The sequence below is a fragment of the Cynocephalus volans genome, chromosome 1 (assembly GCF_027409185.1).
Source record: "Cynocephalus volans isolate mCynVol1 chromosome 1, mCynVol1.pri, whole genome shotgun sequence".
Lineage (NCBI taxonomy): Eukaryota > Metazoa > Chordata > Mammalia > Dermoptera > Cynocephalidae > Cynocephalus > Cynocephalus volans.
The window spans coordinates 246,990,210-247,062,298 of record NC_084460.1 but is presented as its reverse complement, the minus strand read 5'-3'; the positions used below and the strand labels follow the sequence as shown (position 1 = coordinate 247,062,298).

The window sequence follows — 72,089 nt, the reverse complement described above, 5'->3', positions numbered from 1 at the left end:
GTTTTCACAATAACAATCTAAGTAAGCCTATTATTCCTGCTTTTTAGATAGGAAAACTGAGGTACATAGATGCTGGGTAACTTGATCAATATCAAAAAAATCGTAAGCAGCAGAGCTGAGCTACAAATTCTGATGACTTTGCCTTGGGGCCAGTAATCTTGACCACTATAATAGCCTGTCTCTCAGGACAGGTTTGTGGAACAAGCACATATTCTATTGTGGATTTTCAGAAATCAGAAGGGAAACTTGATAAAAGACACTGTGTCCCTCACATCACAAAAGCTCTCAACTAGATAAAAAATTTGAAAGGAGAGACCAATTTTCTAAAATTTCATATTCCTCATTGTGCCTCTTACTGTGACCTGTACTCAGTAATAATTTCTATTTATGAATCAAAAACATAAATATGAGAAATGTACTTTATTCTTTTTTATCCTATAGTTTCCCTCTATACTGAACACTTTTTAGGTCAGCATTTTTCCTAGTGCAGCTTTGGTTGTCTGACAGAAAATTTATAGTATTCTAATCATAGTATTAACTAATTTGCTGACTACAGATATATGATCTTAAAAATGTCACCAAGTGTTATTAAATTCTAACTCAATTTAAACCTAAAGCAGGCTATAAAATCCCCATTATTGCTTTTTCAGGGCACTTTCATTCTGATTTAATCCAAGGATTACAGAACACATGCTGCAGGATTGAGTGAGATTGCAGAGACCTTCCCTCTTTGTGATATAGTCTGGTCATTTTCCTGCCCTAGATTTCTTACTCAGATGTCCATAATTTTCATCAAAATCCTTACTCAAAAGAAATCAAAAACAAAGACCTTTTTAATATGTTATACATAAGGAGGAGAAAGTTCAGCATTCACCTGACTCTTCTCTCCTGGGACCTGTACTTTCCCTACTGTTTTCCCCATATATTTGGTCTAAACTTTTTGTTTCCATAAGAATCTGGGCTTTCGGAAAACAAACCAGAAAGACAAGACCCCAGGCCTTCAGCTTCTCATTCTGTCATATTTCCTGAGGAATGAGCAAAGGAAACCAATTACTTGCATGGGGGGAAGGAAAAGGATTTCCCTAGAAGGAAAATATGCTAAATATTTCAAAAATATTCTGTGTAAGGCACCATGGTCATCATTTTACATACATTATCTTAATTCATCCTAAACAACTCTAACATTGTTAATGCATCGTTTAATGTTGTAAATGCTGTGATTTAGCCTCATCTTGGCCTTCAGGAAGCTGAGGCTTGGTAGGCTGTGTTGCCTAGCTGTTGTGGTAGAGTGGCCTCTGAGAGGACCTCCTGGTATTCACACCCTTGAATCATGCCCTCCCCTGAGCATGGAATGGCCCTAGTGACTTGCTTCTAACAAATGGAATATGGCAAAAATGATGGATGTCCCTTTCGAGATTAGGCTGTGACCTCTCTCCTTTCTCACTTATTTACTCTGATGGAAGCCACCTGCTATGCTGTGAGCCGTCCTAGGGAGAGGTTTACATCAACGGCAAAAAGATGTTGACTCTGGGCAAAACCCAGTGAGGACCTGATGACCACGTGAGTGAGCTTGGAAGCTGTTTTAGTCTGTTTGGGCTGCTAAAACAAAATTTCTATAAACTGGGTGGCTTATAAACAACACATTGATTTCTTACAATTTTGGAGGCTGGGAAGTCCAAGATCAAGGGGCTGGAAGATTTGGTGTCTGGAGAGGGTCTTTTCCCCATAGACAGCACCTTCCTGCTGTGTCCTCACGTGGTGGAAGGGGCAAACAAGCTGCCTTGGGCCTCTTTTAAAAAGACACTGATCCCATTCTTGAGGGCTCTACTCTCATGACCTAATCACCTCCCAAAAGGCCCCACTTCTGATCCCATCCCCTTGAGGGATAGGATTTCAACCTATGAATTTTGGGGAAACACAAATATTCAGATCATAGCTAAAGCAATCCTCTCCCAGTCGAGCCTTGAGGTGATGGCAGTCCTGGCCGACACCTTGTGGCCTTGTGAGAGACCAGGGACCAGAGAGCCCAGCTAAGCTGTAGCTGGATTCCTGGCCTGTAAGAGAATACACATTATTCAAATGTGTAATGGTGCAATAAATAACTAATACAGCTGGTAAATTTAAACTCAGATAATCTGGCTCTGAACATCATAGTTTAACCACCATGCTCTACTGCCCCGTAGGAGTTGGGATTGGTTCTCTCAGCTTCCCTCACGGAGGCCTGCTATGGCCCTCCAGCTTCCCAATAGCCCAGGTGGAGTTTCCAGCACCCGGCAGACACCACAGCCAACTCTTTCTCATGTCCTACATGTTTCTCTCTTGTTCTACAAGGTCATTATTGATAATTCCTGCTGGATAATGACTCAGAAACATCAATTCTTGTTACCAGTTTATAAATTTCCATTTCTATACTTTCTCTTTTTTCACTGCCTTTATGCTCCTTTTGCTCTTCTTTACTCTTAGACCCCATTTTTCTCTTCATTTCCTCTTTCTCTCTTCTGCTTCTGCTTTCACTCACAGAAGAAGGCATTATTTACTTTCCGGAAATATTAACATTTGTCTAAAAAGAACAGCTTTTTGGAAACTGCATCAGAAGGGAAAACATGGCTGGGGGTGGGTTGAAGGAGTGGCGCAAGAGAGCCCTCTTTTGTGGGTTCTGTGTTTTTGTTCCCACCCACCTCCCCATATCAAACGTCCCCTGTGGCAGTTAAAGCTGTTGGCTACCCCAATTAAAGAGTTTTTGTAAAAACTGTCAGAGATAATTCCAAGGGCACTTTTAAGTTATTATATGTGGGTTAATAAGCACTGGAGACTTGTTAAAATGTTCAACATATGATATGAATTGAGGCACAGGACAGTGAGCCAAAGCTTTAGCTTTCCAGTGTGACTAATATGGTCATCCGAGATTTAGGCACCCTGCAAAAAATACATATCTTAAAAGAAATCAGTTAAAGAATATGTTTTGTTCATTCCTGGAATCTATACTCCTACCATGTAAAAATATGGCTCTAATTATCTTGAATTCGGATTAACTTTGCTTTTAAGTTTGGCTGTAACAGGACCAATCACATTACAAATTGGGTATGGAAAGCAAAGGTATGGTAATTCTTTATATAATTTAAACTAATTTGTATTCCTCAAGAGCTTCACCCACTGGGGTGGGTGGAGGGGAAAAATACTGTTAAGCCATTCGTCTAAACCCAAATGAATAGCACTGTTTAAATAACACCTTTCATATTTCTCATGAAAACGTAAGGAACATGCTGAGTGGGACGCTTCTTCCCAGAACTCTGCAGACATTAGGCTCCTCCTGCTTCCTCCCTGTCCCTATTTCCTCCTTCCTCTACAAGATGCCAAGAGCCTCCCCTCCCGACCTCCCAACAAAGCCTAAGCAACGCTCAGGTATTTAGGTAAACCTTCCAGCATGTCTGATCCATCCTTCCCCCACTTCCTCTCCAAGTGGCATCTGGGTTTCATAGGAAAAGGGATTTGTGAGAATCCTTAGATCAGTGCAGTGATCCTGGGCTCTCTGTCTCCAAGGCAATGGCCTTCATAATTAATGTCAACATCTAGTGTCATTCATGAGATTGTCTCCACATACAAAGTCAACTCTTGTCAATACATGCTTGATAGAGTTTGGATGTGTTGTCCCCCAAAAGGCATGAGGAAATCTGATCCCCAATGTGACAGTGTTGGAAGCTGTTTGAGTCATGGGGGCAGATCCCTCATGAGTGGATTAATGCTCTCTCTTGGGGAGGAGGGGTAGTGAGTGAGTTCTCGCTCTATTAGTTCCCATGAGAGTTGGTTTTTAAAAGACCCTGGCACCTCCTCTCTCTCTCTCTCTCTCTCTCTCTCTCTCTCTCTCTCTCTCTCTCTCTCTCTCTCTCTCTCACTCTCTCTCTCGCTTCTTCTTGCTGTATGATCTGCTTGTCCCCACAGCTGCCTACCGCTATCTGCCATGAGTAGAAGCAGCCTGAGGCTCATGTCAGATGCAGCTGTCCCAGAATCATAAGCCAAATAAACCTCTGTTCTTTTTTTTTTTTTTTTTTTGTCTTTTTCGTGACCAGCACTCAGCCAGTGAGTGCACCGGCCATTCCTACATAGGATCCAAACCCGCCGCGGGAGCGTCGCTGCGCTCCCAGCGCCACACTCTCCCGAGTGCGCCACGGGCTTGGCCCTAAACCTCTGTTCTTTATAAATTACCTAGTCTTAGGAATTTCTGTTATAGCAACACAAACAGACGAATACAATGCTTAAATGAGAATTATTCTCAAATGTTATGATATGATCATAACACATAACTTCAGATATGATCTTATCACACAGTTGATTTACCCAATTATATCTTGGTAGAAAGGAGGAAATATTCTTATTGGTCCTAAGCAAAAAAATTATACTGCTATGAAAGTAAAGAGACTTTGTTAAAAAAAAAAAAAAGTTGTTTCTCAATTATTAAGTGTCAGTGAGAATCAGATCCCAAAGGCAGAGCCTACTAAATTGAGGATTTGAAATAGCTTCAGAAGAAAAAGAAAGGGATTGCTCAGGTATCTACAAAAAATAGAACATTTAAAATAAACACCAAAAATATTCTAAAAAAATAATCACATTAAGATTTCCCTAATTAGTTTTATAAGCCCACTGTAATTAGTTCTTGTTCCACTGGACCTTGGACAAAGCCATTGGATTTGATGAAGTTATGTCTGCTTCTGATCAGAAAAGAGTCCTGGAAATCCTGACTTGCTCCATTGGTGCAGTCCAAAAACTTTCTAAGTAATCTTGTCTTGGAAGATTGTACCCAAGAGTCTATTCTTAGCTCAGGGTACCTAGTATCATCTTTTCCATGGGGCTCTAAACTGTCTTTTTTTGGAGACGCAAAGACTATCCTGTTGCCTAAACTAAGAGTTTTCAGGCAAACTTCAGAGGGAAGCAGAAACCTGTTTGATAAATTGGGTGAACAGCTGTAGTCAATTTATTAGAGTACCAATATCAGAATGAAGGAGTAAAATTTTCTATTAGTTATTTCATAGGGCGTTAATCAATGCTTCCCATGAAGTAAGAACTTATTATGGACAGTGAGGGCTGTGACAAATCTCCAGAGCCTTCCCTTAAAATATTCAACCTTTGACATTTTTATATTAACTTAACCTAGTGAAGGCTCATGTCCTCTGATGTGAGAATTCTTCCCATGCAACTTGCACAGCAGTGTTGAGCTAATTGAGAAAAATGGAGTATACCAAACACACCTAATTATTTCCATCATTTCTCTAATGCTAGTACCTATTGTGGCACATGTAGAAATGTACCCTTCAGATGTTCAGACTTGCAGCCTCCAGCTGTTTACTCCTTCAGGTCTACATCAGATCTCAGTTCCCAGCAAATGACCAAGCAAGACTGGTACAGGGGCTTAAACTTCCACCCAGTACAACAGTCCTTGCTCTGGGCTTCTCTGTTGGGTTTTCAGAGATTTTGTCAGATTTGCATCATGATCTGTTGACTTTTCCTAGTCAATCCTGCTTCCTACCTTTTCCTTTCACAGGAGGTACTCCCTAATAAACCTTTTATACATCTGACTGTATCTCAGTATTTACTTCTCAGAGCACCCAACTGGCACAGTGGTACTAGGAGTGATCCCCCAAAGCAAGTGGTAAGTTGGGATTTTGAGACTGGATCCCTCATTGCCTCTGTGGCAAAGAAAAGTCCATCTCAAGTGGTACTTGGGGCACAATTAATCTCTGTCTCAATATAGTAGCCCAGTTGGTGAAACTTTTCAGTGGTAGAGAGTACTAGAACATAATCCTAGATAAAGGAGAGATTATTGACTTTAGAGAATTCTTTTGTGATATAGGATTAAACTTCCTGGAAAGGATCCAAAGGGGTGAAGCAAATTTGCTGCCAGGGTCACTCTAGACACAGGAGAAAGTAATGATCCATGGTGAAGAAAATTTAAATGCCTGAATTGCCATAGCTGACCATGAAGGAAGGAAGAAAAAAGCCCAGGAAAGTGGACATATTGGAGTGGAAGGCCAGAAATCTTACCAGAAAATTATTTTCCACAGCAGTGCCCAGAGTAGAACTCATTCCCAAGACCATCAGGAATGTGCTGGTAAGCAGGGCACCAGCATCACCCAAGCATCCAATGTTGGCTGTCCTCCACAGGTCAAGTGGACTGTAGGCTGACATAGAACTTGGCTCCTTAATAATAATGAAGATAATGGGGCCCTGAAGCAAAACAGGCTGAGATAACACAACCCCCGAAGTTAGGGGGACATAATTATCATAGTGACTGGCGATGCTGGAGCAGCAGCCAAGACAGAGTTTTGAAGACGGTTAATAGAACATGGTGAGACTAGGAGCAAACTGTACAGCATCTGATTCAGGTAATGCATAATGTACATAAGCAAAAGACAGAATGGACGAGTAGGAGGCTGAGGGTGGTCCTCCCAATAAAAAGTCACAACCTCTTGCCCAGTTCCTGGACCTGTACCAGTTTTCAAGCCATCAGTTGAGACCTGGCTAGGTTTCAGGAAGAAACACCCAGCACCACCATGTCAAGTATGTACTGTAATGATTTCCTTAGTCCTTCCGCAAAAATATCCACTTCCACCCACTTGAATGACTATACAGTAGGGGAAAGGGAGTACCCACACTCTGGGCAGTTTCGGATACAATGTCAGAGTTGACATTGCTACTTGAAGATCTGATGCTACATAATGGCTCTCCTGTTAGAACAGAGACATGTGAAGGCCATAGAGTTATGGCCAGAGTCTGACTTACAGTGGGTTCGCAGACCAACTCAGTGGTCACTTAACCGGTCCTTGAGTGTATAATTGGAATTGTGATATACTTCACAGTTGGAGCACCTTCTATGTATTGCCATTGGCCTGTGGAGGAAGAGATATCACGGTGGGAATTGCTAAGAAGAAATCTTTGAAACTGCCTCTGTTGGCCAAGAGAGTAAATCTAAAAAAATACCACATGCCAAGAGGATAGTGGAAATTAATGATACTCACAAGCATGTAAAGGATGCAGAGGTGATTGCCCCATCACATTTCCATTTAATTTGACAGTCTGAACCCTGAAAAAACCAGATGAATTAGGATAATGATTGTAGACAACCCCAAGTTCAACCAAGAAGCAGCCTCAATTGCAGTTGCCATGCCAAGTATAGTATTATTGCTAAAGCAGGATAATATGACCCCATGTACATAGTGTGCAGAATAATTTGAAGAATACATTCTTTTCTATTGTAATCAAGATAGACAATTAAAAATAGTGCACGTTCACATGAAATAAACAGACATCAATATACATTGAAACTTTTGCCCTAGGGCTATATTAACTCTCCTACTCTCATAACATAGTCCAAAGAGATCTGGATCATCTGGAAATCCTCTAGAATATCATACTGACCCCTTATATCAACAACATCATACTGATAAAACAGGCTGAGCAAGAGGTGGCTAGCATGCTGGAGGTTTGTGATCCAGAGGGTGAGAAACGAACCCTGTAAAGAATCAGAGACCTGTCTCATCATTAATCTCCAACTGTTCAGAGGAGATCAGAACATCCCCTTCAAAGTAAAACATAAATTGCTGCATCTCACATCCCGTATAAGACAGGAGAAAGCACAGTTTCTACCTAATAGGATGCTTTGGGTTCTGTAAGCAACATACTCCACACCTAGGAATATTTCTCTGGCTCATATAGCAGGTGACATAAAAAGCTGTAAGCTTTGCAACCTAGCACGGGGAAAGAGCCCTGCAGCAGGTCTGAGCTGTGGTGTAAGCAACCTTGACATTTGGGCTATATGATCTGGAAGATCCTGTGGTATCAGAGGTGTCAGCGGAAGAAAAAGATGCTATATGGAGTTTATAAAAATCTCAGAGGAAGAATCACAGTACTGGTGCCTGGCGTTCTGGATCAAGGTTGCAGGTCTCTTGTCATGCTACTTATAAAGAGGGAATGCCTGACCATGGGACACTAAGTGACACAAAATGAAATGGGCATTGTTGGACCCACCATGTCATAAATTCTGGGAGGCTCAGCTATAGTTCATCATAAGATGAAAGTGTTACATTTGGGATGAGGCACAAAGAAGACCACAATCAATCTATATAAGCAGATAGCATGGACTGTGACATCACTCACCACAATTGCATTGCTACACCTCCCTAAGCTCACACTAATGACCATATGGGATAGAGGGTATGGTCTTGAACAACAAGGTGAAGAAAGAAAAAAATGGCTGAGCTTAGTTTATGTATGCATTAGCTAAGTATATGGTTGAAAGCTGAAACTGGACAGCAGCTACATTACAGCCTCACTAAAGAATAGCCTTGAAGACAGTAGAGAGGAACAATCTTTCTCATGGGCGGAGCTTTGGGTGATGCACCTGGTCATCCACTTTGTGTACAATGAGAAGTGACCTGAGGTTAGAATATAAATGTACTTACAGGCAATGGCAAACAGCCTGGCTGCCTTGTCAGAGGACTGAATAGAAAAATATTAGAAGACTGCAGAGAAGGAGGTCTGAGAGGGTTAAAGTACATGGATAAACCTATTGATGTGGGCAGAAACTATGAAGATCTTTTTATCACAAGTCAATAACCACAAGAAGGTATATAATATGGAAGAGGCACTACAAAAACAAGTGGAAGAAGTTACTCAGTCAGTTGATGTTGGCCTGTCTTTGTTAATGGCCAGCCCAGTGCTGGCACAATGGACACATGAACAAAATGGCTTGGGTGGCAGAAATGGAGCCCATGCATGGGTCGATCAGCACAAAACCCACCTACCACAGCTGATCTAAATACTCACTGCCTCATCTGAAAGTTAAACCTGCCATGCTGAGCCCCTGATAGGACACAATTCCTTCTGGAGATCAAGTAGCCACATGGTGGTGAGTAGACTACATTAGGACCTTTCCATCCTAGAAAGGGCAGCATTTCAATCTCATGGGAATAGAATAATTATTTGGGGGTATGTATTTACATTTTATATCCACCAAGCTTCATCCAGCATCAGCATCTGGGATCTTACACAATGTGGGACCCACAGGCATGGAATACAATACAACGTAGCATCCAATCAAGACCCACTTCGTAGCAAAGATGGTGCAGGAGGGTGCCTATGACCATGGGTTCCACTGGTTGTATCACCTGCTGCATGCCCCAGAAGCTGGCAGTCTAATACAGCACTGTAACTGTTGCAGGTACAGTTTAAGTACCAGCTGGGAGACAACATTCTGCAAGGGTGAGGAACTGTTCCCAAGGATGCAGTAGATTTTGACACGTTGCAGGCTTCCCAATAGAAACAATACATAGGTCAAGCAAACAAGGGATGAAAACAGGAATAGCTTCACTTACAATCTTTCCCAATCACCCACTGGGGTGATGTAGTGTTTCCCATTCTTGCAACTCTGAGCTCTGTGGAGTTGGTGGTCCTAGTCCACAAAGGTTCTATATTCTTGTTAGGGGACACAGCAAGTGTCCCACTAAAACTGAGCTTCAGCTGATACCTGAGAACTTTGGACTTCTTGAGTTCAGGGGCCAGGAGGCAAGAGGCAGGTAACTCTGATCAGCAGGAGGAAATAGGCTTGGTGTTACACAAAGGGGATTAGTAAGAATACATATGGTACTCAGGCGATTCACTTAGGCACCTCTTGGGAATCCCTTAACTAATTGTGACTATAGATGGACAAATGCAGCACCACCTGCCTGAGAATGAGACCATTATCAGGTGCTCAGACTTTCCAGACATTAGGATTTTCACACCACCAGTTTAACCACTGAGACCACCAGAGGTGGTAGCTGACAGCTAGGAGAATTTAGAATGAATAAGGGAAGAGAGAGGCAATGAGTCCAGTTGTGACCTCAAGACTAACTGCAAAGGTCTGTTGTTTGTTCCATTCACTTCATTTTCTAAGTTTCTCTTCAGGGGGAGGGGAAGGAGGAATTAGCGAGAGATTGGTAAAGGGTCACAAAAAATGATTATGTTGTGTAATGTTGAATATACTAATTATTCTGATTTAAGCATCACATATTGCATACAGGTATTGATGTTCAATGCTGTACCTCACAGCTATATACAATCAATTATGTTTCAATGAAAATAAACAAACTTCTCTTCAGGAAGAGAGGCCCACTGTAACCCTGGAGAAGCTGTCCCCTGACTGTGTGTGGAGAGTGGATGATGGAGTTTGGATGTGTTGTCCCCTCCAAAACTCATGTGGAAATTTGATCTCCAATGTGGCAGTGTTGGAAACTCATAGAGTCATGGGGGCAGATCCCTCATGAATGGATTAATGCTCTCCCTGGGGGAGGGGGGATTAATGAGTGAATTCTCACTCTTAGTTCCTGCGAGAGCTCATTGCTTAAAAAGACTCTGGCAGCTTCTCTCTCTCTCTCTTGCTTCCTCTCTCTTGCTTCCTCTTGCCATGTGATCTGCTTGTACCCACTGGCTGCCTGCCACTTTCCGCCATGAGTAGAAGCAGCCTGAGGCCCATGCCAGATGCAGCTATCTCAGAATCATAAGCCAAATAAACCTCTCTTCTTTATAAATTACCCAGTTTCAGGTTGTTCTGTTATAGCAACACAAAACGGACTAAAACAGAAAATTGGTACTGAGGAGTGGGGTGTTGCTAAACGAAAATGTGGATGCAGCTTTGGAACTGGGTAATGGGCAAAGGTTGGAGGAGTTTGGAGGACTTAGAAGAAGAGAAAAAGATGAGGGAAAGTTTGGAATGTCTTAGAGACTTATGTGGTGGCGAGCAGAATGCTGATAAAAATGTGGACAGTAAAGGCCATGCAGATGATGAGGTCTCAGGTAGAAATGAGGGACTTATTGGGAATTGGACAAAAGATAACCCTTGCTACACCATAGCAAGGAACCTGGCTGCATTGTGTCCATGCCCTTGGACTTTGTGGAAGTTGGGACTTAAGAATTGTGAACCAGAACATTTGGCCAAAGAAATTTCTAAGCAGCAAAGCATTATGGACGCTGCATGGCTACTTCTAACGGCCTACTCTGAGTTATGGCAGCAAAGGCATAACGTAAAGCCAGAACTTAAAAGGGAAGCAGAGCATAAAGTTTTGGAAAATTTGCAGCCTGGCCATGTGGTAGAGAAGTAGAGAGCAGGAGAAAAATGCAAGGGTGAAACTGATAAACTGTTTGCTAAAGACATTACCTTGGCAGCGAGGCAGCCAGATGCTAAGAACCAGGACAATGGAAAAAATGCCCTAAAGGCATTTGAGAAGTCTGGAAGGGTGCCCCACTCATCACAGACCCTGAGGCCTAGAAGGACTAAATTATTCTGGAGGACAGACCTGGGGCACAGCTGCCCTCAGGATCCTGCTCCCTGCATCCCAGCTGCTCCAGCTGGAGCAGCCCCAAGTGTGGTTCGTGCAGCAGACCTGGAGAGTAGAGGCCCGAAACCTTGGTGGTGTCCACATTGTGTTAAGGCTGCAGGCTGGCAGGATGTGAGAGCAGTGGAGGCGTGGCAGCCTCCACCCAGATTACAGAGGATGATGGAAAAGCCTGGGAGCCCAGGCAGAGACCTGCCGCAAGGGTGGAGCCACTACAGAGGACATCTACTAGACCAATTCCAAGCAGGAAAGTGGGGTCAGAGCCCCCACAGAAAGCTCCCTCCAGGGAAATGTCTAGTAGAGCCAATGCAGCAGGGCTGCTGCCAGGACCCCAGAACTTTGGGACCACTGGTAACATGCAACACAGGCCTGGAAAAGCCACAGGCACCAGCGTGGCCCACTGGGCTATGGCTGGCAGAGCTGTGGGAATGAGGCTGCCTGAGGCTTTGGGAGCCCAGATGCCCAATTGTGCCCAGGATGCAGGACTTGGAGTCAAAGAACTTTATTTTGGAGCTTTAAGACATGGTATCTGCCCTGCTGGGTTTCGGACTTGTTTGGGGCCTGTTTTTCCTTTCTTTCGGCCTATTCCTCCCTTTTGGAATGGGAATGTATACCCAATGCCTGTTCCACCATTGTATCTTGGCAGTAGATAAATTTGGTTTTGTTTTTCAGATTCACAGCTGAAAGGACTTTTGCTTTTGGTCTCAGATAAGACTTTTGACTTTTAAGTTGGTGCTGGAGCAAGCTAAGACTTTTGGGATTGTTGTGATAGAATGATTGTATTTTGTATGTGAGAGTTACATGAGTTTTAGGGGGCCAGGGGTGGAATGTTGGAGTTTGGATGTGTTGTTCCCTCCAAAACTCATGTGGAAATTTGATCTCCAATGTGGCAGTGTTGGAAACTCATAGAGTCATGGGGGCAGATCCCTCATGAATGGATTAATGCTCTCCCTAGGGGAGGGGCGATTAATGAGTGAGTTCTCCCTCTTAGTTCCCGCAAGAGCTCGTTGCTTAAAAAGACCTTGGCATCTTCTCTCTCTCTCTCTCTCTTGCTTCCTCTCTCTCACTTCCTCTCACCATGTGATCTGCTTGTACCTGCCGGCTGCCTGCCACTTTCCACCATGAGTAGAAGCAGCCTGAGGCCCATGACAGATGCAACTATCCCAGAATTGTAAGCCAAATAAACCTCTCTTCTTAATAATTACCCAGTTTCAGGTTGTTCTGTTATAGCAACACAAAACGGACTAAAATAGTGGATCTACGTGGTGCAAGGGGTGGACTGTGACAGGCACAGTCATCTGCTGCTCAGATATCTCTTCAAGAAAGAACTTGTGCTTAGCTGCAAGAAGTGTGGTTAGGTGACAGCCTTCAACAGTTAACATCTTCAAGTCTGAGTTTTGAGCTGAAGCCACATTTTTCTTGGCATGGCTTCAGCCAGTGACTGAGCAAAACTGTGGAAGAAGGGCCTAGCCATTTTATCCCAATGTAGATCTCCTCATCTTTGCTCTGGAGCCCTGACCAATCCTGTTTCCTCCCTTTTCCTTTCACCTTTTACATTCCTAACTCTATTTCATGTCTGCTTCCTGGAGGACCCAAATGACAAACCTACTCTTTTCTAGCTCCATCCAGCTATCCTAGGCCCCAACTTCCCTATTTCTGTTAATAATTTTAGAAGTGATATTGTGATTTATTTTCAGATATGCATACAAATGTTTGCCAGATTCATCTCCTGTGCATTGTATTAGTACAAATGAAATCTATTTACTTAAATATTTAAAACACCAAAATGTACCTGTAACAATAACCAAATATCTTAAATATGAAAAATAATTGGTAACACTATTATATATTAGCAATCATCTTAAATGCATCATGTGTATCAATTAACTCAATTCTTACAACTACTGGATGGGGTGGGTACTATTATTATTTATATTTAACAGATTAGGAAATGTGCACAGAAAGTGAAATAACATGCCCTTAGGGTCAATAATTCATGAATCAAAGTACTCATGATTCAAACATTAAGTACAGTTATGTATCACTTAATGATGGGGATACATTCTGAGAAATGTATTGTTAGGCGATTTCCTCATTGTGCAAACATCATAGATTGTACTTACAAAAACCTAGATGGTATATATAGCTTTCTACACACCAAGGCTATAAGGTATAGCCACTATAATCTTATGGGATCACCATCTTATACGTGGTCTGTGATTACCCAAAACATCGTTATGTAGTGCATCACCGTAGTTCGTCCATCTCTAGTGCTTTTATTCTTAATCATTATACTCTGCCTCTAGGAAAGGATCGGAAGTACAAGCACTCCAAAGCTGTAATAGAGAAGTGTGCGGAGAAACCAGGTCTGGTTTATGAAGGATTGGGGAACATAAAGATACCATTTTTTTAGGAAGACAATGCCTCAAACAGTAAATAGTAGTTGAACTTTTAGGTTTTGTTACTATTGAAAAGTGAAGCTTAAGCAAACAGTTTGATTGATGCCGTACCTCTGAACTCTGTACAGAGTGCTATCTCAAACTCTGCCTTATCCTCACAATGTCTTGCCATCTGGTACCTTAACCTAAAATAGAGGCATCACAGACTCTACAGAATTAGCTTCTCCTCATTATTTCATTTATTTATGGTTTAATATTTTCTCATACACTTGGCTTTGAAACTTAATAGGGACATGTAGGTATGTAGGCTATTTAGGCTATGCAGGCTATGCAGGCTATGCAGGCTATGCATGTATGTATGCATGTATGCATTCATTCATTCATTCATTCATTTATTTTGACTGTACCTGTAGAGTACAAAGTTGTATATCAATACCTATGTAGGCACTTAATACTTGGTAACATTTTTAATAGGCCGTTGGTCAAATTATTATACAAAGTCCGAAAAAGGTCTCTGCTCTTAATATTTTCATGGAAAAGTGACTACTAAGGACTACTTTTTTTTTTTTTTTTTTTTTTTGCCTACTGCAGAGAAATAGTTTGGATTAAAATAAATTCTGCTAAACCCTATCACTACCAGGTTTCCGGCGAGCAGCCTGGATGTGCTTACTCTCTGACGCTTATCTGTGAAAACTATAATTCCCATTGTACACTGCGGCCTTCTCACGCTAAAACTACATTAGCTTTCGTCATTTCCGTCCGCACTGGCGGTGGATACTGGACTTTGTAGTTCGTGTCAATTTCTCTTTTTGTTGCTATCTAGGTAAAGAGAGAGTGAGGCCTGATTGCCTGCTTCGAATCTGGTATTACGATTTAGTATTTAAAACAAATTAATAGGGTAACGTATCAAAGCCAATTTAGCGTATTTCAGGTTTCTATGTGCTTCACGTCCCGCATTTCTCCTACTGCCGGTTCCCGGGAAAAGGAAGTGACGTATATCCGGTGTAATGGTGGCGCGGTGGAGCACTAGGTAATTATCGGAGTTTACGTAACCTCGCTGCGGGGCTGAGAACCGAAGTGGCGGTGGCGCTTTGCCGGAGTGGGTGTGAAGTGGAAGGGGCTTGGGAGTGGGTGCGGGCTTGTTGGTGGGGCTGTGGGCGGCGCTGGGGTGCTCGTGGCTCTCTTTCCGCCTAGCGCGGGCCCGCGAGTTTGGAGTGTGAGAGCCGGTCCGGCCGAGGGGTCCGAGCGGGTGGGGAGTGGGCGGCCGTGAGCTCTCTCTCCGCCAGCACGGACGGACCCAGCTTCCTAGTGAGGCTTCTGGGGCTGTCTCCTTGCAATGTCGTTGTTGCTGAAATCCAGCACTAGCGCTGGTTCTCTCCTTTCGGGGACTGTGTATTTCGGGCGGGGATCACTTAACAGCCTCTCGAGTCAGTAGGGCTTGTCTCAAGGCCTCTTTCTGAATGCCCGGGTCCCTGGGCCATGGGGCTGGGATTAATGAACTAGTTGATTAAAAGATAGCGGAAGTACAACTCTCATGTCTCTTTGCCGCGTAATATCTCTGTGACTCCTTTACAATTTCATTAGTAGTTTCTTTTTCATTTATTTGTCCGGTAAATACTGATACTTCCTAGGGTTCGGTCCTGGGGCGCTTCGTTTCTCATTATGTGTTCTTCATATGTCATCCTTTTTCTTTATATAACTTGAACTACTTCCAGTAAGTTGACAACTCGCAAATTTGGGTCTCCAGCTCCACTTCTCTACCGAGCTCCGGGTCCTACAATACACTTTTACATAAGGGTAATATAATAGTTAATATCATTGAGTGTAACTGCAGAAGCCACTTTACCTATTTTCATTTAATCCTCACAATTCTTTGAGGTAAGCGGAGAAGGGAGGATTTGGGGAAAGGCTATTCTAGACGGAAAAATTCGGTGATTTAAAGTGCGGTAGGAGTTTCCTTTGCATTTTTAGGTATCCACAGACTAGGAATAGCGGATAAGCAAGCTTGGTCTTCAGATCAGTTAACTTTCCTTTTCCTTATCTATATTTAGACTTGTGTTTTAGGATTGCTTGTGAACGCATGAGTTAACATCAGTTATCCTACTATGGAAAAGTAGATTTAGTATTGGCATTAAAAATGTAGTTTTAGGGCCGGCCCCGTGGGCTCACTCGGGAGAGTGCGGCGCTGGTAGCGCTGAGGCCGCGGATTCGGATCCTGTATAGGGATGGCCAGTGCGCTCACTGGCTGAGCGTGGTGCAGATAACACCGTGCGGAGGGTTGCAATCCCCTTACCGGTCCAAAAAAAAAAAAAAAAAATGTAGCTTTAACCAAGAGAAGCGTTGCTACAAGCAGTGTCTATAGGAGGAGGAAACCCACGTGTGTTGGTGCTGGGTAGTGGACTAGTAAGCCAAAGATTTCAGTGTTGGTTCAGCACTTATTAGGTCTGTCACTTGGGGTAAGTTACCTAACATCTGTAGTCTCAGCTTCCTTATCAGAAAAATGTAGATAATAATAATACCTAACTCAGTAAGTTGTTTAGAGTATGAAGAAAAATAATGCATGTAAGGCACTCTTCGGTATCTGTTATACAGTGTTAGCTATTGTAATATTGTTGTTACTACTGTGATACACTTGATGAGTTTTCTCTGTACCTCAATTCTTGTTCTTTGGCTCTGAATTGCTTTTCCATTTTTAAGTTCCTCATTCCACTTCTCTGGTGTGTTTCCCCACTCATTAGACTGAGGCTCTGAGACTCTGTATTGCTCGTACTTTAGAGGCCATGAACCTTGATCTAATGTCCTGTCCTAATTGTTCCAAAAATGTCTCGTGAATCAGCAGCATCAGTATCTCCTTGGAACTTGTTAGTAAGGTAAATTATTTGGCTTCACCCCAGTCCTGTTGAATAAGAAACTGGGGAGTGGGACCCATCGAGTTTTTTTTTTTTTACCAAATATTCCAAGTAACTCTCATGCCAGTTAGTTTGAGAACCACCATTCTAACCCATTTCGTAGGTATATGCTATGTATGATTCCTCTTTCTCTCATCCTCAGAATCAGGTTTGCTGCCCTCCTTCCTCCAAAAGTATGTGACCCATGGCCAGCCAATATTTCCCTATTATTATGCCACCACTTCCTTTCCTGCTTTAGATAGTTTAGCTCCAATCACTTTTTGAGTTCTGACACTTCCTAGGCTACTTAACTGTCTTTCCTAAACCCACTTTCTTAGTTCTGTCAGTTTTCACAGCTGCTGAATTGTTTGAGGTTAACTCTCCTGCCTGATGATTGTGATGAGTGACCTAACAGTGGCTTGTACCTGTGACCGCCTGAAAGAGGACACAGTAGCACATTATGTATTTGTAATGTCCATACCTTCACTTGAACAATATTTTCTGTTTATTGCCCACTTGTATTTAGATTGAATTTGGTAGTACCTGGAATAACCCTAACTTGGTCATGGCATGTTCATGGCTGGCCTAGGGCTACTCTAAAAAAGAAGTGGTTATTGGTAATACAGCTGATCGTACTGATGACTTTGAGGGCTTCCTTGTTGAATTTCCCTACCTTTCTCTTTAAGTCTGACAATCCTAGCATCGAAGGATGATGGAACAATAAGGCCTCTGGCGTATTAATTTCAGCAAACTCCCAGACTTATTATACTTTTTCTGTATGTATATTTCCCAAGTGGATGCTGGAAGAGACACTTCAATGCCTACAACAGAGTGCAAACTTTCAAAGCATTTTCTTCAAAAATGAACATCAGGAGAAGAAGCAATGGATTAAAACAAGCCTTTGCTATTTGTAGCCACTAATAAGTCTTTCCCAGTGAACAGGTACCATAAAGGCAATGTCGGGTACTTTGGCCTGGGGACATAGTAAGTGCTCTTGTGATCAAAGAGTGGGTTAGCTAATGGGAGGAAGAGACCCAGCGTCAACTCATGTTTAACCTACCTTTAAGCCTAACTCATAAATGTGTCAAGCTACACAGAGTTCAGCAGTTCCACCTGAAAAGTTACCCTCCAAGTCCTTCCCTGAATTAGTTTATCAGTACAATTTTATTCTAAACCTGGTGACAGGAGCCTTTGTAGTGGAATGTCATGCTATGTATTTAGGAGTGCTTCGTAAATTTCTCTGTGGAGCTCAGCACTTCCAACTTTTCTTTAAACCAGAATTTGGTTCGCTAAATGGCTGTCTAGGTAAATACGGAAAGCCCTCTTGCAAATCTGGTTTGTGAGAGTTGGCAGAATGTATTCGGCCCATATACTTAATTAGGCAAGTTGAGGAATAGATTTGGGGGCAGGAGGGTCAAGGTGGTATGAATGTATGATGAATGCATATGACATACTCAGTAATTAGGCTTGTTTTTGTGAATTGAAAGAACTGTACCTTAGGGTCGGATTTCTTCTTGCCATGCTTGCAGAGGAACTGGGATTTTTTGTTTGTTTTGTTTTTTTATTTCATCTCACTCAGTAAAGAAGTTTATTTAAGCTGCTCTCCAGATTAATGTGGAATGAAAACAAATAGGGGATTGCACCTGATAGAGCTGCCTTAATGCCGTTGAAGACAACTTGGTGATTCTAAGTAGGCGTTAGTCGGTGGGACAAAGCTGTAATATTCTTTAATAAGGAAGTTGTCAGAGTAGCATTATATGGAATTCTGTGTAGGAAAAAATAGGAATAATCATCAGAAGTCCACACTCCCTCTTTTTAATTTAATTTTAGAGTTGGAACCTAAGTGGAAGGCACTGTACTAGGTTCTGGATATACTATAGCAGTGACCAAGAACTTCAAGGATCCAGTGTACTCATACAAGGCCTTTCATACTTTAGCTTCATGAGTCACATGTTCCATCTCATTTATGTACAGTTTTCCATATGCACCCTGTATTCTACTCAAATAACTTGGGATCCCCAAAATTCTCTTATGTCTTAGTCTTTACACATGCTGATATTATTTACTGACTGATCTTTTTTTCTTTTTCATATGGATAATTCCTATTTGTACTTCAAGACTCAGCTTCAAGATCCGCTTCTTTCTGTGTGCCCCAGACGCACTTACTTGCACTTCCTCTTTTCCAGTAGAACTGTGTTTATATACTATATATCTTAGACTTTTTCTTTTCATTACATTTTTGTCATTGCATTTTCTTCTTATTACATTTTTCTCATTACAGTTTTTCTGAGTACATTTTTCTTTTCGTTACTATAGCTCTTAGACTTTTTTCTTCTCTACCTGAGGATAGGAACTTTCACCTCTCAGTCCTAGATGCCGTGTGTACTGTTTAACAAACGAAGGTCTTCAAAAATTTCATGGAAAGATTCTTATGTTTTAAACCCATTTTTCTATGAACTCTTTGAAGTACCTGTGAATATATCACCTCACTGTACTCTTATAGTATACAGGGAATGCTTTTACTAAAAACAACATGACCATACTTTTCTTTCTTATAGCTTCATACTTCCTTATTTTCTCTGTAAGTACTTTTCTGAGCCACTTCTTTGTATAAATACCAATTATGGCTCCAGCCTCCTCATTTCTTTGGTTCTGTTTTCCTGTGCAAAATTTTTCAATTGTAACCTCACAAAGAGGGACTCTTCTGCATAAATACAAACTTACACAAATACAAACTTACACAAATGAAGAGGAAGCATTCAGTGGATGATTAGAAGCACTAGACCTATCTCTGTACCACAAGGCATGTGTTAAATACAGTGGTGAGAGTTATGGTATAGGTTTAAAATTGAAGATTTTCTTTCATCTTTGTTATCATAAAAGTGCTTATAAATTTAGTTTAATCATGAGACCAAGAAAAACCATAATGATACTATTTGTTCAATGAACAAGATGCTGAGGTTACGGAGGAAAGTTAAATCCTGTTGCCAGGCAGCTGAGTCATGATCCAAAGGATGTATGGGGAATCTAAGGCAAGAAGAGGTGGGCTTAGGAGGATGTAAGTACAAGTGATTGAGGGTATAGTACCGGGAAGGATATCCCTTAGGATTTGTTTTATTCAGTAGCGGAAGGACTGCTACTGAGAAACTCTTTTCCATTAAAGAATAATATAAAGAGACACATTATTGAGACAGTAGGTGTAGAGACAAAATTTCTATTTTAAAAACCTTACAAAAGGACATTTGGAAAATATGGATTAGTAATGAATATATAGTAATGGAATGTGCTTTTGATTTGAAAGCCTGGTTTTCCCTGTGGGCAGCTTTGCAGATATTTAAAGGATCATTTTGCTTTGCATGGATAGAATACCAGTTAGTAGTATATATTTGGAATTTATATTTTTAGAGGCAAGTTAGAAAACTTCTTATAGCCTAGGAAGAGGACCTTGTTAGAAATCTTGTTAGAGAGGTCAAAAACAATTTGCCTGCTTCTAAAATGAAACTAAGATTGCCTCATTATGGGATCTTCCCTAAAGGGAGCCTTCCCCCAACCTCCTATATATAGAGGCAGAGAGAATGGGAGGAAAACAAGGGCAGATTTGTTTCTCCTATTAGCTGAGGAGGTGAAATCAGATTTGATGACTGGGAGTGAGGAAAAGGAAATTGCCGCTTGGAAAGCTTTAAAGAAATGGCTGGTTTGAGATGGGGAGAAGGAAATGATGAGTTCCAATTTGGATTGACTTAGTTCAGAGGGCCTTTGGACATCCAGATAGAGGTTTCCTATAGCCAATTGGACATAATGATTTGGAATTCTGTAGATTGAACTGGAGTAAAAAGTTGTTCTCACATGTTAGTTTAAGCTGTGGGGTGGAGATGGTTTTCCAAAGAGAATATGGAGAAAGAAAAGATAAGAACTGTTCATTCGTTCATTTTACAAATATGTACTGAGAGTCTCTCGTCTTGGCAGTGAACAAAACAGACAAAAATCCACAAGCAGATATTAAACTCTAAGGGATAGTAAATATTAAAGGGGTAGACAGAGGAAGAATTGAGGAAAACCAGGTGGTAGTGGTGACCCTGTAAGTTGAGAAGTGAGAACTTAAAGAAGAAGAAAGGCATTAGCAATACCAAATGCTAGAGCAGTGCCTGATAAAAGAAGGAAGTTGCCCCTGTATTTAGCAACAAGAAGGTCATTGTGTAACTTTGATAAGTGCTGTGGAGTAGTGGGAATGGAAAGCCAAATTATAGTGAGTAAGAGGGTTTAGTGTTAGTGTGAAGTTAAATATCAGAGACATCAAGTGTAGACTTATCAAAAACATCTCAGCTGTGTAGGGAAGGAGAAAGAGATGGTGGAACTAGAGAGATGACAGGATAAAGGGAATTTGCCCATAAATGTCACTTATTTTTAAATGAATTAGTAAAGAAGTTCAACATGTAGAGTTTTTCTTTAAAACCAACTCAAGTGGAAATCAATACTGTAAATCAAGAGATAGCTGATTGAAATTTTGAAGTAAACAAAAATTCGTGCTTTCATAGATCCTACACTCTGGTGAAAAGGAGCACATTGAGTGATCTTTCTATATGCCAACAGAATAATTTTTTAAAAATTTAATAGTATATCAAAATGATTGTATTATATCACTTTAATTTATTTGGTTACTTAAATACAGACTAATATGGACTAGCTTCATGGTACAGGGGATGAATGGGAAATAATACGTCCTCCCAATTTATATTTTTCAGTATAAATATTAGTAACATTAGGTTGATTAAAATGTCTCTCTCTTTTTTTTTAAACTCATCTGAGTTTCATTTTCTTAAGGTGTCTCAAAAATGGGGCTCTCTCTACTGCACAGAGACCAGTCAAATGCTTTTATATTATATTTATCTTGTACAAAAATCAGACAGTATCCAGAGCTGTCTGCATAGCTTCCAGCTCTGCACTTGAACGTGGGAATCTTCAGTTATTCAAGTGGGTCTGAGTCAAGAACAAGCCTGGTGTATGCAAACAACTAGTAAGCAAACAACTGGGAATACAGGCTGCAACTCTTCGTAAGTAATTCTTGGACCCAGCACTGTTTTGACATTCAGAATTTTTGAGATTTTAGAAAAGAAATACAGTGCATATTCTGTTTATTAAGTAGTCCCCCTTTGACGGCTCAGGGCAACATCCTTTAATCAAACATAGTATATCTGCATTGTGTGAAGAGTCACATTGTCTCAAGTCGGTGCATGTCAGGTTTTGCTGCTAAATTAGTTGTCACAAGCTTAAGAAAAATCTTCGTATTTTCAGAGCTTTTCAGATTTCAAAATTACATGTAAAGGATTGGCAACCTGTACCTGATTACTTTTCCAGAAAGTAGACAGTAGTGTTTTGACCCTTTTTTCTTGAATTGGGAATCTATGCTGAAATCAAATTACAAATCATTTTTTTTGAATTGGGAATCTGTGCTGAAATCAAATTACAAATCATTTTTTTTGAATTGGGAATCTATGCTGAAATCAAATTACAAATCATTTTTTTCTTATGTGGCATATCGTGGGGCAGATTTTTTACTAATAAGTACACAGTAAAAAAAATAAATAAATAAATGGGCTAGCTGGTTAGTTCAGTTGGTTATAGTGCAGTTTTAGAACACCAAGTTCAAAGGCTTAGATCCCCTTACCAGCCAACCACCAAAAAACCAATTTCCTCTTATGTAAAAAAAAAAAAAAGGCAAGAAAATGGTTTCCTTAAAGGGATTTTTCCTTCAGTCATCTCTCCCCCCATTACATTTTGGCATTTAGAACACATTTAAGACTTTTTATTTTAAGTATTGTTTAATATTACCATTTTTCATACTGAGCAACTAAAGGTTTTTTTTAAAACTCTGTTATAATAATTGAAATTCACCAAGCCTGCTGTTACTCTGAAGAATGCAGAGAAGAAAATTAAAGGGAATTCACTTGGTTGATTCCCCTTTTCTTCAGCAGTTTTATGATAGTAGATGAGAGCACTTAAGTGACAGTGACACAAGTCTTCTACTGAAACAATCTAGAAAGCAGTGCATTTCAGCCATTAGTTGAATATTTTCTCATTTTCTAAATTTCTGAGATAATTGCATAATTTATAATTTCGTAGCTTCTAGTTAGTAGTCTGAAGTACTTCTTAGAAATGTAATTGAATATTGTGCTTTCTGACGCTTTCTGAAACTGAGAAAAAAATCATTTTTAAGCTAGTGCTCCCATGAATGCTACATCTCCTATTGTAAAATAGCCTCCTTGCTCAAGTGAGCAAGTGCGGTTTTGCTGAGTTGCTTACTTGTGACAAGGGGAGAGAAATTTAATAACTCATTATGAATTCCACCACATAGTGATGTTAAGAAGAGCAGGGAGAGCTATAAACTCGAGATAAATTGCTCTCATTGCAGGAATTTCCAATTAGTGCCAGTGTTAAGTGTGTACGTTGAACTCTCAGAATTTCCCTACAGGCACACTCTGTATAATCTGGACAATGATAGTACTTGATGAATTTTTTTGTTAGAACTATAGTAGCAGACTACTTTACAGTACTGTCAATTTCACACTTACATTTTGAGACATGGAGAAGTAGCAAACTGTACTTGATTCCCAGGAATTGTTTGCAGATGAAAGTGGTAGAAAGGAGAAAGATGATACCAAACAGAAAGAAAACTCATTAAATTTAAATAAGTTAAGGTAATTTGAAATAAAATATATAGAAAATTGCTTTTTTAAAAAAAATGTAGGTTGATTAGGAAGAGAAACTGGGTTTAAGACCCCAAAGGAATAGCTGAGGAAAATGCTAAATCTTGTACAATAGAGTCGAGTGGTTTTGGCATCAGATAAACCTGGCTTTGAATTTTAGCTCTTCCATTTTATAGCTGTAATTTACTTTCTTGAAATATTTTTTCTGTCCCATTCTTTCTCTCTTTTCCTTCCTGGGCTTTAATTACATATCTATTGATCTTTCTGATATTGTCCCATATGTCCCTGACACTTCATTAAAATGTTTTGTCTCTTTGTTCTTTAGATGGAATAATTTCTATTGATTTGTCTTCTAGTCCACTGACTTTTTCCTTTGTCTTCATTCTGCTGTTAAGCATATACAGTGCATTTTTCATCTCATAAATTTTTCCATTTTAGAATTTTTGTTTGATTCTATTTTATTGTTTCCCTTTGCTGAATTTCCCAGGCATATTTTTCTTTGGATCTTTCCTTATCCTTTAAAGGTCATGCCTTAAAAACTTTATATGCTAATTCCAATAGCTGGGTTATCTCAGTATTAGTTTCCTTTTCTCTTAAGGTTGGGTGACATTTTTTGGAGGGGGGTGTGTTTTTTTGATAAGTTGAGTTATTTTTTATTATATCCTGGATATTACTTTTGCGTTATAAAGACTTTGATTCTGATACATTCCTCTAAGGATTGGTGACTTTTTAGGCAATTAACTTGGTTGGACTTAAATTTCAACTCTAGGCTCTTGAACAGCAATTCAAATCTTAGTTCAGTTCTTTTATCCTTAGCAGAAATCTATCTTGTACACTTACTGGTTCAGAAGTAGTCAGAGATTTAGGGCAATGCACGGTACAGACTGCAGCTTGCCTTCAGGCAAAAGCCATTATAAAGGGGATAATTCACTCCTAGTGTTTCTTTCTCCCAGGCATCTACTCCCCTCTAGAAATTAGCCTGTTTGTGTTCATGCTCCTTCCTTCAGGTTGTTGTTGTTTTGTATTTTGTAAAGGGTTTATACTTGTTATCTGTGGAAGGGTTGGATGGAGGAGGAACATTTTAGCCATTTCAAGAGTGGAAGTCCAGATTCCCTTTTAAAAGATTTGCACAAAGGTGCCACATAAGCCACCCAGTGACCTTGGGAGTCAAAACAACTTTATTACTTAAATTCTTATAGGAAAATAAGATAATTATTGTATATCTGAAACTTTTTAGTCTCTAACCTTCTCTTTCCCCATTGAAACATGTGTTTTTATAATTTGACTTTTGCTAACAGGTTTATTAAGGTTGTAACTCTTGCATTATATCAGAATAGACTGTTTAAGATAGGGGGGCATGCCTCTTCTCTCCCTGCTACAGCCACAGAATCTAACATTATGAAGTGTTTTATGTTAACCTATTCTTAAATTTTCTCAATTGTTGATCTAAGATATAGCATCCAGAAGGAAAAGTAACTCTGAAAGTGAGTTCAGATAACAATGTCTTGGTTGTGTACATAAGGTCCTAGACAGACTGGTCTGTTATATGGCTATTAGGGTTTAGGATCAGAGTAAGTAGCTCTTTTTTATAAAAAGAAGAAAGGGACAACTTGTCAGCCAAAAACAAAGCTGAGTTTTGCACACAACTGCAATAGTAACTAATTGAAGAAAGAGGCTGCACATGGGATCATTATGTACAGTTAGACACATTTAGTTAACTGCAGCTGCAAATAAATAAGTGGTGGTGTGTTTTAGATCACAATTATTTTTCATAGATGGATAAGATTGTGAAAAATCTTGTGTATATTGCCTTTACTAACCTTGATACCATGTTAATTCATTGTGATAGAAACTTTTCTTGACTTAGTGATTTGTGTGCATCCCCATTTGCATTAAATGATAGCAACTCTATATCACTTTATAGTGTCGAGACTATTTCTGTATGTGGTCTAGTGAAAAGAATATGTAACTGGATGTCCTTAGGCTATGTTTCTAGTTAAAGGCCCACCATTCATTGGTATTATAATTTAGGACATTTAAATGACTTATCTGACTTTCAGTGTTCTCATCTTTAAAAAGAAGGACTTGGACCAAGTAATCTGTGATACACTGTCTAACACTCAGAATTTTTTTCCTAGCTGTATTTAGTTATTTTAGTATTGAGCACAGTTTTTTTCTTCTGTATTCTCTCATCTCTTAATTCTTTGATTTTCCTATATTTCATTATTTTTGTGATTTTATTACCTTACATTATAAACCATTTAGATATGTAATTCCAATAAAATGCTTCGATAGCAGTTCTGTGACATAACTATCAATACAGCATTTTATAGAAATTACTAAAGTTTACTTAACAGAAGGATGTTAGAAAACATTTTAGAATTTAATGTTGATGGCTAGGCTTATTCTGAGCCAAATCCTTAGTTCTCATATGTGTGTATATCTGAAGCCATGTGCCTTATAAATCACATTGAGACATAATTGTTTTAGTTTAGCACCTTTTATTTCCATATGGAGTATATTTATTTCTGAATGGTCATTATTGCAAAAAATTGGAAATTTCATTATTAATTTATATAGAAACACTGGATATTTTATACTCAATTCATATAGAGTTTCTCTTATATAATTGTTTCCTCAGTTCATTTTTTATAATATCACAATACTATTTTATGATGTAGATATAGGTCTCCCTTACTGGGAACATTTTCAATAAAGTTACAGGCCATCTGTTTTTAAATTAACTTTTGTTTCTCTTAGTCATTGGAATAAAGCCTCATTTTCTTTGCTCTCTTGTTCATGGAGTCTTTTCTGCTAATATGTGTTAGGTATACTTTTGTTATGTGGTAAGGATGTTTTGAATTTTTATTTAATTATTGATTGTATCTGTGCTTACTGATTAAGAAAAATAAGGTGGTCAAATGTCCATTGTGTGAAAGAATATATTGTTATTTCACACACATTTTATCAATGTTAACAAAGCTTTCTTTGGTGTGTTTTACAGGTGATATTTGCAGACAGGAAAAGTAAACTGTCAATGAGTTGAGACCACTGGGTACTTGTTATTTGGACCAACTTGAGGAGTCTTTGATTTACTGGATCAACTGGCAACAGAAAATGAAAAGTAGTGTGGCCCAGATAAAAGTAAGTGTTTGAAACTTATAATCGAGGATATAAACTTAGAAGTGATTAGCTATCCTTTAAACAGAAATGCATTTATATAATTAGGGCATTAGAACCAGACAGTAGAGTAGCTTTATACATACATTCAGCTTACACAATTTCAAATGTAGATACTTGGCCAGATAGGAATAATAACATGCAAGAAGGCAGTTGAGAGAAAATAGAGGTTGATTATAAGTGTAGGTACTCTTCCCTTTCTCTACTCCACCAGGCTCTGCACTCCTAAAATTCTTCCTTTAAAGAGAATGAGTAGACTGTGAGCTCCTTAACAGCAGACACTAGGTATAAGGGCTGGTGCATGGTAAATGCTTATTAAACTGAACTGGTAGACTTGTACCAACCTGTGTCCAGTGAGAGAAGACACTTTTCAGCCTCCTTGCTGGGTAGACGTCTAGCCTCTGCTGCGTATCTCCATTGGCAGGGGGCTCACTGTCTCCTAAGTTAGCTCCATCTGTCAATAGATAACTTTGTATATTGTTCTGCAGTCTGCCTCTTTGGGACTTGTACTTTTGGTCCATTGTAACTTAAACAGTTAATTTTATTGAGGGCCTAGTAGATGTCAGGCTCTGTGTTAGGAGATGGGAACATAAAAAGAAAGGAGAACTGTGCAGAACTGGCTCTTGACTGAGCCATGTTAGACAAGGGGCCCTGGGAACTTTAGACTGATACCTTTTACACAGAGAAATGTTTAGTCTTTCTCAGAATCCCCTTTCTACTCTTGCTAGATTCTGCTTCTCCAAGTTTCCATCGTGTGGTCCTGTTGGGTTCTCGGTGGCATTCCCTCAGCCAAGGAATGGGTGATTTCAGTCAGCATGCCCTGCACATTTAGTTGCTTGACCCTTCCAGCCAGTTCTGTTTAGTCTGCCTTCATCTCTCCTCCGCTATCTGGGTTGGAGCTCATTCTTACTTCAGGTGAATCTCAGATCTTCCCTTGATGTTCTGAGGACTCATCTGTTAGGTTCATAAGGCTTCAGCTGGAGATCCCATTTTTCCTTTGAGCCTTAACTGTAGCTTCCTTAGCTAGCTAGAAGCAAGCACCCTACCTCTGGCAGCCCCTCTTCTTCCTTTCTCTTGCAGACTTGTTCCCTGAGCCTAGTGGATGCTCAAAGCCCCTGGATTCGGGCTCCCTGCTCCATTTGCCTCCTCATATTGCTCTCTCTACATTGTTAGAGATAAGTGACTGCATGGTATCACCATGTTCCCTTTGCTTAATGAAAAATTTAGAGAATTTTTGAAGGTAATTTTGACTCTTGTTTTTAACTACTGCACTGACTTATAATCTAAACTCTATGTTAAGGGAAATAGGGAAATTGAGGTTTTTAATATTTGGGTCATACCCGAAAATGATTTTTAATTTAGCAAAATCCTATTCAGCCACCAAAGCCGAATTCAAATCCTCCTTTACCTGCTGTCATCTCTCAGTACTCTATAACACAATGATGGCTCCCGACTCAAGATTTCCTGTTAACTCTATGTATGCCAGTTATTTGTTTACTTGATCATATGTACAAAATCCTTCTGATTCACGACTTCAGTATTTTTGGTTTCGCCCTCTTCCTTACAACAGATGTTGCAGATATGTGTTAAAAATCATTAGCACAGAATTGAGGCCTTCTCCTTAATGTAATCAAAATAATTGCTTTGCCTTGTAAAAGAATAAGTAGTGCAGTTTTATTCTGTCTCTTTTCTTTTCTCTCTCTCAGGAACATATTATCTGACATGTTTAATTGTGGAAATCTTTATAACCATCTCTAACCTACAAGACCAAAACCTCCTTGAGGGTCTTTCCTATCCTTTGTATCTTTTAGAATGTCTACACAGAAAGGACTGTCTTACAATAAATGATCACTAAATACTATATTTCATGTTACCATTGAATTGAATGAATTTCGTGCTCCAAATTTGGCTTAGGATCTTAATGTGAAGTTTTGTAGAAGCCTATGTCATACACTTGGAACAATTCTACTTTATTATGTTGCTAAGTGAAATAATTTTTAAAACTTTCTTATACATGTAGAGATAGAATTTTAAGATGGTTGCATTTAGTGTAAAATAACAGCCAAGCTATTACTACTTTAAATAATAAATTTTATTACTTGTTTATTCACCTACATAGATTAGTTAGTGTATACTATTCAAAAAATCTAATAGTTAATGAGACTGTTTTGGCAATTTACTTGTGATAATGTTAGATTCAAACTGCTGTTAATTAGGTAGTCATAAATCAGAGGAAGTTGGAGCTTGTTTACGTTTCTATTCAGAATAATTTTCTATTTTTAAATGTCTTTCTCATTAAAAAGACAAGTATGTAAGTTTCTAGAACAAATTACTCATTGCACTTGTTTTTTCTTAGATGTTAAGATTAAGATACTTTAACACTTAACGTTTCTTTCAGTAATGTTAATCAAAATTAATTCTTAAAAAAGAGACTTGTCACTATCAGTGTAGATCAATTGTGTAAAAATTTTTATCTATACATAGAGATAAATATTTTGATTTCTTTAAAGTATTTGGATTTTTAAACTAGGATATCTTCTCAAACTGGATGGTTCATATCTCTGTTTTATATCAATCTCATGTTATGTGAAGTTACCTATTGGTATGCTGGTTATTTTTCAAAGGATTAGGCATAGGACCTGTATCTGAAGAATCATGTTTTTCAGTTCTCTAGAGCCTAACATAGTACCACACGTACCAGACACTCAAATAATGTTTGTTGAGAACAAAAATAAATACTTATAAATATGTTAGAGTCAGTTTTTTCCAGCTATTTGTTTTATCCAGATTTAGTAACCTATACTAAAGTTGTGGTTTCCACAAGCCAAAGGAGATAGGAGGTAAGTGCAGTATTATAAGAGGTGGGCATAACCACAAAAGTGAGCTCTTGCTAGAAAATCTCTGGCCTTGGTCTTGTTTTTCACCAGGAAGAGCCCTTAATAAAAATGCTATTCTATAAATTTATAACTTATTACTTAGGAATAAAACATGAACTAGGCATCACTGAAAATTTGAGAATTATCATCTTCTACCTTGAATTTTTTTGGTTAAAAAGAAGTATTTGGCCCATAGTGAAAGTAGGTATCAACCACAGACATTAGTCTTGGATAAACTGAAGGTTTTATCTTTTTTCTAATATACTGTTTAAATGAATTATTCTTATGATTTAAAAAAAGTTTGGAAATTCTAAACTACTTCTAATTTTTGAGACATATTTATTTCATTATCTGTGTTTTTTAACATTAATTTTGAAATGCTTCTTACCCCTTATTTTTTCCCTTTGAAAGCATTCTTCTGATCATGACAGAAGGGAAAACCGTAATTCATATCAGAGGACCTCCTCTCCAGAAGACAGGTAAACAATTTTATATGTTCTGAATGCAGTGCAGTAACTTAGTTCTTAGATTTCTAATGTTAGAGTGGACAACTTTTTAGTGGTTTTATAAGCAATATTACTTGATTGGGCTTTAGGAGGAATTATACTTGAGTGACTGTTCTAGGAGTTTCTAGTAAATAATTCAAGATTTTATGTCATTTTTTTTTAGGTGAAAGAGGATAATTTTAATATCTCAAATGTAGAATGAAAGTTTATAAGTTGGAAAACTGAATTGAAATTACATTATTTTGAAGTGCTGCTTTTGCTGTTATTGCTATCCTTTACATTTACATAGCTCTTTATAGTTTACAAAATATTTTTATATACATATCATCTTGCCATAATTACATTAAGATCAACAGTACAAAATGTTACCATTAATATGCATCATGCATTCATATGAGTACTATGGTTATTTCACTTAATAAGCTATGACCACTAAAAATTTATGAAGGGGGAAGCATTTTCTAAACTTTCTTTGAGTTGTCTAATCATTTCCTTACTTCCAGTATACTTTCTTCTTATTCTACTCTCCTAAATGTTGCTAAAAACCTTTGCTTTATGGACGTTAATTGCCCTGGTTTGTGATTACTTACTCCTTTTCACCAATCACCTACTCTCTATATTAAAAAAATACATCTCTCTCTATTAACTTCTCTTAAGGTTCTCTCATTTTTTGACTTTTAAGATTCAGTTAAAAGATCTGATTCAGTTAAAAGATCCATCCTTGTTTGCTAATAATTTCAATCCATTCTTGCAAATACCCAATAATGCAGTTTCAAGAATAACAGTTCATGAATATAATATTTTGGTGTGGAATTAAAACTGGTCCTTAGAGGCTATTTAGTGACTTTGGTCTCATTTTTTCAGTGTTTTGATAAATGAGCCAACTAAGCAAAAGGAATCATTTGCAGAATAGCCTTTTATATGCCAACTGTGTATGATATCCAGATATTTGTTGCCTACAAAGGACAATGTGAATCAGGATGAACAGGTTTGGTTAAGTGAATTCCAGTTTCGCTGTGCACAAGATGAAAGCTTTTGTAATCCTGACTGAATGAACGGGTGTTGGCATAATGAGCTGTTTGTTAAAAACAGTTTGACATGATGTTGTTTAGTCATAGAGTTGCTTTAGCATTACCAGTATAAGACTTTCCTAAGTATTTATAACATAGTTGCTTCAATTTATAACTTTGATTTTCTTATTTTATTTATTTATTTATTTATTTATTTATTTATTTATTATTTTATTTATTTATTTATTTAATTTTCTTATTTTATATGTTAGATATGCAGAACAGGACAGATCCCCCCGGGATAGAGATTACTTTGATTATAGCAAGTCAGACTATGAGCATTCAAGAAGAGGACATTCTTATGATGGTGGCATGGAGTCACGGTTTGTATTGGGAATTTTAACTATAGAAATAAATTATATTTAAGTTTTCTTTATGCTTTATAATAAAAATAATAATAATAGCAGCTAGCATTAATTGAATGTTGTTAGGTGCCAGGATTTCTAATATTAAGGTCTTTATATGAATTAACTCCTTATTGTAGTAAATATGTGAAGTAGATACTAGTATGTGAGCTTTCAGCTAAAGAAACTGAGGCCTGGAGAAGTTTAGTAATTTGTTTATGTTTTTGAAACATAACTGTGGGAGGTTCAGGTCTGTCTGACTAGAGCCCAGACTCTTATTCATTATGTTATACTGCAGAAGGGATTGGCGTATGTGATTTTTTTTTTTTGAGATTGTTTCCTTTCAAAGAAATTTGTGTTATATAATGTACAATGATCTAAATTTACTCTCCTGCATAATGTCAGAGGTACATTGAAAATGAAGTTACCAATTTGTAGGTTTTTTTTCTAAATATAAATGATGCTTTCTTCAGTTTTGGAGAATCTAGCTACCTACCTGTTCCTCTGGCTGACAGCATCTGCAAGATTTATCTGGTTAAGAGATGGATAAGGGAACTGAATGGAGGCAGGTAAACTCCCCTCCAAAGCAAGAACATTGGAATGAGGGTGTTTGGAAATTCTTAGGGGCAACATTAAGAAGAGTCAGACATAAGTGCATTTCTTCTGAGCCTCAGTTTTCTCATTTATAAAATGAGAGTGATAATGTGTCTTGACTGGTTGTTTAGGTTTAAAAATAACTTGTCCTACTACCATGTCTTAACATAGTAGGTACTCAGAAAATGATAACTTTTTAAAATATTATGTTCTTGAGCATATCGATTTGAGTAGTGAAAAGCAGTGAACTAATGACACTTTGAATAGTCTGTAGAAAATAGTGGAAGATTTAAATTTCTTAATATTATACAAAGTAGTGGATCCTGACTGTATTTTTAGTTAATATGACAAAACTAACAAATTTTAGTATTTTAGTATTTTATAGAGGAACTATGATCTGTCTCTGGTTCTATCTGTATCTCTCCAACAACCATTTCTATTGTTACTTTAAAGATATCTGTCTCCCTTTATCATTGTTTTTATAAAACCAGCTCTCTCCTAATCTTCCTCTTTGCCCTTATTTATCCAGTTTCAAAAATTAATCTCCTATGTTTTATTTTCACTAAGGTCTATATCTTTTTTAATGTCTCTCACATATCCTCCCTGTGACTACCAAGACTATATATCCCAATAGAATTTTGATCAAGTTCTTCTTCAGTTTGGAACTAAGTACATTATTTGATAAGTGCAGCCAAAATTTTCTTCTCACTACTTGCTAATACATACCCAGTCCTAAAATATCAGATTAAATTAACCTCCAAAAGCCAGGCTCATAACTTGTCACCTTAATGACACCTTAATAAGAACAGCTACTACCACCATAATTGGTAAGCCAAACGTTTTGCATACTTTCTCAAATACTATCAAAACTTTCACAAACTAAATACTATTTTTCTTAATTTACAAGTAAGGAAATGGGTTTGAGGTTATTAAGTAACTTATCTGAGGTTACAGTTATCCTTCTGGTAGATGTTGAAACTGGGATTTGAACTCAATTCTGACTCCAAAGCCTATGGTTTTTTCACAGCCTCTAACCTTACTACTTCAGTATAACTCTTAGTGTTTGGTCCAGTGTATGAATATTAAGTCTCATGTGGTCCATACAGTCACACTGTGAAGTAAGCAGGCTAGGTATTATGTAGAATATAAAGGCTAACAGTCTAAAAACATTTGATGACAACAAGTGTTTGTATTTAAACTCTAAGAATACTCTATCACTTCTGCGCTATAAAGGAACAAACACAATGATTGTAAAGATATGGTTTTATCAGCCAGCTAGCTGTCTTACCTGGTGTTTCTCAGAGGAATCATACCCAATGTCAGTAAATTTGTGCTCTAGCTGCTCTCTTGGAACATGCTACATTCACAATAAGAAACAAATCAATTTCAAATCAGTACATAGAAGTTAGAGCACCTACTTAGTGACTAGTTGGGGTTTATATGTGAAACCACTTTTTTCCCCCTCTGTTTACTCTGTATTAGTGTATGCAGATTGTCTATCCTCATTGACAGTCACTCAGGTCTCTTATATCTCCACTTCAAAATTGTTTCTCCACAGCTGCCCGGGAAGGTGACTGCTCTTCTCTCTCCATGTAGGTTGTGTTATAAATTAAAACAGACCATCTCAAACATACCCTTGATTTAGCTAAAATCTATCCAGCAGTTTCCTAGTAATGCCGTGATAATATAAAACTTACTTTTATTTACTGTGTTCATACAACTCGTGGTTGCACAGAGCATGAACAGAATATTCCATTTCCCAATACAATATACGAGGGTACTTCAAAAAGTTCATGGAAAGATTTGTGTTATCTTTTAATTTTATTTTCTCATGAACTTTTTGAAGTACCTTTGTATATAAAAAAAAATAGCTAAGTGAACACACTCTTCTCTGAGGAGAGATAGTAAAAAGCAAGGACTCACTCTTATGGTTTCAAAGAGCAATAAAAGTGTTAATTTAAAAAACATAATCGTCTGCATTACTAAGGAAGTTATTGTGGGTAGAAAGTGGTTTTTTTCACATTGTCTCAAATAACCGGGAGCTCCTGATGTTGAGATTTCTAGAAAAATACCAGTTCTATCAAGAAGCAGTTTCAAATATTATATTTTTTACAACAAACTTATACCTAAGATTGCCGTTATTAGAGATAAACTCTGGTTTCTCATTTATATAATGCATTATATATACCATAGGCCAGTTTGTCTTCTTAAAACACTATTTTTATATCTCTGTCCCACTCAGAAACTTTTAATGATTCCCCATCACCTACAGTATGAAAAACTTAAAGTCTGCTGCTTGTCTTTTAAGATTTCAGTCTGACAGACCCATCTTTCCAACTGCTCTTATACATGATTCTTTATTGTTTTCTGATTATTCCACTCATTCTGGACTTAACACCCTTGTTCAGTTTTTCAGTAGTTGTTTCCTCTTCTACCAATTGCAAAAAGCTATCCTCTCTATCCCCTATCTCCTCCCCTCCTTGTTCCCAGTCTAAATCCTGTCAAGCCTTCAGGACCTAATTTAAGTTACATTTTTTCTGTGAAACACTTCCTCACCATTCTAAACCATTTTTCCTAGTCTGAATTTGTGGGGCCCAATTAGGTCTCACTCATTTGATGTGCAGTTCATTGTAAGAAAATATTTTATATTGTATTTTCTCCTTTAATAAAAAATATTTTAGAAGTAGAGACCGAGAAAAACGCAGAGAAAGAGATGTGGATCGGAAAAGGTCCCGGAAATCCCCATCTCCTGGGAGAAGTCCAGAACCATCAGTAACCCAGAGTTCCTCTGCTCAAGATGAACCTACTGCGAAGAAGAAGAAAGACGAGCTGGATCCTCTCCTTACTCGTACTGGTGGAGCATATATTCCTCCGGCAAAGCTCAGGATGATGCAAGAACAGATCACAGATAAAAACAGGCATGTTAATATCACTAAGTATACAGGCATTGATAACCTCATTGAAAAATAAATCAACTATGGTCTAATTAACCTTGGCATTGAGAATTTGCATTAGTCCACAGTGATAGAGACCTCAAATTAGAGACCTCTTTTATTCTTAATTCCATAATCTCCATTGGAGCACTGTGTGCTATTTGCCCTGAATTTTTTGCATGAACGAATTAAAATGAATGAATGAATGAATGAGTGAATGAATTAAAATGAATGAATTTTCACATGAATGAATTAAAAAGTTTGAGGAAAAGATTATCTTATTTTTTAGTATTTTCAAATTATTGTTCATTTTATAGTCATATGTGGGCCTATTGTTAGTGTATATTTTTTGTAGATAATCAAGAGTACTATTGATATCTTAGATCTAAAGTGGATCTATCCAGTTGTACTAAACCAGGAGTCAGCAAACTTTTTCTTTAAAAGGCCAGATAGTAAATATTTTAGATTGTGGGTCATTTTGTCTCTGTTGCAGCTATTCAACTCTGCCATTGTAGTGTGAAAACACTCACAGGTAATATGTAAGTAAATGAGTGTGGCTGTGTTATAGTAAAGCTTTATTTACAAAACCAAGTGATGGTCTGCATTTGGCTCATGGGTGTAGTTTGCCAAGCCCATACTAGTCTATAAAACTAACTTGGCAGTTTTGTCTTTTTTCTCCTTTTCTTTAGGCCATAATGTTTTAGACAATATGAGGGTACTTCAAGAAGTTCATGGAAAAACAGAATTAAAAGATAATGCAAGTCTTTTTGTAAATTTTCTGAAGTACTGTCATACTTTATTGCTACTCAAAGGAAAATAAACAAAATTCGTATATGAACATTCATACTCAAAGCACCCTTCCTCTCCTTTTCAAAATAATTGGAATGGTGAGGAGCTGTTTAGGAAAATGCAGCCAAGTTTTCAAGGCGTTTTTTCTGGAGGAATGAGGTGATAACTAGGACAAGTATGGTCCCAGATTGAAATAGTTACTCAGTTGCCAGGTATTTAGTAAAAAGGTTGGGATAGAAGGTAGCTACACTTTAAGAAAAACAGATTAGAGGTGAGACAAGAAGGGATGTTCCTATGTCATTTCATGGGTGTTTTAATAGCAGCTTTAAAAGTGCTTGAGAACCTTGTATAAATTAAATCTAAATTTGTTTCAAGAATAAAGTAAACTATGAAGATTTGAAATAAAACAAAAATTATAAGCACTAGAAAGGGGCATTAGATGGCATTAAATTAAAAACTAATAAGTAAGTTGTTCTTTATGTGTCGTAACACTTCATAGTGCTTTTGTGAAAAGGGACATAATACACATTTCCTTTTTGTGGCTTATATTTGGGTGTTTCGTAGTATAATTTAAAAATTCTTTAAATTGCTTTTATTTTAAAAGATTTCCATTAAAGACCAGTTTCAATGAAGCATTATAAAATAAGCCTGTATTGAATTTGACTAATAAATGTTTTTAATTGCAATATACATGGGTAGAAGAACAAAACATTATCCTTACATATTCTTGCATAATCTTATTGTATAATTAAATGGAAGTGGTGTGTACTTAAGCATTATATGTACAGAAAGCCAAATATGGTTTAAATATAATATGTTTATTCCTATGGTGTCATGTTTTACTAGGTGTCATTTTGTGACAATGTTAAAAATAAAGGGACACTAAGTTTTTATATTCTTATTATAGCCTGTTGTTATTGTAATTGTTGACAGAGTTTTAATCTTTATTAAAATTAATTCTTTTTAGCTTAGCATATCAGAGGATGAGCTGGGAGGCCCTAAAGAAGTCCATCAATGGTCTTATCAACAAAGTCAACATTTCCAATATAAGTATTATTATTCAAGAGCTTCTTCAAGAAAATATAGTTAGAGGAAGGTAAGTGTCAGCTATTCTATTTGTAGTATTTTTTCAAAGGAGCATAATATCTACATGAACAGCAATTACTGATGTATTTGTACTACATTAATTCAAAGGAAAATGAGACTATTTAAAATGCAGTTCTTATAAAAATGTAGGCTACTAAGAAATAACTTGTATCTCACTGTTAGAGGTCATATTGAGTATTTGCTTTTTGAGAAGTTTGATATCGCGTGGTGATTTTCGCACAGACATTTGTTTTTTTAATGCCTCCAATAATTTAAATACATGAAGAATAATGAATATTAAAATACACTAACTCAAACCAGTTTAATTTCTTTTTTTAAATTTCTTTTTTTAATTGACAAGTAAAAATTGTATATATTCTTGGTGTACAACATGATGTTTTGATGTATGTGTACATTATGGAATGGCTAAGTCAAGCTATTTAACATATTCATTCTCTCACTTTTTTTTGTGATGGGAGCTTTTAAAATCTACTCTTTTAGCAATTTTCAAGTATACAATATGTTATTACTAAGTATAATCAGCATAATGTACAATAGATCTCTTGAACTTAGTCCTTCTAACTAAAATTTTATGTTCATTGATCAACATATCCTCAATCTGCCTAGCCTCTGGTAACCACCATTTTACTCTGTTTTTATGCGTTCAACATTTTTAGATTCCACATGTAAGTGAAATCATGCAGTATTTGTCTTTCTGTGCCTGGCTTGTTTCAGTTAAAATAATGCCCTCCTGGTTCATTCATGATGTCGCAAACGACAGGATTTTCTTCTTCCTTACAACTGAATTGTGTATATATACCACATTTTCTTTATCCATTTATCTATCAATGGACACTTAGTTTACTTCCATATCTTGGCTATTATGGATAATCCAGTGAATGTGGGAGTCCAGATATTCATTTCATACACTTTGGATATATACAAGGTAGTAGGATTGCTGGATCATATGGTAGTTCAGTTTTTAATTTTTTGAGAAATCTGCATACTGTTTTCCATAATGGCCGTAGTAATTTACATTCTTACCAACAGAGTACAAGGGTTCTTTTTCCTCCACAACCTTGGCGAAACTTGTTATCTTTTGTCATTTTGATAATAGCTTTTCTAACAGGAGTGAGGTGAAATCTCTTAGTGGTTTTAATTTGCATTTCCTTGATGATAGATGATGTTGAGCATTTTTAAATATGTGTATTGGCCATTTGTATGTCATCTTTTGAGAAATGTCTATTTAGATCCTTTTCCCATTTATAAAATTAGATATTTATTTTCTTAGTATTGACTTGTTTGAGCTCCTTATGTATTTTGGATATTAATCCCTTATCAGATATATGGTTTGCAACTATTTTCTCCCATTCCATACATAGTTTTTCTCTTAACTCTGTTGATTGATTACTTTGTTGTGCAGAAGCTTTTAGTTTCGTGTAATCCCATTTGTCTATTTTTCTTTTGTTGCCTGTGCTTTGGGGGTCATATCCAAAAAATCATTACCCAGACCAGTGTCATAGAGCTTTTCCCCTATGTTTTCTTCTAGTAGGTCTTACATTTAAGTATTGAATCCATTTTGAGTTGATTTTTGTATATGGTGTGAAGTCGAGTCTATTTTCATTCTTCTGCAATGTGGATATCCAGTTTTCCTGACGACATCTGTTGAAGAGACTGACTTTTCCCTGTTTTGTGTTCTTGGCACCTTTGTTGATTGTTGAAAATCAATTAACTGTAAGTGCATGGACTTACTTCTGGGCTGTCTGTTCTGTTGTCTATTGGTCTATGTGTCTGTTTTTATACCAGTACCATTCTGTTTTGATTACTATGGCTTTGTAGTAAATTTTTTAATCAGATAGTATGATGTCTCCAGCTTTGTTCTTTTTGCTCAAGATTGCTTTGACTATTCTGGGTCTGTTGTGGTTCCTTGTTAGTTTTAGGATTGTTTCTTCCATTTCTGTGGGAAAAAAAGTCATTGGAATTTTGATAGGGATTGCATTGAATCTGTAGGTCGCTTCCGACCCATGATCACAGTATATTTCTCCATTTGTTTGTGTCTTCTTCAATTTCTTTCATCAGTGATTTATAGTTTTCATTGTACAGATCTTTTACCTCCTTCGTTAAATTCATTCCTAAGTTTGTTTTGTTTTGTTTGAGCTATTGTAAAAGGGATTGTTTTATTGATTTCTTTTTTGGATAGTTTGTTGTTAGTATATAAAAATACTACTGATTTGCATATGTTGATTTTATAACCTGCAACTTCACTGAATTTATTAGTTCTAACAGTTCTTTGGTGAGGTATGTAGGCTTTTCTGTACATAAGATCATGATGTCTGCAAACAGGCAATTTAACTTCTTCCTTTCTGATTTGGATGCCTTTTGTTTCTTTCTCTTGCCTAATTACTCTGGCTAGGACTTCTAGTACTGTGTTAAATAGACGTGGTAAGCATGAGCATTCTTGTCCTGTTTCTGATCTTAGAGGAAAAACTTTCAACTTTTCACCATTGACTGTGATGTTAGCTTTGGGCTTGTATATGGCCTTTATTCCAGTTTAATTTCTGATGAAATCAAAGAGAGAATGTGAGAGAAATGGGAAAGATGAGCAATAAATTTTAGAAATGCAGAAAGAAATCACCATTTTTTTGTGTGGTTTTAAGCAATTTGTGATATTTAAAATGTTCAGGAAATAGAAATGTCCTATATTCTACTTATTATTTTAAAATCTGAGGGCTGTTTTCTTATTTGATTTCATATGATTCTGGTTTATCATCTCAAAAAAAACCTCTGGAATATATATTTTCCTGTCATTCTTTTAGTATTAATCTTGCAATGCTTTCATTGTGTCTTTAACTTTCATAGGAATATTCCAAGTCTTCATTTTTATTCCACCAAAATTAGACCTAAAGAAGGAAACAAACCAAATTTATCTTTAATAACATAATTAATTTTATATAAATGATATAAACTATGTTGTCTAAATTTTGTACTTTTGAAGCAGGTTTTTTTTCTTTACTTTTTTTTGAAAATGTTAAATAAATTATATGAATTTTAAAAACCTCACATTCATGATTAGATATTACAAATAGAAGCAGGAAAAGAGGAATTATATTTTGAGAGAAAAAAATTTGAAGAAAAAATTGTAGTAAAATTTCATTCTGTTTTACAAAAGCACAAATTCAAGTTTAGTTTTCTCAAAAGCAGTTATTATTTATTAGTAAGACAAACTCTTTTCCTAGAAAGTGGTAAAAATTTAGTCCTGATTCGACTATTATTATTTACAGAGGAGTAATATTACTGGATTAAATTTTTTTTTTCCCTAATTCAATTGGTGATAATTGTTGACTCTTTTTTTTAATTGTTTTAAACAGAGGACTGCTGTCCAGATCTGTTTTGCAAGCACAGAGTGCTTCTCCAATCTTTACCCACGTTTATGCAGCATTAGTGGCAATTATCAACTCAAAATTTCCACAAATCGGAGAATTAATCCTCAAGAGGTTAATTCTTAATTTTCGAAAAGGCTATCGAAGAAATGATAAGGTATGTATGAATGGCTTATAAGAAGACTGACAATTAAGGACAGACTAATAAACCAGTATCAAAAAAAGTAAGCAATGTTGATTTCTACATAGGAATGCTTTATAAAAACTGTACTTTATAAGAATTTATTTTGTTCTATTAAATATCCATGGTCATTAGTGATGAGCCACAAAAATGTTGGCTATAACTATAGAATTATAACTAGTTAGCCAGAATTGGCACTCTTTCAAATGTATTATTTTCATCTTATAACTTTTTTATAATATAAAAATTATCCTTGGGTGTTACATATTTTAAATTGAGTATTTAGTAGGCTATAGATTCTATAGATAAATGAGAATTGGTTTCAGTTTATAAATTAACTTTGTCTCGACTTTCACTTTTTAGCAACTATGTCTGACTGCCTCGAAATTTGTGGCACATCTTATTAACCAAAATGTGGTAAGTAATTATCTTCAAAACTTGGTCCCATTCAGTGGCATTAGACCAGAGGCTTGATGCCCCTTCATTGATCTCATCTCTGTTTTTGTTTTGATTTTCAGTCCGTGGGGTAAGTATCTTATATTTTAGTTTTAAAACTATAATAAATGCATTTAATGTTCTTTAATATAAAGAGGAATCAGAACACTTTTAAATATTTTATCAAATTGATCTAAGTACTGTACATGGCTACTTGAATATAAATTATTCCTTCAAAGAATGTAATGAATCATTTTATAAACAATAAAGTTGGTATCTCCTCCATTCTTTGTCCTGTACATGGTGTTCATGAGAACCTACTAAATATCTGATGTTCTATAAAAAACTATTCTCTCCAACTACATAGATGTAGTCATATGTTTTTAGAATTAGTTTATAAAATATAGTACATTAAATAGTTTTAATCTGTTTTAAATGCAAATGAGTTTATCATTTTATTGTTTAGTTTTTGTGTTTTTTATTTATCCACGATTTGATGGTTTTGATTTAGCTGCTGTTTAACCTTGAAAATAATAAAATTGTTCTTGTTCATACCCAAAGGTTTCCTTCAGACATATATTATCATCTTTAATATTTATGTATAAGAGGAAGAATTTCGAAATCACATAATCTTATTTCGCTAACATTAAATAATACTTTAATTCTTACCTACATGAAATTTTTTCCAGTGTTCATTCAGAAACCTTTTGATCTTAACCTGGTTAGTTGTCATGTTATTAGAATGATAGCTTGCCACTTAAGACCATGGAAACTTAATTTTCACGTCATAACAGCAGAGATATGTTTCCATTTTTTAGTGTATCTTACACCTTTACTGGAGATTTTTGGGCATTGCCACAAAATAGATAAATAGATAAAATAGCAATACAAATTTGCATCTCCCCAACTGTGGTACAGGTTAATATTTTCTTGTCACTGATGTAAGACTATTTGATGCCCCTCCATCTCCCCCCCCAAAAAAAACAGTTTATATTTTTAATATTGTGCACAATGTGAAGAGGATATTCCCCTGAGCTGAGATTTGGATGTCTTCCCTCCACATTTCAAATAAGTGCCTGGCTTTAGAAAGGAACACATATGGTGTTTGAAGCATGCTTCATTTCCTTCTGACAGCAAAACTTCTCAGTAGAATCCTATCTCCTCTACCCAGCATTGTTAATAAGTATTAATTTTTGAACATGGCTTGTGTAAATAATTTGATTTAATTAAAAAAAGAACTATTCAAAACTTATTGTGTGCCAGCCAGAAACTGTTAAGATATTTTGTAATTAAATTAGTATTCATGTAACTTAAGGGCTATTTGCTATCTAACAGAGTTGCTGATAAAATAAATTGGGAAATGGATATATAAAGAGTTGTAGTCATGGCGAAGGGTATTATAAAAAGAATCATTGTTACTGTTCCTCATATAGTGATTATGAAAATAATTACTCATTAAAAATTAGTACATGATTTTTTTAACTTTTTAAGTTTAACTATGGCATTTTCTGTACATAATGTGTAAAAAGAATTTCTTCTGGAGATTATTTAAATGGTATTCAGCGTAGTAAATTAAGATTTTTGGAGCAATCATTTGTAAATTCTTAACAGATACATAAAGAAAGTGATCGAAAAATTGTATCCCATATTTGGAGTATTTCTTTGTACGTTAAACTTTCCCCATCATATGTGCAATATAATCATTGTAAATGGATTTACTAATTTTTAAAAATTATCAACAGTAGGTTAATATATGTAAAATCATTTTCTGTCTTCCATATGTCTGCATTCTATTTAAGGCACATGAAGTTTTATGCTTAGAGATGCTCACTTTGCTCCTGGAAAGACCAACAGATGATAGTGTTGAAGTAGCTATTGGTTTTCTCAAAGAATGTGGCCTCAAATTAACACAAGTGTCACCAAGAGGAATCAATGGTTAGTTTATATTCTTGATTTGATATTGAGCTTTGGTTTGAGTATTACAATTTTTATTACTTATTTTATTGTCTTTTTTTTTTTCTGTTTAACTTTAGCTATATTTGAACGCCTTAGAAACATTTTGCATGAGTCTGAAATTGACAAAAGAGTCCAGTATATGATTGAAGTGATGTTTGCTGTACGGAAGGATGGATTCAAGGACCACCCTATTATCCTAGAAGGACTTGACTTAGTGGAAGAAGATGATCAGTTTACTCATATGCTCCCTTTAGAGGATGACTATAATCCCGAAGATGTTCTAAGTAAGTCTGGGGGCTGGAGGTTGGGAAGAGGGGCACCAACAAATGTAAATATAGAAAATAAACACTTAACTTTTAATTTATTTTTTAAAGATGTTTTCAAGATGGATCCTAATTTCATGGAGAACGAAGAGAAGTACAAAACTATTAAGAAGGGTATGTAGAATTTATAAAATAATTTATTTGGGGTAATTAGAAGCAATTTAGGTAGTTATGTAATACTGATAGAAAGGAAAGATTTATAGATCACTGAATTTCACCTGCTCTTATAAGTCCATTCTCTTCCCTGTTTCACCATGCATTATTTTTCTTTCTAGCACTTGTCCATGGTATTACTTCATTCTTAATAGTTTACCTCATTGTTCCTTTTCTCTTTCCTTTTATTTAAAGTATGCATTTCTTAAGTTTCACTGCTCTTAAGAAATATTCATAGATTACTAGTGGCCTTTATTTAATTTCTCTGCCACTTACAGTCTGAGCCACCTAGTTTAATATTCAATTAAGTGGTATACTTTATTGTAAAGTGCTGTACGTTATTATTTCTTGAAGCATGTTGATATCCTTCTGATAGCATCAGTCACAGTTTTGTACAAATGATAATAGTTATCAATTTATTTAATAAATTGATAAGCTTATTAAATTTAAGTGTTAGTAAATTGATAATGATTATCATTTTTACAGCATTAGTATATTGTAAGCACTAACTTTGGACAGATTTGGGGTTGTACTTTGTCTTTGACATTATTCAGGCCTAGTTATGTAATAGTTTTATGAGATTACTTCCCTTGAGTTGTGATTTTTACCTGAGTAGTACTTATTGCCCTGGAATTTCCTGGGAGGAAAGAGCAGAGACCTCGAATTCTGTCTTGGTCTGCATTCTATGCTTCAGTTATGCTTAGAAGTGGAAGGTAAGGAGGAAGCCTTCCATTTCTATTGATTATCCTAAAAATCTGGTACACTAAATACGTTTCTCTTCTTAGATTCTAATTTCCTAGGAGCTTTTCAGTTTCCAAGCATAGAGAACTCCTTATATACACTTTGCCTTCTTTTCTTAATAAACTTCTTTTCCTATAGTCTTCCTAAAAGAAGCCAAATGATTTTTGTGGAATTCTTATACGTGGTATGATTTTTTTTCTTTTTTAAACTTGGGAATACCCTATCCATTTCTTCAGAGACTAGACAGTTAGCAAATGCCTGAAAAGTAGTATTTTAATTTACTACAGCAGTTCTTAAATTCTTTGGTCTCAAGATCTCTTTACACTCTTGAAAATTATTGAAGACTCCAAAGAGCTTCTGTTTACATAGGTTATATCTATTGATATTCACTATATTAGAAATTAAGACAGAATATAAAAGTATTTATTTAATCATGTCAAAGTAGTAATAGTAAATCTAGTACATGTTAACATAAATTACATATTTTTATGAAAATACTTATTTTACACAAAACAAAGAAATTTAGTTGAGAATGACATGTTTTGTATATTTTTCAAGGCTTAATGGTCCAGCCTAATAGAAAACAGCTTGATTCTTATATCTGTTTCTAAATTCAGTCTGTTGCAATAGGTTGTTTTGATTGAAGTACATGAAGAAAAAATCCTCAACAGATCGAGCCTCACATAGATTGAGCCTCACACAGACTGAGCCCCACACAGATATGTGGTTAGAAAAGGAAGGAATATTTTAATAGCCTTTTCAGATAATTGTGTATATTCTTCCTTGATACTATGCCAATATTTCATAACTAGTAGTTTCTTAAAAATTAATTGCAGTGTGCTGAAACAATATCAATGAATTTTCATACTGTTACATTTAAATCCATTAGTCTGTGACTTTGGATCTTTTACCCATGCATGATTTTGTAACATGTTGCATTGGTTATTTGGGAAATACTGATTCACTGAGTTATACACATCTTCTAAATGTTAACATATTAACATTGTCAAAATCAAATTAACATATTAATACAATATCTAGAAATCACTTTTGTTAATATTACCACCTATATTGACAGAAAAGTTAAGTATTAGGAAGCTGTCAAACTCACAGCTTAGATATAGGTTTTCCAAACTTCAAATTTTCTCTAATTTTATCATAGTGGCAAATACTGTTAGTTGTTTTCCTTGAGGTGACAGTCTCACTTTGTTTACATTTTAGAAAATGTCTGCCAAGTACCTAATAACTATTGATGGCCATTCTTTCAAGTAAAAGTGAAAAAAGTAACTAATTCATCTTATAATTCAATTAGACAACTGCCTTTTCCTTCAGATAACTGTCACCGATTGTACATTATCTTTAAAAAAGTATATTAACTTCATATTTTGTCACTTAGATTATGATAAAGGCCTGCACTCAAGGGCTGATATTTAATAAAAATAATGTCTTACTTTTTCATCAAGGACATTCTTAAGTGAAACTGACTATTTTTCCTACTGCAAGAGTGTGGCAATAAAGAATGCATTGACTACTAGTACAGTTTGGTGCCTTGATTTGTGCTTGGGTTACAGCCAGTTCTAACCCCCATTGCTTTTGGATCATCATCACAGCTGCCAGCACAGTGATATAAAAATAGTTTTGACCTCACAAACCACCTGATAGGTCTCAGTGATCCCCCAGGGACTCATAGACCATTCTTTGAAACTACTGCTTTTTTTATTGAATGAAATCCAATTGTCATTGTCCAAGTGATTCCAATAAGTAGATTCTAAAGTGGAGAGATGAGAAGAGGATGATGTAAATGATTAGACAATTCATTTGACCTTCATTCTTTTGTAAAGTGTTCTAGAACTGACAGAAAAAAAATGGCTGCAGCAGGAAGTGGGCACAGCTTTAGTAATTAGCACATTAGAGTGACCCAGGTGTACTTGTATTTTAGGTTTGACAGCATTTGGGAAAACAGCAGGAGTTCCCGTCTCCCTACAATTGAATACTAAATAGTTTCTTCTTTTAAAAGTCTGTCTAAGCCATGTTTGCATCATGATAAACTAGACACTTCACGTTATTTCTTGATGTCACATTTTTTAGAAATATTGAGGAGATTTATATGTCTGATAAGGGCTGAATGACAACTGTACATTTTTATAAAATGATTTATCTCTCTAGTGTGAAGTTCTCTGCTGACATTAAATATGTGGTTCTTGGTTTATACTTCTTAGTTAAATATAAAGAAAATAGAATTTTCCTAAAAATGATTTGACTTCAAAACTTTGTATTAAAAGGTCTCTGATTATCATAGAAATACAAAAGTGAAATGTTTTGCAGAATCTTTTTTCAGGCTAACGTTGAGCAAAATACAGTTTTAGTTTTTGTCATTTGTTTACTTTTAACATAATGACTGACCTCATGTAGTCTCTTATATACATCACTGTTTTCATCTAGTTCTGAATGTGAGTTGTATTTTAAGACGTGATAATCTAATAACGTGCCAGTCTTACTAATTTTCTTAAAGGCTTTTAAACTTCTGTTTCTGTTTTACATATGAAAAGTTTTCAGATTGATTGTAATGTTCAATTTAATAAGTTTGCATTTTAATAAAAATCTCATTACTGTTTATTTAAAGTGCTCACTAATTCATGCATTTATTTTCCTCTCCCTTCTTTGTACTCCCTTCTGAGTACAATCTTAGCCTAAATTCTTGTTTCTTATATCTAGCCTTAGCTTTTTATAATAGACTTTTTTCTGATGATGAAATAATATTTTAACTCCCATCTGCTAATTTCCATTTCTAATTTTTTTTCCAGTGCTCTTGCTCTTTTGGAAAACTTTCATCTACTTTTTCTTTGTTCTTCTTATCCCTTCCTTCTTTCATGGTCACTTTTTATCTGGCAGAAGAATGATACATATCTCTAATCAAATCAGTTGTAATACTTTCTGACTACCTAGACAATAACATGAGGCTTGTGTAATCATCTCTGTTGGCTCTTATGCCACTGTGGATTTCAATGAACTGAGAATTATCTTCTCAGAATGAGATACATGTATATCACCTGCTCATTCACTGTTTTCCTAAACTGACCTTGTTCTTGTAGAAATTCTTGATGAAGGAGACAGTGACTCAAACACAGACCAAGATGCTGGAAGTAGTGAAGAGGAGGAAGAAGAGGAAGAGGAAGAGGGAGAAGAAGATGAAGAAGGTGAAGATGTAGCTAATTCAAATAAGACTGTAAAATACTCTAAAATTAAATTCACTTGAATGTAAATCCCTAAAACAGTAATTCTCAATCTTTTGGGTGGTTGGGAGGGATGCTCTTAGCATCTAGTGGGTTAAGACTAGGAATGCTGTTAAATGTCCTGCAAATCATAAGACTGCCCACCACAGCAGAGTATTGTACAAACCAAAATGCCAGTATTGCCAAAGTTGGGAAACCATGCTCTAAAAGAATTAAACAAGGACATTCATTTTTTTAAACATCAGCTTAATTTTAATTTGGCATTTTATGCCTTTGATTATGTTAATAAACTATGAAAAAGGTACATTCATGTTGAGTGGATGTGATTTATGTAACCCTGGCAAGAATGTGACAGATGAGAGTAACTAGATATTTGCTATTCATTTTGGCAAAATAGAGCGGGGAGGCCAAAAGCTATATTTGTACAGAAGCAGGCATGACATACTTCTTCAGTTTTGATTACATTATTTCAGAGAAAAATAAGCTCAGAACTTTACTCTAAATGTCTAAATATAAAGCTATTAAACATACATAAACTGGTCATTATTTACATCTATTACATATTGGAAAATATTAAAAGTATTTATCTTTCCCTATAGAGTATAATGTATTTTAGGTCTGTCTTACAGTGTAATTGTTTTTCTATAATGTATTTTATAAAAACAGCTTTAATTTTTTCCCAGTGCTTTCTTTATTCAAATTATCTTCCAACTATCCTACTATATTTTACTTCAGAATTTCTTCATTTTATGTAGAAATAATGTTCAAATAAAAACTATTACATAGGTATAAAGAAAGTTTTAATGCATTAGATAAGAAAATTTTGACAAATACAGATGTTTATATTGGACCCATTCAACCTGTCATGATAACCCAGTGTTCTCTGAAATTGAATTTCTGCCCACAAGTTATAGTCCTCCAAAATTTACCAAGATATTGTTTACAACTCTAGAAACAATATTTTACCAAACAATAGCATGAGTGCAGCCTTTTATAAGTGTCTAAATGAGCAGGTGACACAGAAACAAAAATAATTCTCCTTGGCTTGGTCTGGACTTCTTTGAGCTAACAAAATATGACAAATGACTTGAAATAGTTACTTTGAAGTCTATAAATATTAATTTACACAGTAGAAAAGAATATCATTATTAAATTCTGAGAGATTCTAAAAAGTTTATGAAAGAAAATATTACAAAGGTACATTTTAAGTTCCTGACATTTACTTTTGTAGTTTTGTAATTTTATTATGTTTAATTTCTTACAGGACAAAAAGTGACTATTCATGACAAAACAGAAATTAATCTGGTCTCATTTCGTCGTACAATTTATCTTGCTATTCAGTCAAGGTAAGACCCTATAGCTCAGGTGATTCTTTTTGTTTGCTTGTTTTTGATAAAGAATGGATGAGGAGATCAGGATACATTTTAGAATCTGACAAACAGCAAACTAGACACCATTTCAGCATTCTCAAACTATCTTTTTCTCTACCCCTAACTTATGCCCAGGCTCAGAGATCCCTACTATTGGTTCTTTGTTTTAAGAGCAAATTGTCTTATTTGGAAGGTCTAATTGTGTTACATAATTAAATGTGTGTGGGTTTTTTTTTTTTGTGTGTGTGTGTGTGTGTGTCTATTTCTTTTGTAGTTAAATATCACAATAAAAACCTGAAAACCGCTCTGTATTACAAGCTAGCACAGTATTTAATTGTATAATGGAAAATTAATTTTTTTTTTTTTAATTTGGTTTCTAATTCTGGTTCTAAGCAGAGAAGCACTGTTGTGATGACTTTTGGACACTGTTTTGCTATGCACATGTAAATGAATGTATGATGGAAATAGAAATTAAGTGTAGGAATGTTTTGAAGACCCTCTAAAGTAATGTTAAGTAAGAACTTCTCTTATGTCATGAAAACAAAACCTATTCCCTTTGAAGTCTGAGTTTGGTTTTGAAGAAAAATAGATGAGAATGTTAAATGCTTAATGTGTCTGTTATTTTGTATGTGAATCAACCTATTGATTTAGTAGGCACAGTGTTTACATTTTACTGGAAGAGTAATGTTTTCTCAGTTTTGTTTTGTTACTAAGTTTTTTATATTTCCATTTAGTATGATGTAATAGCAATAATGATTCATAAGTAGGAGTCATCTTGTTTTCAGTCTGTCTGAAAATTTTTTGGCTTTAGATTCATCTTCAAATAGAAAAATTTTAAACAGCAAAACAGTGACTGGAAATGTTTTTGTTTATCCTTACCTATTTCTTTGCCTTTCACATGAAAGAGAAAACTGTTATTTATTTATTTTTTTTTAATATAAAAGTAGAAGATGAGAAATTTTTTTGTTATAGATAAATATTCTTAAATAGAGTTTGACCTTTCATTTGTCGGTCCTATTTTAGAAATCCGACAGTAATCAGTTGTAAGCAGCAGATTCACAGTTTTACTGTTGCTATTAACATTAACTTTGAAGAGTTACAGTGGAGCTCTTTGAACAATTATTTAAAAGACTTTTTTGTTATTGTTGATCTAGTTTGGTAATCGCTACATCACACAAAATACTTGATAAAGTATTAAGAAACAAGTAACAGCCACTGTTACATAGTAGTACCAATCCTGGTAGCAATAAGTACCATCTTATGTGTTGGAAGTTGTTAAGAGTTCCCAGCTCCTAAATGCCTAGTAAAAAGAAAAATTTATGTATGACAAGGGTTACCATACTCAAAAATTCTTACAAATGTTAGAAAAGAAACCCAAGACTTCAATAGACAGGTATTTAAGGAACTTGGATTGGAGATTCATATAATGAAGTTATAAAACATGATTAAAAATGTTATCAAATATCACTCTAGACAAAGAAGAGTTATTATTGGTCATTAAAAAAGCTGAGATTTTTTTTGTTTTTTAAAGCAGCAGTACTCAGTACTAATGATGATTTTTGTGAGATAGATTTAAACATTATTGGTGAGAATTTATATTGGAAGATTTGTTATGGAAAACCTTTTGGAAACATGAATCAAGGGCTTACTGTCCAAGTCATTTGACCTTTTCTTTTTCATTATTATATTTCAGAAAGAAATAAATATTGACAAAAAACTATGTAAGAATTTTATGGTACAAAAAAATGGAGACAATATTATTGTTCATCACAAATAATCAAAATGTCTATTATGCTACCATTGAAAATTAGGTTAATGGAAAATTATTCTAAATGTGGGCAGATGGTCTGATATAATGTTAGGTGGGAAAAAACTAGACTGTATAGAACGGTGCTTGTAATATTATCTTAATTGTCAAAATAGACAGGCAGATTCTAGAAATAATTCATTAATGTATCAACAGTAGGTATCTTGAGGGGATGTTGGAGATTACAGATTTTTATGTGTCTGTTTTTTCCAGCTTTTAATACTTTTCAAAATTCTTCTGTTTCTATTATACCAGACTAGAAATCAAGAATAGAATGTAATCATTAAGTCAGGTGGCTATCAGGGCATTTTATACAAAAAGTTCACTTTTGAAAATCTTGTAAACAAAAGTAAGTTCCAGCAACTGAACTGTGTGGGGATTCCACTTTTTAAATTTCTTTTTGTTGAATGTTCTCACCAATACTCTTGTCTTCCTACTGTTACGGCTCTTTAAATTACCCTTTTTTATTTACACAATATAAATCTATATAGTTTTCTTTGCTATTGAAAATAAATCATTCCTCTTTGTTCTTGATTTTAAATGATGTTCATCAGTAGTCTGATTTTGTATTACTGAAGCTGTGATTATCAGAGGGAGGTGGTCTACCATGTCCCCACCAATTTAAAGTTTCTTAATTTGAACATATCAACAAAACCATTTGTAAACATATCTTGGAAACTGGCATTATTGTAAATTAATTTACTTAATATTTATAATTAGTGCAACTTTAAAATGGTCTTGGTGTAAGGAGTCATTAAATACTTTGAAAATAAAGCAAGAACAAGGAAAATAGAATGTGGTACAGCTGACTTTCTCCCTGATATTTCACTTATTAGATAAAAGGAAAGTAGTAAAATTTCTTTAGCAGCTACTTGTTTTTCAGAAATTTCAGGGGTTTTTTCTGAGTACTAATTCTGTTTAAAGAAAAAAAAACATGGAAAAGAAAGTCACATCTGTTTTTATACTTTTTGGCATTTCAAACTCATTGAAGTTTGTTGACTACAGCTTAATGTTTTGATCTTTAATGCTAGATATTGTTTAATATCACTTGTTATAAAATCTCTTTCCTGGTAGGTTTTTTTTTGTTTTGTTTTGTTATTATTCCATTGCTTCATTGCCCTGTTGTGCTTATGAGACCTAATAAATAATAGGAGCTGAGGAATATAGATGAACTGTAAAACTAATTTCATAATTATTATATTCCAGTGGGTAATGATTTTCCCTGGTATTATCAAAAGAGTGAGGGTTTGAACATTGTACAAAAGGTGCAAATATATTAGCATTATTCCTGAATGAATTTCATATTAAGTTTGCTAATTCTCTTAGTTGAAGTATATTGAAGATATTTTAAATTTAATTCATATGTGCACTGTGTGAAAGCATTTTTTTTCCTTGCAATTTATTTTGGTTATTCCTATTTTTATACTTAGTTTTTATAAAATATGGAAGCCCTGTGTTTGGATATGAACCAAGATAACTTGTGAAAGTGATGAGTGAGCACTAGGTGCCATGCTGAGCTCCTGGAGCATCTTTCACCTCTTCCTAACTTGGATCAGGGAGAAGTGGAAATACTTAGCAGTGTAGAAAAATGTAAGAAGTTTGCAATATCTATTAAACGTAGGTGGAGTAACAGTATAATCAAATATATCATTTATTTTTCCATGCTGGGATTTTAAGCATGAGAAATTTGACCTGTGTTTGCTCCTGTCTTAATTAGGGCTTTTATAGTTTCTCTAAACACATAGTACATAGTATACATTTCAAGAAACTACTTTTCAAATGAAATATTAGTTATGGCCTTTTCTTATGACATAGTGGATGAGAAAACGTAAGTATGAGGGTACTTCAAAAAGTCCATGGAAAAATCCCTGTATCTTTCAGTTCTATTTTTCCAAAGACTTTTTGAAGTACCCTCGTATTTCTTTGTTCAAGTCCTACTTCAGGGACTGTGTGGCCAGGAGCAAATCTCACAACACCTCTGAGTCTCATTTTTCTTATCTATAAAAATGAAAGGATTGAATCAGATTGTCTCTAAATCTTTCTGAAATCCTAATTATGTATAATCCTAAATCAGGATAGTATCCTATAAGTGTTTTTGCCTCCAGTTATTGTTACTAATTTAGGTGTTCATTTGTGACTGGTGAATAAAAATACATTTCTTAGAAATTTTAGCAAGTTAGAAATATTTATGAAATAATTGTTAACATTTTAAAGCTTTCATTTGTCTTTGTCCTCATTGTTAAGCATGTTGTTTTACTTAAGCTTTTGAATATATTTATTGATCTTTTTCTTCCTTAGATTTATTTGACAAGTAAATGTAGAACAGAACAGCTGGCTCTCGGGAAAACTTTCAGTGTTGGTTGGAAAGCATTCCTTGAGATATGGGGTCTGGTTTCCCAGACGTAGAGTACTTATATTTGGATTATCAAATCAGGACAGTTAATAAATTCTTTATGTGCAGTTATTACTCTCTGATGTTTGAAGGAAAAGATATTGCTAATACTTAAGAATTTACTACTGTTGTACTTCGGTGACCAATTTGGAGATAAAGAATATTTGATAAGCATAATATTGTTACAGAAATGAGAGAAACTTACATAGTATGCATAATATTGTTTTTTCACCTTAAAATGAGGAAAATACATTTAACAGAAACCCTTTTATCTGACTAGTTATGGCTTGAGGTTGGTTGGCTTGAGGGAATAATAAAAACCAATTCATATACTTCTCTCTCTTTTTTTGTCTTTTTTAAGTTGAGATTTTAGTCACATATCATAAAATTCACTCATTTTAAAGTATACCACTAAATTAGCAGTTTTAGTATGTTCACAGAGTTGTACAACCATCACCAGTATGTAATTCCAGAACATTTTATTACTCCAGAACTAAATCCTGTAACTATTAGCAGTCACTCCCTTTTTCCCTTAATCTACTTTCTGTGTCTATGGTTTTGCCTGTTCTGGACATTTTATATAAATGAAATCATATATATAGCTTTTGTGTCTGGCTTCTTTCACTTAATGTAGTTCAGGGTTCATCCATGTTTTAGTATGTATCATTCTTTGTAGAGTTAAGAGCCATGATTTCTTCATATGCACAATGTAATAATATGAAATTGCAATTTAAAAAAAGATTATTCAAGATAATTATTAAAGTAAGATTCTTATATATAAAAGAGTGCTACAGTTTTGCTGCAGGTTTTTAACTGTTGTGACTGTCTTATCTCCACAGTTTAGATTTTGAAGAATGTGCTCACAAATTACTGAAAATGGAGTTTCCTGAAAGTCAGACAGTATGTTAATACTTTTTTTTCTTTCTATTAGGAAACATATATTGGTTATTAAAATGTTTAAGGCATTTAATAGTTAGGTTTTGTGAATTGAGAGAATAGCTCAGTGCTAATATTCATGTTTAAAATGTAGGTTTTCTATAATTTTAAAATAACTCAAAAGTCCTCGGTATTTCCAGTGAGTTAAATTGTCTGCTTGAATGGGACACTGCACTTTACATAGAATTTTTGAGTGGTTGCCTCTTAAATCAAATTGTGGCTTAAAAACAATAGGAAATTTGTTTTTTAATGAATTACCTGATCCATCTTCTTTATGCACTAAGGCATTCTTTTGTGGTAGAAATTATAAAGGTCGCAGCACATGTTGTTACATTGCTCTAGTTAGATATAGAAGAATCTATGGTTTTTTTTACTCATTAATTTATTTAACAAAAATGTATTCAGCATATACTATGTGTCAGGCACTTGGCAAGGTGTCAGGGATTCAGCAATCCCTAGGGTTACATATGGTACCCTCTTCTCCCCATGGGACTCATTGTCTTATAACTTGGTATGTTTCACTGTTCATCAGAACCCTAATGCCAAGGATAGTAGAGACTGGATTGAATAGATTATCTTGGGGGTTTTTTTCATAGTTATTTTCTTATGTATAGTGTGTATTTTGCTCCCTGCCCCATCTATATTTTAGGTCCGTGAAACCTGAGCCAAGGCTTTGGTTGTTTTGTTTTTTACACCTACATATGGTAGACCTGGCACAGATGCCGAGTGAATGCATCAGCTATAATAGACTGTTCGGTTCCTAGTTCTTCTAGATCTTTTTGATTATCTGAGCTAAGTCACTATTAAATGTAATATTTTTTTTACAGCTTTAAATATTATCTCTTACATGGCTTGGCAGATTGTGGCCCTGGCCCACTGCATGTTTTCATAAATAAAGTTTTATTGGAATATAGCCATGCTTGTTCATTGATGTATTGTTTATGGCTCTTTTCACACCCAGCAGTAAAAAGAGTAGTTTCAACGAGACTATATGGGCTCTACAGCCTAAAATATTTACTCTCTGGCCCTTTATAGAAAAAGGTTGCCAATCTTTGTAATAGAGTATAGATTTATTCTTAAAATGCCATGGTATGGGATCATGAGAAAAATTTATTCTTCTCAGATTAAAAAAGTATTTTTTTCCCTTTCTAAGTTTGTTTACTGGCATATTAATAATAGTATACCTATTTGTATTCTGGCTGCAATTGATATGTCATCATTGGAAGGAAATAAATTAGTAAATTAACCTTTAAAATTTTAGTTGACACTAAAATAACTGTGTGATCTTGTCACATTATTTGAGAAATATAATTCATTAAAAATTTTATTAATATTAATCTAGAAGATAGTTGTTCTAGAACTAATCTCAACATATTTTGATAAAGAGTATCTTAGTGCATCTATTTTAATGCACTCAGATGACTCCTAAAATGGCTATAATATTTAATTATAATGTTAAAATATTTAATTACTGTTAGCCACAGGGAATAACTTTTATAATTGCATTTAGTCTAGGGAGGAAAGTAATTTGTTTTTCAGGTATTGCTGGCTATTAGCAATTAACATATTACCATGTTTTATTGTTTAAAATCCAATTAACTGCTATATTATTATAAAACACAATGTCAGTAGGAAAAGTTGAAAATGAATTTTAGTATATATCAAGTTAACGTACTGTGTGGCAGAATTTAGAAAAATCTCATTTAAAATTTTCAGTACTGTATGAAATTCTGATAAAGTACACCTTTTCAGAACTTAACATTTATGAACATTTTATTTAATTGAAGTAACTTGTGACTAATCTCTAAAAAAAAAAAAAAATCTAGCATTTTTTTCAAATAATGGCATTTGAAAGTAATATAGTAGCCACTAGTCACATATAGATTTTGAGTCCCTGAAATATGGCTAATTGAGCTAAATTAATTTAGTGACTAAGGAACTAAAATTTTGATTTTGTGTAATTTTAAATAATTTCAGTTTAAATAGCCCCTTGTGGCTAGTTTATACCATGCTTCACAGCACAATTCTAGAGTGTCTGTTCTATGCTTCTGCAGGGTTCCCTGCCTACCTCTTGCCCTGAGTCCTGTCCCTGGAGACTGTGATGCAAATTGTTTACTTAAATATGTGCAGTAAATACTTACCTACCTGTTTTTTTTTTTTTTTAATATTTACAGTTTTTACCTAGGCTGCATCCCCTGTTATTAAATATGGAAAATGTCAAAATTGTTAATTGAAAATATAAAGGTAAAAACTGATAGGATACATATTTTATTTTTATAGACTTGCTTTCTGTATATAGAAGGCAGATACACTGCAGTTACTATACTTGGAAAAAATTTATTTTAAACTTACTGATAAATATTTTATAGAAAAAGGTATTCAGTCAATTCTACAGCGGTGGTCAGAGAATGAATTTATGCCTTTTGTCATTTTGTCTTCATTCACTTTATGTTGCCTGAGTTTCTCCCTCTATAAAATTGCTATAATCAATACATATTTTATTATCTTTCAGGAACTAATAATTAATATTTGTTAACTAAAAACCCCATTTGTGATTTGTGATTATAGTATTTCTGATCAGGGATTTATTTATTAGTTCAATCAAATTTTCACAGAGAGGTTTTTAAGGCACCTATACAACCAGTTGGACAATATATTATTCCAACAGTATGGAATGATTTCATCTATTTGTAGAGACCTATCTATAGATAGATCTATATGCATAACATTTATTTTGGGGCTAGAAAATTCAGCCATAGAAGTGTTTTTTGGTTTTTTTTTTTTTTTCTTTTTCTTTCTTCTTTTAAATATATTTTTTCTTTATCAACCAGAGGGTCATTTAAGAAAACATTGAAGTTGTACCTATTCATACCTCTGTAAAGAGTCATCATGTTTTGTCTTTTCCATACTAACTAAATATGTTCCGTAACAATTGAGTTTATGTCTTTAGTATGTGTATAACTGAACTGTTAGATGGTTTGTTGGTGAGTCTAGAATTCTGCATATAATCCTTGTAGAATACAGTATATTCAGTCTCTCTCTGATGTATCTCTATTTCATATACTAGGTTTTCTTGAAGTGGTTCAAACCTATGTGAATTTCGAATTTTATAATTAATCTAATCAGCATAAATACCTAGAAAGCTGTCAGCCAGACCAAAGGCTTTAAAATACAAGCTTAACATAGATTGAAGGTTTTTATTTTGTCCTGTTAACTGAAGTTCAGAAGGTTTTCAAAGTTTTTTAAGCCCTTATTTTAAAATGCAGGCAGTTGCTGTCATATTGGTAAATTATCATACAGTGTTGTGATTTGAATCATTAATGTAATTTTTCTTCCAAATAGAAAGAACTCTGCAACATGATACTTGATTGCTGTGCCCAACAGAGGACATATGAGAAATTTTTTGGCTTATTAGCTGGGGTGAGTTCCACCCTCCTTTTTCATGCCAGATTTAATAGGAGCGCTAAGGGAATTTTTAACATGAAGTTTGTGAATTAATGATTCTGCTTTGTGGTTTGGTCTAATATACAACATATCTCAACATATCTTTATGCTAAAGGCAAATTGTTCTCCCCTTTGTCAGGTTTCCCACTCCCTTCAGCTTCCTCCTTTCCCACTTGATTTTTGCAGGGCCTTAACTTTGCATACCACTCTTCAGAACTTTTTGAAATTCTACATGCTTTTTTAACAATCTCCCAATAGAGGACAATTAAATTCTGTCTTTTCAAAAACTTAAAGAAGTTTCTAAAGCCAAGAACATGTTCAGGCAACCCTAGTAAAGTATTTTTTTTAGAGCCAAGCTCCACCCACATGGTAGAAGTATATGTATATAGTATATAAATGTATGTGTCTATTATAAGTTCAGGTAAATAGAAACCACATATATTAACTTCTTTTTTGAGCATCGTATAACACAAAGATTTAGTGATATGTTATATGTTTTTTGAAGATATACAAAATATATATTGTGTTGATTTAGTAAATGTAGGAGGATTAGTATGCTTATAATTGTATTGACATGGAATTTTTAATGGTATTGACATTCAGTTTTTTATTTATTAGCGATTTTGCATGCTAAAAAAAGAATACATGGAATCCTTTGAAAGTATATTCAAAGAACAGTATGATACCATCCATCGCTTGGAAACAAATAAATTGAGAAATGTTGCTAAGATGTTTGCTCACCTTTTATACACTGATTCACTTCCTTGGAGTGTAAGTAGATGGGTCAATATTTATACTTCCTTTCTAATCCCCTGTTATTCTCAAATAGGTATTAAGTATAACCTAGCCATACTTGTCCTATTAGGAAATGTGTTTTAAAATGAAATATGTAGTAAACTTTACTATAACAGGTATCTTTTTTTTTTTTTTTGGTTGCTGGCCCGTACAGGGATCTGAACCCTTGACCTTGGTGTTGTAAGGCTGTGCTCTTACCAACTCAGTTAACTGGCCAGCCAATATAACACCTATTTTTGAGATTATATTCATGTAACATGGGATTAAAAAGCTAAGTAAAATATAAGAAATACCATTCTGGATTATATTAACAACACAAACCACAATGCTTTTTAATAGTGATTACTAGGAATATTTTCAGGGAAAATATTAGATTTTCATCTCCTTTGCGTACACACACGAGTACACAGTCATATCCACATACAGCGCTATTTTGGATGTACATATGTCTCTGAATTACTTTTTCTGTTTCCTGAGGAAGTAACTCTCCATGGTTCCTCCTGTTGGGACTCAAGAGAAATGATTGTCCTAGCAGGATCTGTTCTTTTTAGCAGACATTGAGGTTGGGTAAAGTGATAGGGAAGAGATCCTGTAGTCATAGTTTGAAGAAGGAAAGATATATTCTTGATGGGGAAATGTGCACTGGATTGGAATTTGAAATGCATTCATTAAGCTGGCATTTATTGAACAACTACTATTCATTCAACCATCATTATTTAGCCACTATCTATGTACCCAGTCACTGGGAGAGGTACTGGTCATTCAGAGTAAGTTATATGTGGTCTCTGCTTTCAAGGAGGTTACTGCATAAGAGAAGAGGTAAGATATTGCGCTTAGCAACAATACAAAGTAGAATATGGTGGGTTATAAGAAAAGCAAAGTTACTAAAGGAATTTTTTAAAAATTACATGCAGGAGAAGAGAAAGAAGAGAATTACATTGTAGAATACCATAATCCAATGACAGTATGGAGCAACATCACTGATTTTATAAATATTGGATAGGTTTTTTCAGTACTTTAAGTAGTATGTCCAGCTACATTAATAGGCATTTGTAAGCTAGCCCAGGAACCCAATTATAATATTTTTTTACTCCCCCACCCCTTTGAGAAAATGAAATCAAAGTTTTAAACAATTGACTAACAAATGTGTTCCTGGAACATATCACCCATAAAAACTGGAGGTTACTTTTATTATTATTTGCCCTAAAATATCTATGTTTGAGTTTTGGTTTTCAAGCTGCATTCTTAGTATTCAGAATAAGCCATCATTCCTTTTGTCTTTGCTTTATTCGTTTATTATATGTGCTACACAAAGCTGTAGCCTAATGCTCTAAGTGGCATTTTGCTCTCAACCCTCATATACATCACATTTTTATGAATGAGGTTTAGGAGCTAGTAATCTTTGCTACAGCATTATATGCTCAGGACAGGATATCTTCCCTTCTATAAAAAGCACATTACTCAAGAAAGAGAATGAAATCTATTTCTATAGCATGTTAACATTTTGAAAATTAGTATAGAGAAGTAGTCTTAAACTTTGCCAAGAAACGATACATGTCAGCATACGGGAAGATATTCAGAGGTAATTCTGGTTGAAGATGAGAATATATCATAATTTCAGTAGACACTTAAATTTATAAATATTGGTAACTTTGTGCCATCTTTTGAAAACCAAAATAAAATTATCTTCTTTAAATTTTAATTTTCAGGTTCTTGAATGTATAAAACTGAGTGAAGAAACCACTACGTCATCCAGTAGAATTTTTGTCAAAATATTTTTTCAGGAACTTTGTGAATACATGGGTCTTCCTAAACTTAATGCAAGATTAAAGGATGAGTAAGTTTGTCATTAAGCACTTTTTATTCTTACTATCCTCAGTAGGTATATGTCCACTCTTAGGGGCCAGCCTGTGGCTCACTTGGGATAGTGTGGTGCTAAAAACAGCAAGGCTACGGGTTCGGATCCATATATAGGGATGGCCAGTTAACTCACTTGGGAGAGTGTGGTGCTGACAACACTAAGTCAAGGGTTAAGATTCCCTTACCAGTCATCTTTAAAAAAAAATAATAATAATAAGTCCACTTGTAGTTGTAAAAACAAGAGTTACACTTTCTAGGACTTTCTTCATCCATTAGTCACTACTGTGAATCTCACATTATTTGATATAGGACAGCATGCAACTTTTAATGATGGTTTTTGATTCAAGTAGAGAAAACGCAGAATTGATGCCTCTTTTAATTTAGTTAGAACACAATTTTATTTTTGCATGCTCACTGGAATTTTCCAGTGATGAGTATTTATAGTTTTATTTTCATTTTTACTTTAATTTTGAGCTTTAGAATGATACTATTTTATTATCAGTGGACAATTGTCAGTTTATACCGGTAAATATCAGTCATGTAACTGTTCAAATTATTACACAAAACTAGAGTCTTGTTCCAGGACTATTATGTAATCCCTATCTCAACTTTTTATTTCCTATTTATTCAGATCACTCATTGCCACTTAGATTGACTTCTATTCCAGGCACACTGAAATCATCCTTTCAAATTTCTGTGACTACTGTTGAATGCAGTAGTCTTTCCCATCTTCATTCCCCATCACTTCTTTGCCTCACACATTTGACCACTTGTTCCTTATGGCTCCTCGCTTTCTTTTCATTCCTCTTCTCAGTCTCTGTCTCTTCCTTAGCCCGCCTCTCCAGTGTTAGTTTACCAAAGGTCCATCCTGGGTTCTACATGCTGCCTCTGGGTCAGTCCATCCACTTGCCTTGGCTTGGACTTATTTGGCCCCTGTCTACTTTACCAGACTCATCTACTCCCTCTTCAGCAAGCCACAGTTTAGCTATACCAATATTGCCAAACTTGTGAAGCACGTCTGGCTCTTTCGTGCCTTCCTACCTGTTTCTACTGTTGGCAGTTCCCTCTCTTCTTGATCTAACAGACTCTTAATCATTCTTATATTTTACCTTTGTTTATGACTTTTTTTTATTAGTTTTCTCTGACTCCACTGAGTAGTCATTCAGTGTGGCAGTCAAGACCTCATGTCCAAAACTACATTGTATTGTTAATGCTTTTCTGTTTGTCCCCCTCCGTATATAGTAAATATATGCAGTCTTTTTCCTTGATTTCTCCCTTTTGTTGACTGCTTCTGCCTCTGTCCCAGTGCTTTGCCCAAGTGCTATGTATGCATGCATGTGTGTGTGTGTGTGTGTCACACAACAGAGGAGATTTTTAAATTTTCTGCACATGCACTCATTCTGTGTATGTGTTGACATGTGTATAGAAAAGTTTTTTAAAAACCTCTGTTGCAATATGTTCCAATAAAAATAAATAAACAATCCTTTGTTGTATAATCATAGAAATCAAGTTTAGTAAATTATCACTTGACCCTACTCATTTCATTTAGATACTATGTAGCCTAATGTAATAAATGGCATACTTACTTGGTTATATTTCTTTTACTAATTTAACATAGAAAATCTGAAAAATTAGTATATAAGCATTTTGCCTTTTTATCTTTAAACATTTCGTTCTCTTTTGTTCATTTTTTGTTTTTCCTTTTTAGAACGCTCCAGCCATTCTTTGAAGGATTATTACCCCGAGATAATCCAAGAAACACTCGTTTTGCCATCAACTTCTTTACTTCTATAGGTCTTGGAGGTTTAACGTAAGGATTATTTTCAGAATTTTATTTTCAACTTATAAAATTACCTCAATACTGCCTTTGAAGCAGAATCTAACAGAGATGATTTTTTTAATTAGGGATGAATTGCGTGAGCATCTCAAGAATACACCAAAGGTCATCGTGGCACAAAAACCAGATGTTGAGCAAAATAAATCCTCCCCATCCTCTTCCTCTTCAGCATCCTCCTCTTCAGAGTCTGACTCCTCTGACTCTGATTCTGATAGCAATAATAGCAGTTCAGAGTCTTCCAGCGAAGAGAGTGATTCTTCATCTACCGGCAGTCATAGCTCTGGCCCAGGTATTAAAACTCATTTATAATTTGTCTTTTTTTTTTTAAGTAATTAATTATTTTTATTTTAACATTTACTTATACTTATTTGTGGGGTATAGTGTGTTGTTTTAGTACATGCATATACCGCACAACGATTCACTTAGATACCATTAATCCACCACTTCTCCTCCTCTTTCCTAACAAGTATATTGCTGCTGATATTTATAATGAGGGAAGAAAATAATTTGATTGCTTATTTATTTTAGAGTTCAGTTATTTTAAAATCATAATTACATAAATGATCATCTGTCACTATTGCAGTCTATAGTCTATTACATTTATATTCTGATTACCTTTTGGAATCCTGTTTATAGAAATGAAGATATTTCATTGGCAAATATTTATTTGAGCAATGACTAAAATGCCATTCATAATGTCTGTGATCTAGTTTATCGGAGCTGTCCTGGTATTTTTATTTTAAAGTTTTTATGAAGAGAACTACACGTTCATATAGCTCCCAGATCAAGAATTACCAGATTCCGGAAGTTCTCCTTGTTTTCTTCCCCCATTGCTGCCCTCCTCCCATCCTCATGGCATCTATTATTCTGATTTGTAATTCCATACATTAGTTTTGCCTGGTTTTAACTTTAGAAGTATACATTATGAACTCCTTTATGTCTGGCTTATTTCTTTCTACATTGTTTGTGAGATTCATCCATATTATTGCATTTAGTTATAGTTTATTCATTCCTATTGCAGTATAGTTTTCCACTCTATACTATAGTATAGTTTTCCACCACAATGTATTTATCTCTTCTACTCGATGGATATGTAGATTTACAAATAATGTTCCTGTGGATACTCTTATAAATATCTTTTGATGACCATACACATGCACATTTTTGTTGGGTATATTCCTATAGATGGAATCGCTGTGTTACAGAATGCACGTATATTTAGCTTTAGTAAATACTGCCAAACAGTTTCCAAGTGGTTCTTCCAATTTACACGCCGACCAGTCATATGTGAGAGTCCCGGTAGCTCCCGTTTTCGTTAACACATTAAATTAACTACCCTTTTCATTTTAGCCATCCTGGTGGGTGTGTAATGGAATGGTATTGCATTGTGGTTTTTGTTTTAATTTGCATTCTCTTCACACTGAGCAGTTCAGCACCTTTATTCTTGTCTATTTGGATATTTTCTTTTTTGTTAAGTGGCTGCTCAAGTCTTTTGGCTGTTTGTTTGCTTGATTGTTTTTATTAAGTTGCCTTTCTATTGATTTGTAGGAATTCTTTATGTATTATGGATGTATATCTTTTGCTCATATATGTACTGCAGATTTATTATTTATCTTATTCACGGATAAGTCCAATACTATTTCAGCGTTGGCATTTAGGAGTTCCTTCAGCTTAATGCCTATGTTCTTTTGACATAACCTTATTCTTTTTCTTTTCTTTTCTTTTCTTTTTTTTTAATATTTTCTTCTGTTATAGCATCACAAGTTTTTCCAGATCATTAGTGCCTTTAAATGAAAGATGTTATAAATTTTTATCTGGCATTTCTAGTTGTTTTCAGCACAGTTCTTCTACAGTCTTCTGTATCCTACTTGAAAGTGGAAATGCTATGATAAAAGATTTTTCAGTTTGATTCTGGTTCACATTTTCTGAAAAAGAACATGTTGTTTTACCCAAGGCCAATTCTGCTTTCTTCCATTATAGTATCTTGATCTGAACAGAGATTGTTTGCTTGTCTGAAATGTATCTCATTTCTTGTTTTGTTTTTTTTAATGCAATACTTCAGGGAGATAGAAGGCTAATCTTTACAGTCTTGTTTCCTAGCTTGTCACATTTTAAAGTGTTTTACATGCTATGTGGCATCCAGAATTGTGGGGCTCTCAGTGTTTTATGTTATCAAGCAAGTTTCCAGATGCTTACAGGAACTTTTATTCTTGAATTGAAATATACAAACATTGATCATTTAACATTCACCTCTTTTAATTTTACAGAATTTGTTATTTCATGGTATTCATTTTGAGAACAGATGATAACACAGCATGAATTGCTACAATAAGGAAGCTTGCTGATTCAAAATTAATTTGCCTTCTCATACAATTTCAGTAGAGATGTTTGTTTCATTAATAAAATATTCAAAAGCTTAAAAGCAGTATGAACTGCCCCCAAATTAGGAAATTGTAAAGCAAACATAGTGAAGATAGAGGAGATTGCATATTTTTATATGTCTGGATTTAAATGTCAGTAAAGCACTGAGAATGGTGTAGAGTCAGAGAGATGTTGGTTTAGCACAGAGCCAGATGGTTTCTGCTTGGATAGGTGCAGCTCAGTTGATCCGTTTGATAGGAACCAGAGAAATAGGTCCTTAGCGGCAAACTAGCTGACTGTACCATGTGCATTTGGCAGAAGAAACAGAAGTTGGTACAATGTGATTTGGGTAGAGTTAGGGCAAAGATAGGCAGTTCTCTACCATATTTTCTTTTTTCTTTATACACATGAATTTGACAGAAATTTTTTTCATCTGAGCAACTCTTTGATTTATGTACCCAAATTAAATAGTACAGATAAAGAGATTAAATTTGTTTTATAGCTTGAAATGGTGAGTTATTTCCATACAATTATTTTGTATTTATATTTGTGATTGTATCAGTAAAGTTAAATTGTTCAAGGCCTTTTTAGAAGAGTATTTTCCAAAACCGAGACTTTGTGGCTCTCATAAAGCCTGTGACTGTATATCTTAACATTTTTCTTATTGGTTCAGTCACTACCTCTCTGATAGCGGCAGAGATATTGTTTTCATAGGAAGAGGTGTTTATTTGAAAAATAATATATATTCATTCTGTTGAGCAAATGTAGTTGTCCCACTCCCACCTTTTGGAAGTGATGTTGCTGGTATGTGTGATCATTGTATTTTCATTATGTACCAGATGTAACATAATATTTTATATGATAGAATCCACATGGGCTAGAATTTGCACTTTTGGATAAAATTTGTAACTGGAAATGCCTCATTCCAGTCATTTAGTAAAAATTTTTATGACATTTGTTATAGTTTATTGAAGTTCTTGTTTACTATCTTGAGTCTAAGGATCAAAACAGTACGGGTATACTTCAAAAAGTTCATGGAAAAATAGAATTGAAAAATAACAAGAATCTTTTCATGAACTTTTTGAAGTACCCTTGTACTTTGGTAACTAATGTTGAGATATTGTATATTCTTAAAGATTATGCATTTTGTAAAGTGTTTTGTTGTCAGACTTTCCATTTAATCAGTTTAGCTTTGCATACAGTTTATCTGAATTAGTTAACCTACAATGCATCAGTAAATGTGATTGTTAACTTACAAAATTAAGATTAATATAAAAGGTAACTATGTTTCATTTTACACATACAGCTAAAGATGTAAGAAAGAAGAGACAAGGGAAGACCAGAAGAAGTAAAGAAGTAGGTAAATTGATGAGGAATCAACAAACAAATGATAGGAAACAAGAAGAAAGAAGACCAGAACAAAGACACCAGGAAACAAGAACTGAGAGAGAAAGAAGGTCAGATAACCACAGAGATCAGAATTCAAGAGATCCAAATTGGAGAGATCCTGTAACAAAATACATGTCAGACAGAGGTGTTGCTTTTGAACGAAATAGTTACAGTAGAGTTGTGAATGACAGAGACCAAGAAATGTACATAGATTTGGAGAATAAGCATGGTGAACCTAAAAAGAAAACAAGAGAGAGAAGAAATTCTTTTTCTGAAAATGAGAAGCATAGACACCAAAACAAGGACAGTGAAAATTTTAGAAGAAAAGAGAGATCAAAGTCAAGGGAAAAGAACAGAAAACATTCAGGCTCTAGAAGTGACGAAGATAGGTATCAGAATGGTGCCGAGAGACGATGGGAAAAGTCTAGCAGATACTCTGAGCAATCCAGAGGATCAAAGAAAAGCCAGGACCGGCGAAGAGAAAAGTCTCCAACAAAGCAAAAATAAGTTAACAAAATTACATAAACTGGACATGCTTTATATTCAGTTGAAATGAATTATTTTTTGCATTGATTGACGAACTTTATAGAGAATTCTTGTATAAAGTACTGGTTTGTATTTGTAAATTTTAAAAATGTTTTCATTTTATTGTGTTTTATAATTGATACATCTTAAGCCCCTTCATATAAGGTTATTGAAAAGTTTCTCCAGAAAGGTATGTAAGTCTTGCTTTTGTAAATAAAATGATCAAATGCTCATTGAGTCAGTGATTTTTTTCATTGACAAAATATTTTTTCCCATAATAATGTTTCTCATTGTTTATAAAGCTATGCAATGAATTTTTAGTGGCTTTTTATTTGTAACTGAAGGCCAAAATAAGTGAATGAACATTTTAGCTTAATTTTGCTTTGTCAGTGAGATGTTATGAACCTTTTTCAGGTGATCATCCTTTTTTTTTTATATATATAGAGGATTTATTACAAGTTTTATGTTACATCTTGAACAAAATAGGTAATGTGTAATTTTTCTCACAAGTATTTTGATGAAGCTAGGTGTATTTTAGTCTTTAAACCAATACACAACTATATTATCCATGATTAGGACTTATTTATAACATTTCTTCTTTCTGGACTGCCAAATAATGTTTAATTGAAATTCTTTGTGATTGGTAATTTCTTTTTCTCTCAGCTTTGAAGTTATATCCCTGTTGGTGAGTTAATGTTATTTAATTTTTAATTTGGGTTAATAGGTCATTAGAAAACATAGTGATTGTATCAGTAAAGTTAAAAGTACATATAAATCCATTTTAGCCAATGTCTAGGTTCAAGAATAGAGGGACCACCATCTTAATGTTTAGCTCTCGGGTATACTCTGATTAAAAATGTTTTCTATTTTTAAAACTTGAGATAAGTAACAATAAAGTGCAGGTGAATAAATATTCTCTCCTCTTTCACCCTCCCCCCCCCCCCCCCCGCCCAAGTATTAATTGAATGTGACAGCTTGGAAAAATTATTTTTAGTATTTTCTCCTGCCGAGGTATATAAAAGGTGGTGAGTATCATTAGAAGGGACTGTCATAAGTGTGCATTTCACAGAACTATGAGCTAAGCAAATTGGATTTAAGGAACATGTAGGCTATGAGCCCTAAATGAAATAAGAGTTTATCTTCTTACCTGAACCCTAATGTTCAGGGTGGTAAACAGGACAAAAACAGTAGCTAGAAATTTTAGTTTATTTTCTTCACCTAAACTTATAACTTTTAAATGTAAAAATGAGAAACCAGGGCCGACCCCGTGGCGCACTCAGGAGAGTGCGGTGCTGGGAGCACAACAGTGCTCCCGCCGCAGGGTCGGATCCTATATAAGGATGGCCGGTGCGCTCACTGGCTGAGCCTGGTGCGGCCGGTCACAAAAAGACAAAAAAAAAAAGAGAAACCATTCTTTTTATTGAATACCTAAGATCTTAAAAAGTTATTAAATGTACTAATATTTATTGAGCTTCTATGCTCAAGTCTGTTCTAGGTTCTAGACATAAAACAATGAACAAAGCAAAGTCTCTACTCATGGGGCTTATATTATAGGTGGGGGGGAGGAGGATGTGAAAGACAGTAAACAGATAAATGTATAATACTCATATATCCAGTGGTGATAAGTGCTTTAAAGAAAAGCAGAGCAGAGAAAGGAGAGAGTGATTGAGGAAGGGGAAGGCGAGGGCAGGTTGCATAGGAAGGTCAGAGGAGTTCTCTGATGAAGGGAATGTTTGCCCAGAGAGCTGAAAGAAGTGAGGGTTTGATCCATGTGAATTTCTTTGGGAAGAACCTCTTAGGCAGAAGGAACTGCTGGTGTACAAATGTTTATCAATAGTAAATATTGCCTGAAATTTTTTAAGATTTCCTATTGTATTTAATTTGGATTTTTTTTTTTTTAATTTACTCTTACGAAAGCAATTAACAGAACACCTACCTCCTGCAGAAATATTCTTGAGTGTGAGTCATACCAGGGTAAGGTGGATAGGAGCTAGGGTGAGAAACTGCACTCTTCTTCCTTCAAATGCATTTCCACAGCAACTGTGATGTGTTCACATGTACTGTCTGCCACTCGGGCAGATTTTTTGCCTTCGTCCTTTTGATATACAGATAAGCAACATGTTCCTATGTTTGCCATTTCTAATTTTTTACACTGTTTTTAGAATTAGTATTTCTTAAGGGTCAACTGATTACTAGATATTTTGTATGCATTGCTCATTTTTCAGTTTCTCCACTTCCTTCCCTCGGAGATTCTATTCCTGCATCCCTAGCCACCTATTCCCATATCACCCTCTGTATGTTGACTTTAGAATCCATGCTACCTCTGAAATCTCTCCTTGACTCGTCATGCCCATGCAGCTCACCTGCTTTAGTACTGCTATTTTAGAAGTCCTTTCATCTCAAGAAAACTTTTGATCTATTGACTGTTATAATCAGTTACCACCCCACCCCCCAGTTCTTCATTTCATTCCGTGGTCTATCATTTGAATAGATGAATAAATGAATCAACTAATTTAATTATTTGAAAAGAACCCTATGAGAATTGGTATTGTATCCCCAGATTACAGAACCAGAGACTGAAGTTCAGAGAGGCTAATTAGGCTCACACCACAAAGTTGGTAAGTAGCAGGACCAAGTGAATTCAGATTGGCTTAATTCCAAAGCACACCTGGATGATGGATGAAGCTTGAGAGAAGCATTTGAGTATCAGCTCTACCATGTAGCAGCCATGTAAACTTTATTTCACTTCTCTGAGCTTCAGGTTCATCTTTAAAGTACTTATTTTTTCTACCTTACACAGTTGTACCGATGTTCAAATGAAATAATAAAGTCAAAAGGCCTAAAGTAGTAAGTAGCACAAAGTAGGCATTCAGTAAATGTAAGTTTTCTTTTTTTCCAGCATGCAGCAAAGACTTAGGAGAAAATTCAAGCTCATTGACTGGCTCATGATTGCTTAGTTTCATCCCATCTGTAATAGCACTTATAGTTAAAAAACACAAACAATTGTGTTAAAATGGCTAGGCAGAAAATGAATAGGTTTTTCTGGAGTCAAAGCGTGACAAACAGTAATTCTTCATAACTTTTCTTCTCTCGTGGCACTTCTTTCCCAGATGTATATGTCCTTTTAGATAAGTAATTTGCTTGTTATATCACTTATTTCACATTTCTGAAATGTATTGTCAGAAAAAAAAAAGTTTTGGTTATTTCTGATCATTATGAGTGAATTTTTGGTTCTTGACTTCAGTACTTTGTTCACACCATCTTTATTTTGACTTGACAATATGTTTGTTTTTTCCTTGCTCATGGCTGCTTTCATGCATCAAGATTTTTTTAGAACCCTGATGTTTTTATTTTCCAATCCACTTATGACTTTTCCCAATGTAGTCAAGTGTCCTTTCATTCTGTTTCACATATACTCCACAGGATGTTTCATCATTCCATCAAGCAAACTTTCTTTAACATCCACTGATACTTTAGGAGAGAGCTCAGAATGCCCAGTGTGGCCTCTGGAAAACTCTCTGTTCACTTAATGTGGACATCTTCGCATTACACACTTCAGAACTGTCACTGAAACACCTATAAATGGTGTTCCTGGCTCTCCTCTCTAATTTCTTGTGTCCCCTCAGCCTCAGATGTGCTCTGCAACTTACATTTATACCTACTCACGTTTCTTTCTAAATATCCTTAAAACCTTTGAGTTTGTTTCATATCTCCAATTAGGACATGACATTTCTTGAAGTTGGTTAGTTGTATCTATGCATTTTTTGTTTCCTGGAGATCTCCCTACCACTACCACCTTCCCTCCCTACCACCCCAAGTCCATGCTTAATAGTAAGGAATTGTTTAATTCAGTTTTGGCCAACTGTGCACAGGTAGAAGAAAAGAGATACTAGGCTACCAAAAGTCCCATAGGAGTATGTATGTCTGTGTATATGCTGCAGAAAAGAGCATAGGTCTTTGTGGCTGAGGTGGAGGTGCTTGCTTTTAGGAAAAGACTCAGGTTCATATAGAGTAGTTTATTACCACTTAATTTGAATACTATTTGGCAACTGCACATTTAGGTCCGGTTTTTTAATCCCACTTTTTATCCCACTACTTGCTGGCTGTTCACCTTTAGGCAGGTCCTTTAACCTCTGTCTCAATTTTCTCACCTGTACAATGGTACAATAACAATACCTCCCTCAAATGGTGAATAATCTCTGTGGCATACTTAGAATAGTTCTTGGAACTAAGTGCTCAGTGTACTATTCCTGTTATTGTTTTTATCATTATCATTGTCATTACAGTTAAAATAGTACCACTAGGCCAGGAATTCCAAACTCAAATTCCTACATGAGCCAAGTGGATAGCACAAGTGGGACAAATTGAATTTAATTCATTTAAAGGGAAGTAGTTAACTGGAATCATATAAAGGCAACAATACTTGCCCAGCTCAATCCAATTCTTCCTATAGAAATGAAGGCCTCAGGTTGACCTGGTATTCAAGAGAATTGAAGAATCAAGAATTTTTATGTAGTTTCTGATTTTTTAATGTTGACATGATCTTTAAGTTTTAAATGGGCCAAAATTATGCAGTCCAAACAGAACGATCTATAGGTAAACTAGCTTTTGAGTAGCTAGTTTGTGACTCCACTCTAGATCCTCAAAAACTATTTACTACTTAATTTTGAAATGACACTGTTATGCACATAACATTGGCATACTCTCTCCCCATAATTCCAGGTATCCAACATACAATTTATTTTTCCTCAAATCTGCATCTTTTCTAACTTCCTGCAATTGTTCCACCAATTCTCCACACTTTTTGTTTACATTGCTACTCCCTTATCCCCGAATCATCAAATTCTATCAGTATTGCTCTTGAAAAACTTTAGCATATGTCCCTATCTTCCAACCCAATCTACCTCATAGTACTGGCCCTTTTTATTTTGTGGCTGGACTGTTTGACAGTAATTTATTGATCATCTACTGTGTGCCACTGCTGTTCTAGTTGCTGAGGATACAGTGATGAGCAAACAGAGACTTGTTCACAATTGAGCCTGAATTCTTGCAGGGAAAAACAGAAAATAAGTTTGATTATTTTCAACTTTGAAAAATGTTAGCCATTCAGAAAAGCTGAGCATAATGCAGTGACCACCTGTATATCATCCATCTAGATTCAAAGTAATCTAAAGCATATTTTCATCTGTCACTCCCTCATACCTTGGAAGTCCAATGACTTATCTAGCCTATATAACAAATGTAAATTCCCAGCCTGTTACTTTAGTTTCTTTGAAGTTCAACTTGTCTTTTCTTAATGTTTGCTCCAGGAGCTGCCATCCTTTGAGCACAACTATGTGATAGGCGTTTTAAGAGTGTCTGGTTTTTACAGAAGCAACTGTAAGAAATATCCCAGTTTCACAGTTCTCATGCTGGTGTCTACCCAGGTAAGATGTGGCAGAGCCGAGACTCATCAGCTGTTATCCCACTTGCCAGGTGAAAGCATTTTTTTCTGATTGCCTTGCTGCACAAACCCTGCTGTGCCCAGGCTGGTTACTGCCCTAAAAAGATACTGCTCTTTCTCATTTCTGGATGTCTGCCTCCCTCTTACCCTCCACCTGAAATATCCTTTCCTGTTTGCTTATCCAAATCTTTCAAGATTTGACACACTCATCTTGCTACTCCCACGAAGGTTTGTATCTCTGATATAGAGCACAGCAGTGGCTTTTCCTTCTATAGCACAATGCAATTCAAGGCACATGTGGTAAAGGCCTTGTAATCAGCACCTATGCATTGTACAGTGCGATCATTTTTATTATTTGTCTTACCGCCTCACCCCAAGTTGATTATACATTCATCAAGGGCAGGAGTTTTGTCTTCAACATTGCCTTTCCCCCTGCATCTTGCTATAGGTATAGACCAGTGTTTCTTAACCTCACCACTATTGACATTTCAGCCCAGTTAATTCTTTGTTGCGTGGAGCTGTCCTGTGCAGTGTTTGTTGTGTTAAGTTTAGCAGTGGCCTTACCTGTTACATGACAGCAACACAAGTCTCCCAGCCCTGACAATCAGTATGTCTCCAGACATGGTCAAATATGCCCTGATGGGGGTGAGGGTGGGGAAGTGGCAAAATTATCCCTAGTTGATTACCACTGCCACAGACCTAACATTTAGGAAATAACTAGTTGATGGCAGAGAGAGTGCTTGTGTGAGGACAACCATTTGTTTTAAATGAGGAACTCATTTAATAGAGTGGTGGA

At 35.4% G+C, this 72,089-nt stretch overlaps 1 protein-coding gene across 5 annotated transcripts; it reads left to right on the top strand.

Annotated features, from left to right (window-relative positions):
- The first annotated feature begins 14,760 nt into the window (after positions 1–14,760).
- Positions 14,761–65,999, top strand: CWC22 (CWC22 spliceosome associated protein homolog). 5 transcript variants are annotated; one of them, XM_063094014.1, is made up of 20 exons: positions 14,761–14,792; positions 26,359–26,498; positions 29,822–29,889; positions 31,199–31,309; positions 34,606–34,842; positions 36,614–36,742; positions 40,101–40,269; positions 40,657–40,710; positions 42,528–42,663; positions 42,762–42,968; positions 43,059–43,121; positions 46,994–47,098; positions 48,399–48,480; positions 53,543–53,603; positions 56,982–57,059; positions 57,702–57,854; positions 59,588–59,715; positions 61,447–61,548; positions 61,644–61,864; positions 65,243–65,999. In XM_063094014.1, the coding sequence occupies exons 2-20, from the start codon at positions 26,472–26,474 to the stop codon at positions 65,830–65,832; spliced, it is 2,721 nt and encodes a 906-aa protein (XP_062950084.1). In that variant the 5' UTR covers positions 14,761–14,792; positions 26,359–26,471; the 3' UTR covers positions 65,833–65,999. The 5 variants fall into 5 exon arrangements, with proteins under 5 accessions (XP_062950084.1, XP_062950092.1, XP_062950075.1 ...); XM_063094022.1 differs by lacking the exon at positions 14,761–14,792 and adding an exon at positions 14,829–14,861; XM_063094005.1 differs by lacking the exon at positions 14,761–14,792 and adding an exon at positions 14,829–14,865.
- Positions 66,000–72,089: the final 6,090 nt, after the last annotated feature.

Bases quoted from the DNA above. Each gene is read 5' to 3' on its own strand.
- CWC22 (XM_063094014.1), top strand. From the start codon at position 26,472: ATGAAAAGTAGTGTGGCCCAGATAAAA. The intron at 53,604-56,981 runs GTATGTTAATAC...TCTTCCAAATAG, and splicing joins AGTTTCCTGAAAGTCAGACA to AAAGAACTCTGCAACATGAT. The intron at 59,716-61,446 runs GTAAGTTTGTCA...TTTCCTTTTTAG, and splicing joins AATGCAAGATTAAAGGATGA to AACGCTCCAGCCATTCTTTG.